This window comes from Malus domestica, chromosome 10, assembly GCF_042453785.1.
Source record: "Malus domestica chromosome 10, GDT2T_hap1".
NCBI classification, from domain to species: Eukaryota; Viridiplantae; Streptophyta; class Magnoliopsida; order Rosales; family Rosaceae; genus Malus; species Malus domestica.
In genome coordinates this window covers 26,271,384-26,342,996 of record NC_091670.1, presented here as the reverse complement: position 1 = coordinate 26,342,996, position 71,613 = coordinate 26,271,384, and the positions used below count along the sequence as shown (strand labels likewise).

Genomic DNA, 71,613 nt, shown 5'->3' with positions numbered 1-71,613 from the left:
CCCCATCGAATTTAACGTATCAATAAAATGAGGCATCCTCTAGTTGGAAGTTGGCTAGCTACAACCAGTAGTTCTTGGCCCCTTTTGCATAAACAATTGGAACGCACCAAAACCACATTTTATTTTCTCTTTTTCTTTAAAGAAAGTAGTGTCCACTAATATAGGAAGTAATTCACTCAATGTATTTAAACTATATCTAAATAGAACTTTATTTGTCAGTCAAAAACTAAAAAATTACTATTATACTCTTTTATACATAAATAAAACTATCTTAAAAAAAATATTAAAGTAATTTCGTACAAACAAGTTTTTGTTGTTTTTTTATTTTTGGATTAATTTCAGTTTACTACCCTTAAATTTTATGATTTTCAACATTTGGTACATGAAATTTTTTTCATCCTAAAGTGGTACCTAAAGTCATAATCTTAGGATACTTTCATATATCCGTTAAGGTTGTTGTTAAATCAACCGTTAACAGATAACATGGTGCCCACATGAACAATGATTGAGCGTCACGTGGATATTAAAAAATTAAAAAAAATTAAATAACTAAAACTAAAAAACTAAAAACCCCATTTCCTTTCCCTTTTCCTCGTCTGCCCAATCTTACCCTCTTCTCCAAAACCCCATTTCTCCATTTCCCTTCCTACCTCCTCCGACGAAAACCAATTGGAACTGGGAACGTGCACGACGTCGGCATCGGACCAGATTCATCATTGCGTTCTCCACCTGGGTCCTGGAGCCCAAACCTCTCTCGCTCCGCTCCTCACTTTCCTTCCCCGGTTACCTCACTGATCTAGAACGCACCCTCGAATCCATCTCCTCCTTCTCTACATCCTCCACGGTAGTCAATAATTAGAGAGGCCCAAGAGCCCAGAACCTTCTAGGTAATTTCACTCAATGCTAAATGGGTTTGTAATGGTGGGTCCGAGTCCATTCGGAGTCAGACCCAACACGCAGCTTGTGGAACCCACAAAGAAGGAGAAGAAGCAAAGATAGGCGGTGGAGGAAACTGGTAAGCGCTCCATCGGCAGAGTCTTTTGACACTCTCGGTTCATAAAATATCTCAGACCAAAATCTGGATACCAATCGACCCCATTTCCAAGATTTGGTTTTGGAAGAAAAACTCAAATCTTGAAAAACTGTAATTAATTGTTGTAATTTGAATACATATCATAGGGGCGAGGGATATTTATAAGAACCAAAGTCACAAGGGGAGGTGGGTAAGTGAAGGAGGATGATTACATCTCTTCGCCTTGATCTTAGAAACCCAGAAAGAGTTCCTTAGAGCAACTCCAGCCATGGAGCCTTTCCCCTGGCAATCCACTATTGAATCCACCATTTTGAACAGTAACTGCCTTTAATGAATAGTAACTACCATTAATGAACAGTAATTGTCATTTGCATCTTCACCCTTGGAGCCCTCCCCCTGGCAATAGGCAATAAAATATTAGTTTTTTATGTTTGTTTAAATAATACAAAATAAAATTATTTGTAATTTCGGATATGATTTTTTAAATCGTTCTCGTTGCGCCACGTGTCATTTTATAAAAAAAAAACAATTATTTAGCGATGGATTTCGATAAGATTTTTATCCAATGTCATCGTGCCACGTGTCGTTATCTTTTGAGAATCTTTGACAATAGATTTTGATCAGATTTTAACTCGTTCAAAATTCCGTCACGTGTCATTATCCGAAAAGATAATTATTGGAGATCAATTTCGATAAGATTTTTATCCAATACGATCGTGCCACGTGTCATTATCTTTGCAGAATCTTTGAGGATAGATTTCGATCAGATTTTTAACGAATGACGGCATGCCACGTGGCCTTATCTACAATCCAATCCTTTCTGAATCGTCCATATAATCCACCATCCATCCTCACAAATCTCACACCAATTTTCTCAACATATCTATCTCATTATTCATAGTTTCTGCTTCTTCTCCACCATCCATCATTACAATGTCTTCTTCTTCATCAAGGATGATGTGGGAAATCGATCAGCAAATAAATAATACAAATAAATAATAATAATGAAATTATTAGGTAACAAATAAATAATACAAACAAATAATAATAATGAAATTAGGTCACAAATAATTAATACAAATAAATAATAATAATGAAATTATTAGGTAACAAATAAATAGTACAAACAAATAATAATAATAATGAAATTAGGTCACAAATAAATAATGCAAACAAATAATAATAATAATGAAATTAGGTAACAAATAAATAATACAAACAAATAATCTTACCTCATCCGCATAATTTGCCCCACTTCGAACATTACTACTAGCTTGTGTCAAGGCATCTCTCCACGTACTAAAGGAATGGCAAAGTATTTTCCAATGACTGGACATCGATTCTTTGGTTCTTTTCCCGCTCATTTGCTCAAGAAATTTGGTATGAATTAAACTCCACATTTCTCGCAACTGCATCTCATTACCCGTAAGGGAATTATAAGTAACTTCAACCCAACTAGTTCACAACGCAACATCTTCAAGAAGCGACCAATTCGTACCTGCATCAGTAGTCATTTTGTGGAAAAAAAATTGGATTGAAACTTTGAGAGAAAGATAAGAATTTGATTGAAAGTGGTTGAGAAAATATGAAATTGTGGTGTAAGGTAGATGGAGAAGAAGTGGTATTTATAGAAAAGTAAAAACAATTTTTTACAAATTTTTTTTTAGATTTTTTACAATTTTTTTGGATTTTTTCCATTTTTAAAAATTTTTTTTTTCAAATAATTAATTTCTGCCGTTGGATTTAAAAAAATTTGAATTCCAACACTCCAGATTATGCCACGTGTCACAATGGTAACTTTTCTTAATTTTAAAACTATTTTTTCTTTATTTATAAAGCATATTAATATCGACCGTTGATCTCAGATTGAATGGTTGATATTAAATAAGATTTTTTTTATTTTTTTTACCGTTGAGATCCAACGGTCCAAATGAAGGAGCCGTTGAGATCGAACGGACCGTGGGAAGCCACGTGGCTTCCCAACGGTAACTGTGACATTCTGAAAAGTCGTCTGCTTTTCTGAAAAGCTGTTGGGCGACGCGCCCCTACGCACGAGTGGGGTGCACGCGCCTGACAGAAAAAAATAAAAAATGGGCTTGGAGCTCGGGCTCCGGGGCTGTCACAAATTGACAGGCCCCCTGCTCGGGCCTTCTCCACGAGCTCGGGCTCTTCATGGCTGGAGCAACTTGACAGGCTCTCGGGCCTTTTCTTCTCCCCTGTCCCTCGGCCTATTTACAAGGTTGGAACTGCTCTTATGGTTTAGTTTTTAGGGTTATATATCCACGTGGCGCCCACAAAGAAGAAGGAGAAGAAGCAGAGATAGGCGGTGGAGGAAACTGGTGGCGATGGGGTTGGATTAGAGGGTGGCCGGCGGTGAGGGTGGATTGCAGAATGTGTAGATGGGGATTGAAAGCGTGGTTGCGGATTGGAGTGTATTTTTAGGGTTTTATTTTTATTTTTTATATATATAATTTTTTTAATTATTATTATTATTATTAATTTATTAATTTTAATTTTTTTAATATCTACGTGGTGCCCAGTCATTGTTCACGTCGGTTCCACGTCATCAGTTAACGGTTGATTTAACAGTAACCTTAACAGTTATATAAAAGTGTCTCAAAATTATAACACAGATATATAAAAGTGTCTCAAAATTATAACTTTAGGTATCACTGTGGGATGAAAAAAATTTCATGTACTAAATATTGAAAACTATAAAACTTTAGAGTAGTAAACTAAGATTAACCTTTTTTTTTTCCTCACCCATATGGAACCATAATTTTTCTTTTCTACTTTCTCTCTCCCACTTATGATGTAGAACAAACTATGCAATGGATCGAAGAGGGAATATACAGTTGGAAGACAAAAGGATCCAATGGAAATTTGCTAATTTGGTGTCTGAGTTTCGATTTGGGCACATGATACATTTTCGAAAAGGAATGACATCATGAATCAAACACATTGATTCGATGTGTTATACGATGAATTTCGGCCTTATGGGTCGTTTCAGCCTCCAATTTAATTTTAAAAAAAATCATTTATAGCTTTTAGACTTTTGATCAGACATTCACTTAAGAATTTTTAATTAAAAAACTAGAATCTTTCATTATATTTGATTTTTGTATTAGTTCACAAATCAATATCACAAGAAAACTCTTAAGATTTAGTAGATACTAGAAAGTAAAGCCCAGGCGATGCTGCGGGTTTAAAAATTGCTAAAAAAATGTTTAGAAAATGTAAACACTATGTTATAGAAGAATGTGAAAAGTTGTTTAAAGGAGGTATCCTAGGCAAGGAAAAAGAAGAAGAATGAAATACATGAAACAAAATTGTATCACAATAAAATTATATTATGAACAAAATAAGGATAGAGATTATGTTTACCTAGTGTTTCTGTGGGGAAAGAAGTCCAGTTTTGCATGAGTTGTAAATGACCTTTTTTTCTGGAAATTTTATAGGATGTCATCAAATTTTTGTGCGTTTATCTCTGTGGAATGTACATTAAATAAGAGTTCGATTAAACATATGAAAAAAATTATTGTTTAGTATGGTGTAAACACAAAATTACACGTGTCTTAGGGATAGCAAAAGCTCTACGAATGAGATTGCAATTGAGGGTTAAACCCCTCAGTTGTCATATGTGTTCACAGAATGTAGACTGATTGGTATGTTTAAGTACGTGTATTACCCTGATTCTATCTTAGTTATTAATCACTATCAGACTAAAATCTCTACTCAAGCTTGTAAAGAAGCTTGAGTTTAAATTGACTTTCCTACTTTGAACAAAACCTTACCTAGATGCCTCAAATAATGGGAATCATACAAAAACCAAGCATAGCTAGTGGTACATGAAATTGTGGGTTCGCTGATTATAAAATATTAGGAAATTTTTTAGATACAAAAAAACACAAATAAAGTTTGAAAAATCACTCACTCAATGTCCCAAGATAAAGATCCTTATTTCCAACAACCCTTCCAATCCTAGCTAGCCATCTTCTATGTTGATGACGTCTGCTACACAGAAAAAACAAAACAAAGAGATTTCAGAGATTTTAATTTGATATATATATTATTTCTCATCGATATTTGATCTAAATTATTACATAAAATTATGAATAGCTAATAAGACCTTGGAATTCTTCTGTACATTGAAGCCCCTCTTGAGAATCCACTGGTTTTCCTGAAAAAACAGCATTATGTTAGTAATTGATTAGCGTTTAAACGCATTTGTATATATAACTCTATGAAATGCATGATTAATAGCATGAACTAGGCAAAGATCTACCTTAGTAAATGAGCAACATATTTTTGTCTGGTCACATTCTTCATGTCCTCTAGTTCTTTTTTTTTTATTTTTATAATTTTCCAATTGATAAATTAATCATCCCCAAAGTTGCATTTTTAATAACCAATATATATATTTGAGATCTGTTTCCGTGCAGAACTCAAATGTGATTTTTTGTCCTAACGTTCGGGTGGTTATACGGTTATGGTGTACCTTAAAAGGATATAGGAGAGCTATGAAGGGGAGACCTAAAATGACTGGGTCTGAAATATTTTTTATCAAAACAAATTGAGTTTTAAAACAAACAATGTTTTGATAGACATGGGCTTTTGGGATTTCATATTTTAATCGCATTGGTGACTGATTTGCAGCACTAAGAATTTCTGTTGATTTATGAAAATACTTGTGGGAATTAAACCTTCTTTAATACAATTCAAGTCTGCACCTGAGTCAATTAAGCCAATTGTTTCTAACTGGAAGTCTTCAATTATTATTTTTATTTTAGAATACCATTTCTGGATCCTAATTTTTTTTGTAGTAATCCAAAAATTAGGTTTTTTTGTAGTAATCCAAAAATTAGGTTTTCTGTTGGATTTTCTATGGACTTGGATTTTGATTCTTGGTCTGAGGAAGAACTATTGTGTTCTTCATCATTATTGCTAAGGAGTGCTTGTGCTTGGATACTACTGAGATGTGAGTGAATTTCTATGTTTTCTGATTTTAAGGACTCCTTAATTTTGTTGACTTCTCTTTGTAGATCTTTGACTGTAATTTCTTTCTTAATCTTGTTAAACCGTTCTAGAGTTGTGTTAAGACAAATTTTTGGGTTTACTTAGGGTTGACTAGTACTGGCTTCTTTAGGGGAGACTAACTTCTTAAGTTTCTTTAAATAAAATGACTTTAATTCAGGGTCATCTGCTTTGCTGATTAACTCGATAAGAAGATCTTTTTGTTCTTCTTGTTTACTGAGGACTAAAATCTTTTTACAACAAGTATCAATGCATCCTATTTTAATGTCGGGGGATGAAAAACTACTTGAGGAATTACTGGAAGAAGACGAATTATAACCTAAATCATCTTCAAATTGACTATGGTATGTATCTCTTAATTCTAAGACTTGGATTAGCTGGGTTTTCTCTTCTTCAAAGATTTTCAATTGGTTGATTGTTTTCTTAACTATACATTTATTTGCATAATGACCGAATTTGCCACACTTGTAGCTGTTTCCTTTTTGTTCTTGGTTTTTGGAATGGAATTTTCTTGAGGGTTTCCTCTTCCACTTGCTGGACTTGGGTTTCTCGTAAAATTTATTTGTTTCAAAATTCTTATTTTTGAATTTGTTATATTTGGGGTGTCTGCTACTGGAGTACCTGTTTGGATACCTATTGTAGGCTTCTGATTTTTTCTTTTTGTTTGATGGAGCAATAGGAGGTAATCTGTATTGTTCACAAAATGTGCCTAATTCATATTTGGCTATTGACCTATCTTTGTTGACTTGTTTTGTAATTTTTCATATCAATACACATTTTCAATCCTTCTTCTTGGATAATATTAATAATATTTCCATAAATAAGGGTATGATATGGTATAATAACTTCTTCATTAACTAAAACATTTCTAATTTTATGGGCAAATAGATTTGGTAATCCATTAATGAATATTTCTTTCCAAAATGGTTGATTACTATCATCTCTAAGCATGATTCTAGACATGAAAACATCTTTATACCATCTAAAATCACTTAGGTTGGACATCTTAAGTTAATAAGTTGGTTATGAATTCTGGAGGTGACATTATTAGGTGCTCCTATGAAATGTTCTATAATGGTGAAAAGTAATGTGGTGACTACATTTGGGACTCCTTGTCCTATATGCTCATCAAAGATGGGTGTTCCATCTTCGTCTCTTTTGACTGCATTTCTTGATTGTTCAGTGAGATGTTTTTTATTGCATTCTTGTAAATCCAGTGACCAAAAGGTCGACAACTTGAGTTTGACTGAGGTTATGATTGGTAATATAACTATTAGCAACCATGGAGATGTGTTGTAATTTGTTCAAAAGTTCTTGTTCTGATAATCCATCTATGTTCCATAGGTCGACTACCAAGATTCCCATGACCCATTTGCATAAAGTCACAAGAAAGCTTCAATCATCTTTTCAAAATCACCATGTGAAGCATTCAGGCATTATTCGCACCAATAATTCCGACAAAACATGGAATTATTCAGTCAGCCAACACGTTCCCACCAATGATTTTGACAAAGCTTGGAGTCATCCAATCATCCATGTTCTACAATGAAAGTATCTATAGTGAAAGTAGCAATTATTCCAACAAATATCACTGTTCATAAATAGTGAAAGCAAGTCATGATTCATCAATAGAAAAAGCAAGTCATCATCTATCTCATTTTCCAAGTCTATAAGAAGTGGACTACGAAGGAGAAAGTTTCAAGTTTTGAAATTTCCACAATTTCTCAGTAAAAACTTTCTTTGAGTTCACAATGTACCCAAAGAAATAAAAAATTGTAAACACTTTTAATTTTCAACTGTCAAGGATGCTTACGTGCACCAATATCCTTTTCATCAGTCTTTTTCTTATTTGCTAACTTAATCGTCAGTAAATCAGTTGTAAGTTCCAGTGTAAGTTTTGCAATAAAACTTATTTTCAAATTATATTTGCATCATTATTTTGAATTCATTATTTTCATTATGAAGAATATTTTCATAACAACTGATTTTGAATGGCATAAAATCCTTACTCACAGTCAATTCATCGAATATCTCAAATTCAAGGTAAACACAGACCAATCATTTGTTCAATTCCTTCTATTTGTTTATAACAATTGGTTTTATGGCATATTTAATCTTGGTTATCCTCCACATCAAATTACCAATAATTCAATTAACAGTTCATTCAATTATGATCATCATTGTCCTTGGTATAATTGTCCCCATCGTTATTATCATTAGACATTCCGTCCCATTTGGTATAAGAGCCAAGTGAGTGGTAATTGAGTTATCATGTTTATAATCAACACATTTGTTCATCTTTCAGCTTTCATTTACAACTTATCTTATTTGTTAACCTTCTAAGTAGGATTCTTTACTCTCAACCTAAACAATAAGGCGTGTTCCAAACAATAAGTCCATATGATTGACATGAGCGGATTGCATGAGCTGTTTCTATTGATTTTAGTTTTAGGTTAGTCAGGTCATTGATTAATTCTTGTTGGGTGACTGCTGAGCTAGTTTCTATTGCTTTTAATTTTCTATTGACTAAGGAATTGATTAAATCTTGATCTCAACCCACCATATTGGCTGATGTGGATCCAAAAATAGAATTCCTACTTGGTTCTAAAGATTTGTGTGACTGGGCTAACTTATGTAGGTGGACATTAGATTTTCTGGCTGGACAGTCAAAGTTGATTTTAACTGTTCCTTCATAATATTGTTCTATGTTGTCTAGGTTGACTAGACTATTTTGGATATTAATTGGCTTACTTTCATTAATCAAACACCAATACGAAGGCAAACTGATATCTGACCACCTAATGGCTCTGGGTATTTTGATGTTGGCGTTTTCTTGATTAGTTTGGATTAGGAGTGTATGGTCTCTAGGATTTTTAACTAAGGCTTGGAAATTCATGTTTGTTCTTGTGACTTTATAGTAGACTCTGAAAATTCAGGCTAATGGTTGGACTCATTCAAGGACTTGGTACCCTGAAGTTTTTATGTTTAATGTGAGTGCTTTTAGGATGTGAGGAACTGAGAGACTTATTGTGAGATATGGGAAACAATCAAAATGAATTGGTCTGTTGTAAAGACTTGACTCAATCATTCCAAGAATACTATCACTAAAGTCAGTGAATCTTGCATCTCGGAGACATAACAAAATAGACGTATTAAGGCCTCTTCTTGTTAAAGGCTTGACCGTTATTTAGACTAGACTTATGTGAATGTAATTGTAACCATATTTTCTATGAGTTTTGATTTGTTCTGGTCTGAATAATTAACAAGTTTCATGTTCTTTACTAAGAGCATAAGTTTTTTCAACTGTTTTGACATGATGTTCACTTCTAAAAGAAGCTACTAACCATTTCTTTTTGTAAATATAATTACAATTGCAAACACACAAGTACCAGCCACTCCTTTCAAACTTCCAAAAGAAGATGCAGGAGTCAAGTCAGTCATCGAACAAAATAATTTCACAAACCTGAGTCTACACACCATAGGAAAACAGTTAGACAAAATTGAAACCAAAATCGATAGACTTTCTCACGCAAAACCAATAATTAGGGAAAAACCCTTAGTTAACTTCCCAAAGTCTTCCTCCAGCACAATCGCTTTGAAAACAATTTCCACAAGTTAGAAAATAGATCAAATGTTACAAAAGTTAAAACAAGAAAAAACAGTCAATGTTTTACAGCACCCAGATAAATCTCAACCAGAACCAACTTCTGCAATATGGAATTCAGAAGGCGAAAATGAAACAAATTTCATCAGAAAAGTAGAAGAAGCTTTTCAAAATCTTAAACTAAAATGAATCACAAACAAAAGAGTCAACCCAACAACTCTTACCAAAAATTGGTGTCTAAGGCCCACACCCCCAGATATTCAATTTGAGGAAAGAAACATCCAAAACCAATTCTCAGTCTCAGCTGATAAACTCTATGAATGGAACATAGATGGATTATCAGAACAAGAACTTTTGAACAAATTACAACACATCTCCATGGTTGCTAATAGTTATATTACCAATCATAACCTCAGTCAAACTCAAGTCGTCAACCTTTTGGTCATTGGATTTACAGGAATGCTCCATTCCTGGTGGAAATTTAGATAAAAATAATGATAAAGAAAGTTATATATAAATGTTACATTGTTCATGTGCCAACGTATTGATCTACTTTTTCATGGATTGAAATAAATAAAAACTAACGAAAAGTCCAAAAAAAAAAAAAACTTTAGTTTTAATGAAAAATGACAAATAAAGATGTGGTGAACAGTACCAGGAAAAGGTAAAAATGTGGTTTATCGTTAAAACTGAACAGTAGTATGAGTGTTTTGTTAAAACTCCCTTGAAATAAACCAGAAACATTCCTTTTCCGAAACATCTTATATTAGTTTACATCGTCCATCAATTATGTGTAGGTGAGGGATTTATAAGTTCTTATTTGCAATGTATTTCTATCTACATTTTGTAATCCATCAGTTGCTAGAATCTAATAAAAAACATCTCTCAAAGAAGACCCAGAGCAAAAGTTGCAGTGTGGGGATGAGGAATGAGAAGCAATTAGTTTTCCTTCTTCCCTCCCCTCCCCTCCAATATTCCGCTCCTTTTTTTTTTTATCTTTTCTAAATCTAATTATCTCCCAAAATTCTCCCACTTCGGTTTTTTGGGTAGTGTGAGTTTGGAAAGACATTTTTGTGATGTAGGTTTTATAGAGTGCAGTGCTACTTTTGTTCGTGTTAAATTTGTCCTTTTCAACTGTTTTTTTTTTTTCATGTCTTATGGGGTGTTAGTACAATTTATTCTAAGCAATTGGTAACTTCGTTGGTGGTTTGTGCTCAAAGGTTCAATGATGTTTGATGACATTGTGGATGCAAATTTCTGTCTTCTTCTTCTTGGATGAAATTGCACCTGCAAAACAATTAACACCTTAGGTCAAGGCCAAGAGCCTTACACACCCACAATGAATGAGGGGCTTTGGCTAAAGAACCTCTGATGCCAAAGTTAGAATTTGAGGGGAAAATGTTTAGAGAAATTTGGAGAATTTTGCAAGAGAGTTGGAATTAGGTTTTTGGGAGAAATGAGAGCTATTTATAGGGGTGTGGCCGGCCCCTATTTGGAGAAAAGGGGTCCGACCACTTATGGTGGTTATTAGGTGTAATTGCAAGATATTATGTCAAAATAATATCTTGCAATCAATTAGGAAATTAATTAGAAAATTAATTAATTAGGAAATTAATCAATTAATTTAGGTAATTAATCCTAATTTGAATGAATAATTTAGGGTTACCTTGTGGGGAGGGTTTGATGAGGATGGATCAAATAGGTTTTGAATAAATACATATTTTGATCACTTTTGACCTTGATTGAGTCGTGATTGTCCGCTGCTTATGCGTGGGAGTTCCGGTGTGCCTCGAGGGTAATTTTGTCTTATTTACCCAAAAATCCACATGTTGTCTCCAAATTCTTCTTGATTATTTTTGGCTCCACAAATGCTCCTACATCTGTTGGGCTGCTCATAGGAAAGTGCAGCAGGTGTAAAGATATTCTTGCTTTAGGAAACATAGGATTATTTCATATTTTGATGTAGATTCCCTTTTTAATAGGAAATTAGATCATTCTAGGAAAGGAAATAAATTACTTCTAAAGTCTATTTAAGTCTACCTTAAGTAGATTGTTAAATCAACTTTAGAAAGCAATTTATTCTACCCTACAAGAGAGAGCTAGAGGATATTTGTTCCCCTTCCCCTAGTAATCTTCTACACTTGCCCGTGCAAAGGATCGTCTTTCGTTGCATTTTTTTTTGTCTTCACGCCACACCAAGGTAAGAAAAAAATTAAGTTTTCCTTGTCTCGTAATTTTTGGGAGCCTCGGGGCTTGAAATTTGACTCGACGAGGGTCAAGAAAGTGTAAGAAAGTGGCTACTGTGGGGTAGCCTTGTCGTCTTGGCGTGGCATCATCTCGGCTCAGGCTGAGAGTTAGCTTAGGTTGGGCATCGTGGTATGGGCTTGGCACAAGCCAAGCTGGTGATGGGCTGATAAGGCGCAAGCCTCATTTCCTTATTCTCTTTTATTTTTTATTTTTCTTAGTGCTGGGCTCGGGCCCGTGCCTAAGAGGAGAGAAAGGTCGAGTGGCATTTTTGGGCCAAGGAGGAGTTGGACCAAGCCGTGGGGCCTGGCGTGGTCGATAAGTTCTTGTGATTTTGGTTGTGACTTTAGGCTGGAAGGGCTTGATACGCCGGTTGTTGCTGCCTTTTTTTTATTTTTTATTTTTATGGATGGGCTCGGGCTCGTGCCTGAAGGAAAAGAAAGAGAGGCCAATAGCCTTGTTGGGCTATGGCTTCCCTTATTCCTTTTTTTTTTTTTTTTTTTTTTGGTGTGCAGTCATCTAATGAATTTTCCTTGCATCTTTGTAGAATTTCTTCAAACATGTCTTCTTCGAGCCACAAGAGTAATGATGGTGTTCCGCCTTTGTATCGTCAAGGCGGGTATTTGAGCAAGGTTGGCTACTTCAAGACTGCTCACTTCAAAATTAGCTCTGATGACTTGTTTAGAGACTTCCTTGAGGCATATAGGCACGTTATTCCGTTGGGAGTGCATGGAAAGCGTGTTAAGGATGGTAGCATCCGTGAACCTTATGGTGAGGTTCAGAGAGTTATCAAATTCACCTCTACTACTTTGTGTTGGGATTCTCTTTTCCCATGCCTCGATTCTTCCAAGAAGTGCTTTGCTCTATGAAGTGTGCCCCTGCTCAATGTTCTCCCAATGCGGTTTGTGTGATGGTGGAATTTCACAATCTAAGCCAATTCTTTGACTTAGATTTAACCGTCAACGAATTTTGGTACTTCTTTGACATAGGCCACATTGAGGAAGTTAGGCAGTTACAATCTCGCTATAGGCTCTTTGACCATTCGAGCAAGGGAGATCATGATTGGGCCAAGGAGACTTTGGAGATAAGTGGAGAATGAGAGTCTAATTTTCCCTCGAGCTGCGTGTTCCGACGATTTTCATCTCTGGTAAGTAGGCTGCTCAGTCCCTTGGCTACTTTGTACTTTCGCTAAACTGTTTTCTGATTTATTGATTATCTCCCTCTGCTCTTGTAGATTCGAAATTTGGCTTGACTCCTAAAACTTCTCCAGACATGAAGAAGGTGCATATTGCACAATGTATTCCCTCCGAGTACAGGGAATGGCGTTGGCTGCTTAGTCCTCTTCGTCGGGAGAAAGGTAGGCTGCCCCCGAGAGAGGAGGTAAGGAGAATCAAGGCTGAAGTGTTGGCTCGCCTGATTACCGTCGTAGAGCTTGCTGCAAATGAATATGGGAAAATGAGATCTTCCCCGCCTGCTCAAGAAATGCCAGCTGAGAAAAAGCCTAGGAGGTTTTCTTCTACTTGCAAAGGTTCACCGGCTGTCCCCAAGCTTATGATTGACTTGACTTCCTCCAAGGGTGAGAAAGATAAGTAGATCTGTGCCAGTGATGTATGTCGTTCTGAAGGTGACTAGTTCGATTACTAACATGATTACTCAACTTAGAAGTTCCGCCGTGCCCCCAATGCTGAAATTTATGCCCAAACGTCTGTCGGGAGCTAAGTCTGGTTCACATTCGAAAAGACTTGCTACCTTGAAGAACGATAAGGTGGATTCTACTACCAAAATGGTGCCAAAACCCTCTTCTTTTGCTGCTGGGACTGATTCACCTGCTGAGAAAAAAGAGACTGCTCGTGCAAGCGATTATGAGAAATCCACCAAGTCTGTTTATCAGGAAGTTGCTGAGATTTATACGCCCTTGAGACCAAATATGGTCGAGGACATGGATGTGTACACCAAGTTTGTTGATGGCGTCAAATAGGCCGTTAGCCCAAGTTCTTTTACGAAGTATACGACCGAGTATAGGATGACTGCTTTGCTAGTTATGATGCAGAAAACGACGATTCTAGCAACCGAGTCTATGTTCCTTGATCAAGAGAATACCAAGGTTGCCAAGGAGGTGGTAAGAATTGTGGCAGCTAAAGTTTACTCCTCGGCTGAGAAAGTCAAAAGATTGAAATCTAAGCTTGTTGCTTTGAAGGGGTCTAATATCTCTGCCCCCACTTCACTGCAGCTTGAGACCGCTCGCCAAGAGATTATGGATTTGAAGAATAGGCTTAACGTGATCCAAGTAAAGTATGAAAGTGCAGAGAATGAGATCGGATGTTACATACCTTAGATTTAAGATCTTGAAAGTGTCATCTTTGAGTTTCGCTCCGCTGCTTACACAAAGGACGAAGAACTTATCGCTGCTTATAACCAAATGATCTACTTCAAGAAGGTCGTTGACAGGCTTAAACCTCAAATGTTGGAACTTCAAGGTGCTTTGAAGATCAACGATAGTCTGAAAATGAAATGGAGGAACTGCAGCAGGTTCGTGTTGGTCTGCTTGAGGAGAATGAACAGTCATCGCCTACTCAGAGTCAAGCTGATTTCTACAAGATGGGTTATGTAGACCATCTCTTTAGGAGGCTATCTGACTTTGACTTTGTTGGTAAAGACTTCGAGACTTTCTCCATTTCTCCGAAAGACATGCTCGCCTTTACTTTCGAGGCTTCCATTGGTGAAGTAGTCGGAGAAGCTGATGTTTAGGTAGAAGCAGCCGGGGTGAAGTACCGGATGGTGCCTCTGCTGAGGATGTCGTGGCTACTGAAGGTGTGGTGACCGAGTAGTCGTGGAGTGTCCAAGCTGCTGACGAATAGTCTTCTAAATAGTCTTTAGGATTTTCTTTGTTTTCCTTGTTTCATTTTGCTTTGCTTGAACTCATTTAGCCTTTGCTAGGAGTTTACTAATTTTGCTAGAAAATTTAATAAATTTGTTTCCTTCACTTTTCTCCATATTCGCTTCTTTTATTCATGCCCTAATCTTCAGACTTTATAAACCAGTGGCAAGCGTGCTACTTTTTTATAAGTAGACATGCTTGCATAGCCTATGCAGCCGTAGGTGTTGGTGTAGAACTTTGCAAAGTTATTAGTTATAGGGTCGGCACCGGACGCCTTACTTACAGAAGCAAATGAGTCTGTGTGACCACTTGCTTGTTAACTTTGGCTTTCTCTAATTCCGTAGGTTGTGTAGCAAGTATCACAACACTTTAGAACTTGTGGTAGGTTGTTCCGCACTTTAGCAGAAATAGAGCCCATCGATTGTGTAGTATGTCGGTAATGGATAAAGCTTTGTATATGCGTGCTAACTTGTTTAACCTCTCACGAAAATGTGCGGTCGAAGGGTAAGTCGTAGGCAGTCTTGCGGGAATCGTAGGCTACCCTAGTGCACTTGGTAGCAGCTTTAGAGTTTAAGGGCAGTTGTCTATAGGGCATACTACATAATATGCACCCTCCATCTCTAGGGCTCAGTTCCCCGCGGATTAGGCCAAGAAACCCAAAATCCTTCAGTCAGCTAAGCCTTGAAAAAGACCATTATGGCTATTTCTAGGAATCCCGGCGGAAGCGATTATGCATCTAGTTATACTAAGGCAGCCCGTCTCATCCACGTCTGGATATTAAGAGTGTTGAGTTTATCCTCCCGCTTTGGAGAGCGGACATATATGGGTGCCGAGGAATTGGTTTACCCTCTCACACTGGAGAGCATGGTTGGTCCGTCTAGGAGTGCAATTCCTGCGATGAGTCCCTAAGAATGACGTAGTCTTCTTTTGAAGTGCAGGAATGATCAGTTATTATAGGAGTGATCAATTATTGTAAACATGTAGTCGATCCAAGTTGTAAATTACTTTTGAATTCCTCATTGAAAAACAAGTGAAACAAACGAAAACATACCTGTAAAGTAGAGACTGCATAACAACTGCATAGTCTTCATCATGCGAGGTGGTACCCATTAAGCTGCTTAAGTCTTTGAGCTTTTGATGTAGTGGGAGGTCACACGTGGTACTTCTTCAGATTGTAGGCGTTTCACTACTTTTCGATCTTTTTGTCGTTCATGGTGGTGAGGGTGTAACTACCATTGCCGCATACTTTGCTGATCTTGTGCGGTCATTCCCAGATAGGATCCATCTTTTTGGAGCCTTCTCTGTAGGCAGTGATGAAGGCTTTCTTTAGCACTAGATCTCTGGGCTGAAACTGTCGGATCTTGGCCCTTTTGTTGTAGTTGAAGAGGAGTTGCTACTATTAAGCTGCGATGCGGGTGATGGTCTACTCGCGCTTCTCCTCTGCCAGATCTAAACTTGTGGCTATCTCTTTATTGTTCTACTTAATGTTTGGCAGTAGAGTGCTGATACTTGGCATGATGACATTGGGATGAATGATTGTTTCCGAACCAAAGGCCAAAGAGAAATGAGTCTCACTGGTGGCTCGTAGTTTAGTGGTGCGATACACCCATAGACATCCGGGGAGATCATCTGGCCACTTTCCTTTCTTGTCAGAGAATGACTTTTTAAGGCAGTCAAGGATCGTCTTGTTGGATATTTCAGTATGCCCATTGCCTTGAGGATATCTCAGCGTGGACATATGCTGCTTGTTGCCATACTTTTGGAAGAACTTCGTCAAATCTTTGCCCATAAATTGCAGGCCATTATCGGTGACGATGGATTGAGGGATGTTTAATCAGCAAATGATGTTCCTCCATATGAAGTGATATATGTCCGCCTGAGTCATGGTCATTATGGGATTTACTTCTACCCATTTGGTGAAGTAATCGGTTGCCACGATCATCATGCCCCTGCCCCCAATAGCGAAAGGCATTGGCCCTACTAAGTTGATTGCCCACTGCATAAACGGCCAAATACTCGTCTGCGAGTGTAGTTCGTTGGCAAGCAGTGCTGGTACTAGCTTGTAGCGTTGGCAGCGATCGCACTTCTGCATTAACTCCTTAGCATCTTGATGCATGGTAAGCCAGTAGTAGCCTGCATTAAAAGCCTTTTATGCTAAGGATCAGCCTCCGGAGTGATTTCCACAAGCGCATTTGTGGATTGAGCTTAGAACCTTTAGGTCGTCAAAAGGCGTTAAACAGCAGAGATGTGGTCTGATGTAGGATCTTCAGATAAGAATGTCGTTCCATATGCAGTAGTATGCTGCCTTTATTTAGAGCTTTCTATACTCCAACATTTCATTGGGGAGTGTGCCATTGACCAGGTAGTTTATAATATAACTTTGCCAGTTGGGAGTTGTACTAACCTGTGACACCTCGACTGCTGGCTTCGCCTCTATGCTTGGCTTGTCTAGATACTTCACCGGAATAGAGCGTTTGAGTTAGTGGTCGAAGACAGAGCCTTGGCCGGCTAACGCATCCGCGTAGGCGTTGTCTGTCCACAGAACTTGAGTGAAAGTGTAAGTCTGAAATGCCTCAAGTTGCTTGCGTACCTTTTCTAGGTATTGCACCATCCTCATATGTTTTGCCGTGTAATCCCCAATAGTCTGGCTGGTGATTAGCTGGGAATCGGAATGAATTGCGAGCTTTTTCATAGTCAAGTCTTTTGCCATTTGGAAACCTACTAGTAGAGCCTCATGCTCTGCTTCATTATTGGATGCTTTGAAGCTTAGAGTGATCACCTTATCGAGCATTGAACCGTCTAGGGTGACAAGGACCACGACTGCTTCTAAGCCTTTGTAGTTGGATGAGTCGTGGACATGCAAATGCCAGAGGTCTCCATTAAGGGGAAAAAGCACGGCTAAGGTGTGCTCGGCTACTTCCGGGGCGTCATTAGGCCACTCTGTTGCGTCGCCTAGGCTAGGCATGAATTCCATTATGAAGTCCGCCAAGGCTTGGGCCTTTATTGCCGTGCGAGGTCGAAAAACTAAACCGTATTGGCCAAGTTCCAATGCTCATTTCATCACTTATTAAGAAGCATCCAAACCATGTAGGATTGATAGCAGAGGATACTGAGTCATGACGATGACTGTATGAGTTTGAAAGTATGGTCTAAGTTTCCGAGCTGCAACAACTAGTGCCAAAATTAATTTCTTGACCTTTAAATATCTAGTTTCCCCATCGAGAAGAGCTTTAGAAGTGTAGAATACTGGTAATTGAGCCTCTAACTCTTCTCGTATGAAGGCAGAGCTTACTGCTACTTCTGAAACTGCTAAGTAGATGTATAAGTCTTCTGCTGCTTTCTGCTTGGATAGTAAGGGAGGTGATGTAAGATACTTCTTCAGGTTTTGGAAAGCTCTTTCGCACTCATCATCCCATTTGTCTCGTTGTGCCCTCTTAATGGCCTTGAAAAAGAGCTTGTATCGATCGGTGGATCGTAAGAGATAGAGGTTGAAGGTAGCTGTTCGTTCGGTTAAGCTTGGATATCCTTCAAGGTAGTTGGAGATTTCATCTCTAGGATCATTCGGATTTGCTTGGGATATGCTTCGATTCCTCGTTGGACTACTAGGTACCGTAAGAATCTGCCTGAAGATACTCCAAATATGCATTTGGCAGGATTGAGTTTCATCTTGTACTTTCTAAGGATGTCGAAAGTTTCCACCAAGTTGTCGATGAAGTTTAACCGTTGCTTGCCCTTCACCATGATGATTTAGACATAGACCTCCATGGTTACGCCAATTTGCTTCTTGAACATTAGGTTTACTAACCTTTGGTAGGTGGCTCCCGCGTTCTTGAAGCCAAATGGCATGACTTTGTAGCAGTAGGTGCCTCGCTCGATCATGAACGCGGTTTTCTCTTTATCTGGCTTGTACATGGCTATTTGGTTGTAGCTGGAGTATGCGTCCAAGAAACTAAGCAGCTAGTTCCCAAAAGTTGAATCTACTAATTGATCTATTCGGGGAAGTGGATAAGGATCCTTTAGGCATGCCTTGTTGAGGTCGATGTAGTCTACTCAAACCCTCCATTTATCGTTTTTCTTTCTTCTTTGCTAGCACAACGTTGGCAAGCCATGTTGAGTGTGCTACGTCTTCTATGAATCCGACCTCTAGAGCTTGTCAATTTCCGCTTCGATGATTATCACTCGTTCGGGTGCAAAATGCCTTCTTTTTTTTATCATAGCGGGGTTGACGTGTAGGCTGTGGCAAGCTATCTCGGGGTTGATGTCGAGCATGTCAGAAGGTAACCACATGAAGATGTCACGGTTTTCCCTAAGAAAAGCCGTGAGTTCTTCCTTTTCCTTCGGGCTCAGACATGAGCCAATACTAGTAGTCTTCTCCGGCTGCTGGGGATCAAGAATGATGTGTTCGACATTCTCTTCAGGTTTCCATCCTATCTCGTTTGTTAGCGCGTCGATTTGGACATCATCTTCTTGACCTGCTTGCTGTAATTGCTATTTAGTAGCTTCATTGTCCCTTTGGATCTTGGTAGCCTCTACAAAGGTAAAGGTCTCATTCTTTGATTCCTTTAACACTTGCATAATGCATTGCCAAGATGCGGCCTGGTCAGACTTGATTTCTCCGACTTCTCCTCCCGGGATACGGAATCGAATTTTTTTATACTTGACGGAAGTGACGACATCCAACTTTATTAGCCAAGGTCTCTCTATAATCCTATTGTAGAGAGACGAGTTGCTTACTATTGTGAATGTCTGCTTCGAGACAACTGGCAGTGTTTTCACATCAAGTGTGATATGGCCGATGGTAGTTGACGTGTGTCCGTAGAATCCGGTAAGTACCTCTGCTAAGCATATGATTGTGCTTTCCAAACCCATCTTTCGAATTACTGAGAGCTGAAGTAGGTTGACTGCACTTCCATTGTCCATCATCATTCTATCAACTATGGCATGGGCCAGTTGGACGAATACTACTAGAGCGTCGTTCGTGCAAGAAATCGACGTTTTCGGCATCCTGCTTAGTGAAGCCAATGATTGGCCCAGGTTAAATGTCGACTGCTTGAACTTGTGAGACTAGTAGAGCCTGCTAAATATTCCTCTTCTTTGTATTGTTGATGGCCCCTAAGTGTTAAGATTCGATGAAGATGTCATTGAACCGAATCGTCTTGTTGGGTAGTTCTTCGTCGTCATCTGCGTTCCTTCTAGGCTGTGTAGCCAGCATGTCCAATTATCTATCGACTTAGCCTTCTTTCACGAGCTTCTCTAGGTAGTTCTTCCAAGTGTAGCAGTCGTCAGTTGTATAACCAGGACCTCGATGGAATGCACAGTACTTGGTGTGATCCAACTTGGAAGTATCTCCCTTTAATTGTTTCGACAACTTGAACCATGGCACGTTCTTGATGTCGTGAAGGATTTGGTGGATCGAGATTGAGAACTTAGAGTAATTCTTGGTTGTCGGGCCTTCTTTGGTGGGGGTAGGTCCCTACGCTTAGCTTCCTGCTTGCTTTTGTTGTACCGTTTCCTGTCCTCCTTCTTTTAAGCCACTGCTAACTCTTTTCTAGGCTACTTGGGTGCCTTGTCTGCTCACCGATAGGGGTGGGTTCGGTTCCGTTCGGTTCGGTTTTTTGCCAAAACCGAAAACCGAACCGAAATTACTGTTCGGGTCGGTTCGGTTCGGGTTTCAATCGGTTTGTATTCGGTTCGGTTTGTATTCGGTTCGGTTTTTCTCGGTTCGGTTTCGGCCCGGTTCGGTTTTATAAAGCATTAAATATTAGAAACCTATAGATATATTACTGGTACAATTATAACAACATAAAGCCTACAGTCAAGTTGGTTTGAAGCAATTTTCCCCAGCATAAGGTCAGGGGTTCAAACCCTGCTGCCAAAATGTTTTTTAGTATTTATTTAATTTTAAGTTAAAAGGTTTGTAGGGGTTCAAACCCTGCTGCCAAAATGTTTTTTAGTATTTATTTAATTTTAAGTTAAAAGGTTTGTTGATTGCTCAAAAAAACTAAAAAAAATTTCAAAAACCTTGGAGGCATGAGGATTCGAACCCATGCGCAGGGGCTTGAAAAGTTTCAAGCAAACCAACTTGGTAACAGGTTATGTCTTGTTATGATTGTATCACTAAATTATTTATAATATTGAAAAAAATTAAATATATATCTGTTCGGTTCGGTTCGGTTCGGTTCGGTTTCTGAACCTTAAAAACCGAAACCGAACCAGCCAGATTCGGTTCGGTTCGGTTTGGCAGTTTCGGTTCGGTTTTTTTTCGGTTCGGTTTTTTTCGGCCTCGGTTCGGTTCGGTTTTCGGTTTTTTTCGGTTTTCGGTTTTTTGAACCCACCCCTACTCACCGAGCCTCATCCTAAAGTGCATGCTTTTCTGCCAGAGCGAAAGAGTCTGCCAGAGTTACTAATTCTTTCATGATCAATCCCCAAACAACGGGTGGTCTGCTGGGAGTCATTTTTGGAAGGCTGCACTTGCTATCGAGTCGTTGTATCCGACTATCTTTGCTTCATCTGCTTTGAACCTCTTTACGTAGTTGCGGAACGACTCATTTGGGTTCTTTTTCACATTGAACAAGTGGTCGGACTTCTTCTTGATCGAGCGATAGGATGAATATTCTTTGGTGAAAACCAAGGAAAGTTCATCAAAACTCCGGATGGATCATGGCGATAGGGTATGGAACCAATCTTACACCTCGCCCTATAAAATGGGGGCGAATATTTTGCACATAAGAGCATCATTGTTCCAATAAATGATCATCGCGCTTCGGTAGTGCTTCAAATGCCTCTTCGGGTTTCCATCTCCTTTGAATGATGCGAAAAGTGGCATGCTAAACTTGCATGAAAGCTTTACTTGCTCGATCTCGTCCATGAAGGATGACCTGCTTATATTGGTCATGTCTCGTCGTAGCACTTCGTTACGTTGGAAATCACGTAATTGCTCTTTTAAGGGCATCTCTACCTCTTCATGAATCTGCCTTTGTTAGGGGTAGCGGAGCTCTCAGTTACCCCCAATCTTGACCTTCTCTTCTACGTGTTCGACTTGTCTATGCCACGGCAGCGGTGCATGTGGTTCGTTCCTAGTATGCGAGGGAATTCTTCGCAAGCTGCTTATTGAACTTAATCCGAACTGAGTGACTGCTTCTCTCCGTCATTCGTGCTGCCTACTCTAATGTGAGGTGGATGATGTTCCTTACGAGCCTAGCCACAAATGAACATTTCACCTGGAAGGTTGTTCATGTTGACTATCAAAGTGAGGCCCCAACCATGAATATATGCTCTTCCGTGGGCCTAGTCAAGAGTGCACGTTCCTTCGCGTGCTAAAACGAGAGTATACGCTATCTTGGGGCCCATTCCAAAATGTACATTGCCCGAACGCTCGATTCGTGGCTAGTTGAGTGGCTGCTTACCGGGACACTACTAGAGAGGTTCTTTGTCAGACGTTGTCCTACTTTGGGAGACCTCGTCTGGGGCACATTGCATCTCGATGCGCTGCAAAAGTTGATTCACCAAGGTCGTTTGTTGTGCAAGGGCACTCGTCAGCTCTATGACTTGTCGAGACAAGTGTTGTTCTCCATTTGGGTTGGAAGAGCTTGGAAGGAATGCATCTCCTTAAGTAGTGGAAGTGTGGTAGACTCCAGGCGTAAGATTTGAGTTGGGAAATGTCAAATCAGTAGAGAAATGAGGTGAAAATGCTCTCGGTTCAATTGTTGGCCCAAAAGTTTGGAGCCGGGACGGTTGAATCGGTCTTGGACCGATTTGGGCTGCTTGGAAGGCCACTGGAGTGGGCTGCTTAGAGTGCAGTACATGTGGGTGCGAGGCTAGGGCTCGGCTCAGCAACATGTTGGGCTCGCGTTGGGCTTAAGTGACTCGGGTCGCCTCGCCTTGGGCTTGGGCCCGTGTTGGCTTGAATGGCACAGCTTGGGCCGTGGTCATGGCACCATGGACCTTGCCGAGGGTGGCTACCGTGGTGGTCGCTACGGTTATGCCCCGTGGGGGAGGTGTCGCTCCACTCATCGTCGTGTTGAGTCTTGTGGATCGTCGTGGTCCTATTTCTTGAACATTCGAATTTCCGTTCGTCGAGGTTTCCAAATCTCTTGTCATTGTACTTCTCTTTTACGTTTTATCTAAGAATTTTTATAAATAAAAATTCCAAGAATAAGAACGTACGAAAAATCTACAAATGAACAAGAAAACGAAAAACCTTGAATGCGAGAGTCTTCAACGAGTGCGTGACTCAAACTCTCAATGAAAGCACCAAATTGTGGATGCAAATTTCCGCCTTCTTCTTTTTGGACGAAATTGCACTTGCAAAACAATTAACACCTTAAGTCAAGGCCAAGAGCCTCACGCACCCACGATGAATGGGGGGGCTTTGGCCGAAGAACCTCCGATGCTAAAGTTAGAATTTGAGGGCAAAATGTTTAGAGAAATTTGGAGAATTTTGTAAAAGAATTGGAATTAGGTTTTTGGGAGAAATGGGAGCTATTTATAGGGGTGTGGCACACCCTTATTTGAAGAAAAAGGGTACAGCCACTTATAGTGATTTTTGGGTGTAATTGCAAGATATTATGTCAAAATAATATCTTGCAATCAATTAGAAAATTAATTAATTAATTAAGAAATTAATCAATGAATTTATGTAATTGATCCTAATTTGAATGAAAAATTGAGGGTTACCTTGTGGAGATGATTTGATGAGGATGGATGAAATAAGTTTTGAATAAATACCTATTTTGATCACTTTTTACCTTGATTGAGTCGTGATTGTCCGTTGCTTGCCCGTGGAAGTTCCGGTGTGCATCGAGGGTAATTTTGTCTTATTTATCCAGAAATCCACATGTCGTCTCCAAATTCTTCTTGATTATTTTTGGCTCCACATACATCATTTAGATTGACGAAGGTGCATTCCAAGTTGTGTGTTGAGATGTTGAAGAGGGGTACAAAGACCGAAGGTGTTTTTGGTGGTATGTAGGATTCAGCTGTGTCACCGAACTGGGTTAAAAGATGAGTGGTATTTTTTTTTTTTTATAATTGTTTTTTAATAAGACTTAATAGTGTCAATTCTCTGTTAAGTGTAAAGACACATGTCAAAAAATTAGATAAAGAGATATCAACAGGAGAGGCATCCGAGGACAGCAAACCCGCAACCCCCTACTGTGGCAATCATGTATGCAATTGCTTTCTTACCGGGATTATAAACAATTCTTTTGGCTTGAAGTGCTGCATGTGTTGTTGCATCCCATTTCATGTTTACCGCGCCCAAAAATTTAACGATATTTAATCTAGGATCTGCTCTTTGAAATTTATATATTTTAACAAGATGTAACAAAAGTACCAAACAAAGTTTGAGGGTTTAGGAATTCCTATTGTTGTGGATCTACTACCCAAATAATTTTAATTTGTCATTCACCACAACTGCTTGAATAATTTGTTATCAGCACTTCAATAATCTCATTTGGCACTCTAAATTTTTTATAATTAGAAAAAAAAAAACACTTGTAAAGATAATAGAATAAAATTTTTGAATTATTAATAACAATTCTCTAGCATAAAAGAATGAAACTTGATATCATCGTGACCTAAAACTTGCATCAACTCATTCCAGTCACATCAGGTAGGCTAAAAATCGCTGTAGAGTAGGCATAGAATCCCAAAATTCCCAATTAAAATCGACCAGATTCTATTCTAATAATAAATCCAAATGTTCTAAAATGTATTAAAAGATGCAGTTTCGCAGTTACTCCCTAAAGTTGGTCGTGTTCATTTTTGGGTTTATTTAAGTTGAACATCAGATTGCGTATACCACAATGAACAAATAAACGGATTACAAAACTAGAAATATTATTGATATCAAACACTAGAAAATCGCCGAGACGGCTACATAAATTCCAATAGGCTACATTATGAATGACTTATTTCTCAAACTAAATTACAAGCAATATTTATAGATAACTAAACCTAATAAACCCTAACTATGATGGGTTAGGCCCAAATCCTAAACTAACAAGAAAAACCCAAATACTAAAATAAACATAAATATTAATATTTTCCGACACCCCCCGTCAAACCCATGGCGGTACATGACATGGGTTTGTCAAAGTAGATGTGGATGCAAGACTCCAAATTCCAGTGTCAATGCCAATACAAATACTAATGCCGATGCCAATTCTAATACCAATGTCGATGCCAATGCCTATGCAAATTCCAACTTCCGAATAAACAATCAAAAAATCCAATTTATTATGTCCACAACGTCACTCGAATGGTCATCAATCCAAACATTCGAGTGATCGTTGTAGAAGGCAACAACAAGCTAAAGAAACAAGGCCAAACAGCAGCATCACGTGGGCCCTAAACCTCAAAACACAACAACCATATTTTTTTTTCCTTCCTTCTTTTCCCTTTTTTCTTCCTTCTTTTTCCTTTCCGTGGTTCGTTTTTTTTTTTCCTTTCTTTTCTCCTTTGTCCCCTTTTTTTTATTTGCTGGGGAATCTTCTTCTCTGCAAGCAAAACCTTTTTTTCTCTCTCTCTCTCTTTCATTTTTCTTTTCCTTGCAAACAATCAATATCAACTAACAAATCTAAAACAAACGACGACAAAGGCAAACAAATTGATACCAACGAGAACGGATTGAACCCTAAGGATCGAACATGCTTTGATACCAAGTTGAATATCAGAATGCACATACCACAATGAACAAACAAACGAATTACAAAACTAGAAATATTATTGATATCAAACACTACAAAATCGCCGAGACGGCTACATAAACTCCAAGAGGGTTACATTGTGAATGACTTATTTCTCAAACTAAATTACAAGCAATATTTATAGAGAACTAAACCTAAGAAACCCTAACTAGAAATGGATTAGGCCCAGATCCTAAACTAACAAGGAAAACTCAAATACTAAAATAAACATAAATATTAATATTTTCCAACAATTTATTGCCCCAATTTTACTCTATTTTCCATTTAAAACAAATTATTTTTGGGTTTAATAAGTCTGATATGAAGTTGATGTGTTTGTGTAGGTCAAATGAAACTGATATGTATGCTCAATGCCAAGGAGAGGGACGACTCTTTCATAGACCCCAATTTTAACAAAATTGTAACTTCAAAGTATTCAAGTGTAATTTTTGAAAGATATAGACCAAACTGTTGCATACGGTATGCAGCATACCTTAAATTACAGAGATGCAAAGAGTTTAGACGACAAATTGGTTTTAAAGTGAAAACATAACAAATTTCAAGGACGAAAATGAAAAAAGGAATTATAAAGACAAAAATAAAAACGGTTTTTTATATTAGCACCCCACAAACTGTTGAATGCACCCCACATTAAAATTTAATATTAAATAACTTATTTACTCCACTATGTAATGATAATTTTGACCTTATTAGGTTTTAAAAAAAAATCTAAATACACCCTAAATCACCTTGAGCGTATTATTTCTCTTATTCAACTATCAAAACCCCTCTCACCCTCCATTGTTGAACGAAACCCTAACCAATGAAACTACAAACATGTTGATTGAGAAAAATTATTTTTGATTAATGGAACACGAAATCGATATACCTTCCACATGTATTGAGAGAAGGTAATTTTGAAGGTCTAATGGAATCATTTGGTGCCAATCTCCATCAAATTTGTTGGTTCTTTTATGTTATTTGTATTAGAAAGATAGAGACCTAGTTCTTTTCGACAAAAAAAGAAAAGAAAAGATGGAGACCTAGTTCTTCAATATATGTCTGGGAAAACCCACCTTATCATCCCCAAGAGAAAAGTTTAGCGATTAAGAAAGGCAACATTTTATGCGGCCACCCTTGAGAAAATGTACAGCAACTATAGGAATCTATTTCAATTGAATGTTAGACAGCCACGCGCATGAAATTGAGTTGCATCTGTTCATATAGTATTAAATATCAATGGCTCTTAGATGATTTGAAATCATTCGGCAAACAAAACGTTCAAATGTTTAGATTCAGTCTATGAAAATTAAAAATGAGTATTATAAGATTTGAGAAATGTGGGGTGTATGTAGAAAATATAAGATGTATATTGAGAATGTAGGGTGTGAGGGTATTATGAAGAAGTATATGGGGTGCATTAAGGTAATTTTCAAGTGAAAAAGCAAATGTGGGGTGTATTAAGTATGTGGGGTTTATTCAACAATTTGTAGGGTGTTAATATAATAAGCCAATAAAAACCTAAATATCCAGCTTGGATGAAATTTTGCCTCATTAAAGCATCTCCAAAGGAGAAGTCAAAATTGCCATGTAGACATACAACAGTAAAAAATGACAACAAACTCTCTCCAACCGAGCTTGTAGTTTCTTACGTGGCGATGAGTCAATTGAAGGCAAACTCTTTTGCTATCAAATTTGACAGAAGATGTCAAATTTAATATAATATATAATAAATGTTGTTATGTATTTTTAAGTATTTGATTTGTCGACTCAATTATTGGACCCCACAAAAAGATAAATTTTTTTATTAAATGACATCATTATTTAACATATTGGGGGGGGCATAATATTTTACAAAAATGTCAAATTACCACATAAGCCATTAAATATCATTTTGATGTTTAAAATTTGACATCTTCTTTAGAAATGCTTTTAGATTAGATAGACTGGGTTGGCCTCGTTGAGTTGCTAACGATATGAAACTTCAGGGACTAAAATGCAAGAAGTAAAAGCATACTGGAGCTATTAGTGCAATTCAACCCCGTTTATTAAGTTTTCCCCACGTGGTAATGTATAAATGGCTGAGTCCATCTGTATACAGTAGACCCACCCGCACTCTATTCGTCCTAAGTAATTCCCAAAACTGTCGCTCTGTATAAATTGCGCCAAAGTTAGTGGAAAGCCTTTGTTCATCAACCACCACTTAGCAGTTATACTCATCCATGGCTTCTTCTTCTTCCTCCTCCTCTTCTCTCCCAATATTCCTACCACTCACCCTCCTTTTGCTAATCTCACCCGCGCTTTCCCTCACCTGCACCTCCCAAACCTTCACCAACAACAAGCTCTACTCGAAATGCGCCGACCTCCCCGTCCTCAGCTCCTTCCTCCACTGGACCTACGACCCCGCCAACTCCACCCTCTCCATCGCCTTCATCGCCCCACCCTCTAAAACCGAAGGCTGGATCGCCTGGGCCATCAACCCGAAGGCTACCGGGATGGCTGGGTCCCAGACCCTCCTCGCCTACAAGAAGTCCGACGGCTCTATGGACGTTAAAACCTTCAGCATCAGCTCGTACAAGGATATTGTGGAGTCGAAACTGTCGTTCAACGTGTGGGACACTGCCGCCGAGTCGTCCGGCGGCGTTTACAGGCTGTTTGCGAAGTTGAAGGTAGAGAAGGAGAAGGTGAACCAGGTTTGGCAGGTGGGGCCCTCTGTTACCGATGGGTTTCCGGCTAAACACGACTTCCTGATGCCGAATCTTAACGCGAAAGGGACTCTGAGCTTGACCGGCGGCACCACCACCACAACCGCCAGCGGGGGTTCGAAGATGAAGAAGAGAAATGTGAGTTGAATCTCTAAATTTCCATTTTTAATGTTGAGATTTATTTTTCCTCTTTTTATACAAGCGATACGGATGAGAGGATTTAGACTCAGGATATTGTTTGTGGGGTAAACGTTATTAACCCCTCGTATTATACGACTTGTATACATGGATAGATGTTATTAATCAGTCACGTGTACGAGTAAACTCTTAACCACTTGAACTACAAACAATTAGCCAAAAAGTTCGAGAATCTTTACAAGGAAAAGAAGGTTGCTTTATTTGAGTAGTGGCTTAAAGATTATAACTTTGAGTAAAGTGAAAGTGTGCATTAATGAAGATTTGGTTTTGATTTTGTGCAAGTTGTGAGAATCTGAGCTAGATTTGAGTTGGGAATCAAAATTGACAAAGTTTATTCTCCTTTTGTGTGATTCAGATCCATGGAATTTTGAATGCTGTGAGTTGGGGACTGTTGTTTCCAATTGGAATCATCGTTGCAAGATACCTGAGGGCTTTTCCGTCTGCCGATCCAGCTTGGTTTTATCTTCATATATTCTGCCAGGTATCTGGTTATGCAATCGGTGTCGCCGGCTGGGCCACCGGAATTAAGCTCGGAAGTGAGTCCAAGGGGGTGGTTTACACCCATCACCGTAACATCGGAATCACTCTGTTTGCCTTAGCAACTCTGCAGGTAAATTCCATTCTTTGTTTCTCTTGACACAAACGATATTGTACTCTAAACTAATAATCTAAACTGCGAGAAGGGGATCGGAACTCTGATTCATAAGGAGAGCACATCCGTTCTAGTCAATGTGGCTTATGTCTACAAAATTCCATTCCTGTTTTACCTACACTAACTTAATGTGGTTCTTACAACTTAGTTTACAAATTTATAATAATTTATAATGCTGTTTTAGTGCTAAGTGATAAAACTACTAATGAAGTTTTGGATTTAGATCATCTCTGTTTTCTGATGCAATCTTCATGGCTACCGAAGGCAGCATAGTGTCAAAACAAGGCTGACTAATTTGTTCGTGGTACTTAATTTCGGACTGCTTTCATCTAATCCGAATTTCCATCTCTGGATCTTACAGATTTTCGCATTGTTCTTGAGGCCGAAGAAGGAGCACAAGTTCAGGTTCTACTGGAACATCTACCACCACAGTCTCGGATACACGATTCTCGTCCTGGGCATTATAAATGTGTTCAAAGGCCTAGACATACTAAATCCTGCTAAGCATTGGAAATCCGCTTACATAATTGTGATCATTGCATTGGGCGCAATTGCATTGTTATTGGAAGCAATTACTTGGATTTTAGTCTTGAAGAGAAAGTCAAGTAAGTCCACCAAGCCGTATGATGGATTCAACAACGGACAAGGCTGAGCTGCCGCGCGCAGCGGCTAAAAGTATGATCATACCAAACTACAGCAGATCTGTCCCATGGCAGATACTGATTTTGTAATATCAGCAGCCCTCACAATTTCTTCCTTCTCCCTTGCTTGTATAATGGTTTAAATTGTTTATGATTATTGTTTAGTATGTACATACAGAGTGCTAGAGTGTGCAGATTCCCAGTTTGTTTAATTTATGTTCTGTATAATTTAGTGAAATTGAGACTCCAACTTTTCTCCAAAAACCCTAATTGCATTCATCTCCTGCACATTTTCTAGAATCCTAAGACTGTAATGTTCGAGAATATGAATTTACTCAAGTGCAGCTGATCACTTTTCAAAGTTCATGTCGTGTGATCATCATATTATCACGTAGTGTTTCTAATTTTAAAATATTCGATCACCTAGGTTGCTCGACACAAACACAGTTTCGGACAGCTACTAGCTTCCGTGATACCGACTTCCATTATGTGACAGCTGATCATGCTTATATGACTAATCTAGTCGTCAGAGTGCTTGATAAGTGTATCTTATCAGATCTGAGATGGAAACAAAACCACAAAAAGAACATTACATGATGTAAATTGTCAATTTATTAGTTGGAAATTTCTCAATCTTGTCGGGGAACTATAAGATGTGGGACTATCTGATTAGCTAGATTAATCGTTCCATTTAACAATTAATAAACCATCACGAGATGGCTCAGTAGTTGAGGACGAATTTCAAACCCGTATTCCACACGACACGTTCTGAGTTCGATTCATACCGCTAGTAAATCACACGATGGTGACCAAGAGGAGGCTGAAATACCTCTATGAGTCTTCTGACTCCCGGAAATGTGAGTTGCCGTGGCGAAGCCACCAGCCGATTCCCTTTTTGAAAAGAAAAAAAACAATTAATAATTGAGGGATTAAGGTGATCACTAAGTCAGTCTTAAAGCACTATTCACCAAAGCCAAAAGCTAATTTCAATCGGGAATCGATTACCAACTTGACTTTATTTAGAGTCGCCGACCCCATGCATTCCAACCACCAGTCCCCACTGATTTCATCACCTTCATTATTAATCTTTGCTCTAATTTGTTCTCTACTGCATGTTTTTGCTTTGCGTATTTGATTCATTCCCATGTGAATGCATGGGGTTCTTGATCTCTCCCTAATTTGATTCATTCCCAAGTGAGTCCACCAAGCCGTATGATGGATTCACTAACTAGACATTATTATGAGAATTAAAAAGGTGTCTTAAAGATATGTTTTAAAAAATAGTAATGTTAGGGAGACTAAATTTATAGACAAAATTTTGGAAACTAAAAAGTATAGAAGTTGATTATTAGTTTATTTACTTAAGCGTTTCATATTGATGACACATTATTTACTTTGCAAATTTTGTCTCTCTAACATTACCCTTTAAAAAGGTGATTAGTGACAAGTTTTGGGGGTTTCCGCCGGATTTTTACAAATTTAAGTGGATACAATTTTAGAAGTAACCAATTGTATACAATCACTTTTCTAAGCATGGTGAAAGCCTGAAAGGTATGCTGAGTTTACCTTAGAAAGGAGGTGAGATACTTATATTTTTCCGGGACACTTGTCTTAACTAACAAGAAATTATTAAGAGAATTAAAAAGGGGATTAAGGAGGGGTTTAATAAAGCGATTAGTGAGAGTTTCTTGGCCATTTGCCGTGACTTTACAAATTGAAGTGTTAAAAAAATTAGACGTAATTTATCTTGTTCATTACTTGATTGATGAGACACTTAACACAAAAGAATTAGTCATTCAGTCCTACGGTCTGATGATATTTCTCTTGACTTGTAAGTGAGAGGTCTTAGGTTTGAATCTCGTGGATGGCGAATTCGATACCAAATTAAGTTGTTCATTGTGTGCCTCAGCCGAACTCCCCTCGCCTTAGTGTAAAATATATCGTTGTACTAAAAAAACACAAAACAACTGTAAATTATACAAATGTGACAATGTCTTCGTGTAGGATGTTATGACGTTTTACCCTCTAGGATACAACAATCTATGATCATTGTAAGCGTATACTCGCAATACTTGAATCGAGTGAACAACTCGATGCTTTCCTTTGGCATATAAAAGATGAAAAATATAATAGCATTTGAAAGAAAACAAGAGATTAGACGAGGAGAGGACGGTGGAATTCTTTTCAACTAGATGGAGTTTGTAGGAAAAAGATTGTACCCAAGGTTGGAACAATGGAAGCTACAACTATGAGCTCAATTAGAACATTAGGATATCATAAATATTGCTTTAACAATCCCATAATGGCTGAATGTAAATGATATAACGGCTATAAAACTGATTTTTATCTCTTTACTAAGCTAATTGAATGGGAGAAACGTTAGACCATATAAATGCTCAATTAATAAGTTAATCCAGATTGCAACTTCAAAAAGAAAATGTGATTCAGAGTCCCAACATTATATCCCCCTTAATACATCAGTTTTGCAAACAAAATTGTTAAGATTAAAAGAAATCATAAAGAATGATATTAACATGACCAATGAAGTTTTGATTAATAAGTTGTATATTGAAAGGGTAATGCTAAGGCGATTAACTTTTTAAACCAAATTTTGTAAACCATATGACATGTTTGTTGATGATTGAATTATCGTCAAAATGTTGATTAACGTGCTTATTTTTTAGTAATAATACATTATATAATTTACAAATTTAATTTGAAAAATTGATCTACCTAACATTACTCGTTCAGAAATCCTTAATCAAAATTCTAACAGTAGATAGGCCGTTAACATTCAAGATCCACAAGCAAGGTGAAAGGTTGGTGGGATTTATCTTAGGAAGCGTGGGGTGGAACTGTGTCTACTACCACTGCCTTGTAAATAAAGCAACTGCAACGCGAAAGCGCGTGTCCTGCTTTTCTCAAAAGCAATCTTTGATGGTGCCCGGCGACCCACACATGACATGTCTCATAATTCTTTACACAGAGAGTCAATGAGCAAGTGTACAAGAAAACAATCACCTAGATTAAGAAAATTACCAATTTTTCTTCCATGCATTTAAGAAAATTACCGGTTAATGATTGAATTCTTTCTTTAATGATTTAATATAAAAGTCAAACTAGCAACTATCATATCATGTTGTTTACAAAATATAATTCAAGTAGTTGGTCTTTCTAACATCACTCATCACCTAATATCCAAATCTAGCAATTATGGAAAAGTGGTCAAATACTAATTTTGTACGGCCATGTCATAGTGATGCAATGATGATTATAAATATAAATAATAAAAAGCTTAGTTTAAAAATAAAAATAAAAACTAAACAACTTCCTTCAGGTGTCAGTGAGCTACTTACCTGAAAAATATCGATATTTTTAATATGTATTGAATAGATTTTATGTATCTAAATATTAGTATAAATAAGTATGTGTAGTGTAGGCAAATACCTTTTGCATTCTGGTTCTTGCTTCGATATGAATATGTGATGACGGATTGTTGAACTTGTACTCCATCTCAATTTGTCATTTAAATGGAGTTTATGTACGAAAAAAAGTTAAATGACATTACTTGAGCAGATGAGAAAATCTAATGTGTCATTATAAACTAATGAAAATAGCTTGAAAACTTTGAGTTTTAATGATAAGGACAAAATAAAGGGTAAAGTGAATAGTACCAGGATTGACTTTTTAGTGTAAAAATGTGGTTTTTCGTTAAAGTGAACAGTACCAGGTGCTTTTCGTTAAAGTTCCCTTAATTATATGATTGTATGTAATCTTCCGAGCACCATATTGATAAACCTCTTCTCAATATTTTGATTAAATTGTTGTGTGTAATTAATGGAGCGAGTTAGGTTTTTGTTAAGAAAAAGGTTACTACGCTATTTTATTATTCAAAATTGTTTTTATCACAGGTTATAGTGATTGAAAATATCTTTTGTCGCAGAACAAATTCTCTAAATGTAAAGCAGGTTCTCTTTAAAATGAGTGCTCGGAAAAATCTCTTTAAGACGAGGCCAGCGAAAATTTCTTTTGGATACAGTGGTCCCTTCACAAATTGCTCAGTGGGTGGGGCTTCCTAAGATTAGGACTTGTATTTGTTCAAAAAAAAAAAAAAAGATTAGGACTTGCTGGTGTTGTTGTGCCACTAAATGATACAGAGTGTGTATCCATCTCCTTCACCCCATGCCACATGCTAGCGCATGCAATTTGGCACATCATTCCTATGTAAAAACAACCTTTGCCCTTAACTTCACGGCTGGCAAAGAACCATACAAAGCCTTAATGAAGTTTCTCAGCTTACACAAATTTGATTAGTCATATTTTGTTTTACACAACCATGGTTAAAACCATTCTATTTTATGTGGACAAGGATTTGATTCTAATTTATGTGGACAAGGATTTGAACTCAGGTGTAAAAAACCAAACGCATTATCCTAATTAACTGACCTAATTGCAATATGCAATCACCTTTAATTAGAGAAACTATCGGGTTTATTTCACATGGATCGGGTTTATTTCACATGGATGGAATCACTAAAACTGAGATAGACTAAGGCATCTAGTTTGGGAGCAGAGTGGGATAGAGCTTTGGCTATTTGGTAAAAAAAAAATCTAATTTGGAGTGGGCTGGAGAACTCTCGCACCTGAAATTTCAAGCGATGTGTAATTCACCTAAACTTTGGTAAGAAGTGTAATTTAATATTAATATAAACTTGGTTGATCGAATCCACCTAAAACCATGTCTATGTATTAGCTAGTCCAATATACTTCAGACACTTTGATAAGTTTACAACTAAAAAATGTTGAGGTTTTATTATAAATTAATTAGCTACATGAATAGTAGTTCAACTTACTTATAAGTTCATGAAAGATCCATTCTTTCATTAATATGAGATTCAATCTCAACACGTCCCTTCATGAGTAGCGAATTTTGAAGCCAAACACATGTTGAATTTTCAAGCCAAAGACGTGGACAACACAAAATAGGGACATGAAGCACGTGTGGCCGTTGGGCTTCATATGTGGGACAACCTGCTTTGATACTATGAAAAAAGTTAGGATTCCACCATAAAACCAATTGGCAACATGAGATGTAGCCTAATTACTTAAGAGTACATGCAATATCCATTCTTTCCCCGACATAGGATTCACTTTCAACATGCCCTTGTACGTGTAGCGAATCTTCAAGCTTAGCACATGGACAACACAAATCGGATGACGTGAAGTACATGTGACTGTTAAGCTTGACACATGAGACAATTTGCTCTGATACCATGTAGAAAGTTGAGGTTCCACCATAAAACCAATCGGCAATATAGGGAGTAGCACAACTTACTTATAAACCCGTGTAAGGTCCCTCATTCCCTTAATGTGGGATTCACTTTCATCATGATATATTTACACTAAGAGGTGGAAGATTTGTTACTTAGTACTACGGTATAGAGTTTGAATCTCAAGAATAACGAGTTCTTAACCAATTTATTCTCCCATCCCTTAGTATAGATATTTCGTTGGATCAAAAATTAGTGTAGATATTTCGTTATATTAAAAATGATTTAAAGAGATGGAAGATTTGAGCTAAAGCGTATAATGGACATGCTATAACGTGGATTTGTCTAAAAGAATTATTTTGATGTATCCAGCCTAATACCAACCTAACCAATTTCATGAATAAAATTTGAGCTAAAGCGTATAATGGACATGCTATAACGTGGATTTGTCTAAAAGAATTATTTTGATGTATCCAGCCTAATACCAACCCAACCAATTTCATGAATAAAATTTGTTACATCAATGTTAGAGCTAAAACTTCAAAAGTTTTGAATGTGCATTTTGGAGGCAACATTTTATACTTCAAGCCGAAAATGCTATTTATAGGATAATGAGATGGTGAATTTTAGGCCCAAAAGATAGGCCTATCAATCCTGTCCAGTTTAATATGTAATGAACCTGCAGGCCTATCATGTTATTTTGTGGCGTGCTAGTGTGATCACAGGCATTTTTTGGCGCGGGGGGGGGGGGGGGGGGTATTTTGGGTTCGTGCTAGTGTGATCACAGGCATTTTGGGGGGGGGGGGGGGGGTATATCATGTTATTTTGTGGCGTGCTAGTGTGATCACAGGCATTTTGGGGGGGGGGGGGGGGGGGGTTATATCATGTTATTTTGTGGCGTGGAGCTTTGCAGCGTTAGCAGCTACTGGGATTTTAGCTTCTTAAGGTTTTTTTGTTTTATGTTTTCTATGTGCTAGACTTTACAGTTTAGGCTTTTTTGTGTGTTTTCAGTGTACAAGGTTAGGGATGGGCAACGGTTATGGCGGGCGGGTAACAGCGATTATTTACCCATAACCGTTTATGTTCATACCCGCATAACCGTTTACCCGTTGGGTAATTACATAAATGGTTATACTCATAACCATAACCGTTTATAAACGGTTATCCATACCCATAACCGTGTACCCATTTACCCATTTAACCATAACCATAACTATTTACCCGTTTACCCGTTTTTTCGCCCGTTTATCCTTTTTTTACCCATTTACCTTTTTTTTCGCCAGTCTACATTATTTTTTTTAACAATTTGAAAATTACAAAAGAAAATTTTGTCATAATTTTCATTTTCTGACAATTAAACACCGTTATAAGTACATTTTAACATACATTTCCCTATTTTAATCATTTAAATCCTCATATAATTTCAATAATTGAAATAATAGTTTACGAACGATATTTTTCTGTATAGCAACCAATAAATTATGGAAGTTCAGGAACCCGAGAAAATTGAGCCTAAAGGAAGAGTAAAAGTAGAGCTTTTTTATTTCTGAATTCCCTAATGATTTTTAAAGCAACAGACCATTTAGCAACAACTCATAAATCTGTGTTTCTGATAACAAAAAACAACCATACGAAACCAACCAAATTTCATCTAATTCATCACAAAACTGAGTTAACCCTCTATTATTTCATATAATTTCATCTAATTGAAATCTGTGTTTCGAACACGTTCAATCACAAAGTATCATCGACTCGTTGTCACCAAAAGAGGTCTACAAAAGAAATGTATAATTGAATTAGTATGCATAAATTGAATGAGTATCATCAATAACTCCAAAGTAAAAAATAAAAAAAAATAAAGATTAGTTTTTACCACATTCTCATCAGTATCATCACCGAATGAAGAATCTTCAACACGAGTAGAGTTTGAATCTGGTTCAATAGTAAAAATTAAAATTAGGCTAAAATAGTAAATTTTTTAATATATACATAATTTATATGAAATTTTACAGTAAATACCTCACATCTGACCCCACAACCAATCTCAAGAACACATGAGTGCTTCCACTGTACTTGAATGAAGTCGGCTACGGTGTGGACTAATAATCTTACCACCAGTACTAAATGAAGACTCTGAAGCTATTATAGATACAAGAATAGCCAAAATATCTCGAGCTATCTGATGCAAAATAGGATATTTAATCTCATTTGTCTTTCACCACGACAATATATCAAAATCTTGAGTCCTAGGCAAGACTATTTGGGTTATACTTTTGTAACAAGGCTCCAAGCTGACTCTGGGCCTTTTTGTCCGTTGGTAATGTATTTTACCATTTGACCCAAAAAAAAAAGGAGCACAAACTTGATCAAAGTGTGAATTATACTTAAATAACGCATAAAGTGAAAGTATATATAGTGTAAGTTTAGAAATGTTTGCTAACCATTTGTTGTTTGTACCTTTCATTTCTACATTCTCTTTTTTAATTACCCTTTTGCAAAGTTGTATGATGACCAACGGTTTATTTTTGAGATCGTTTAAGTCTTCAATACTTGATTATTAGAATGTGCTAATTTTCCGAAAAGAGTAATTCACATTAAACCATTAAACGTTGAACCAAATAATAAAACGATGAACTCGATTTATGAAAGTTAGGTAATTTATTATTTTACCGTAGATGAATTAACGGTTCATTGTAAAAATGTTAATGAAAACCAAGTAATTCGATGTTTTCTGATTCGCTGGCATTGCCATATATGCCTTCACATCTGCACAGGATTCCCTCTCTTCTATCCCAATCTCTAAATTTTTGTAATAAAATAAAAAAATAATAAAAAAAACTCAGACAGACGAACACGAACAATCCCTGTCGCTGCGCTTCGTGATCTTCGTCTTCGCAAATCGTGAATGGAGTCGATACAAAGCAAAGTGGAGGCATGGATCAAGGAGCAGCACGCCAAGCTCCTCAAGGTCTCTTGGTGCCCACTGCAGTGGAGGATGAAGTGGCCATGGCTTTTCAAGGAGGGCGACCGGGAGCACCGCCGCAGGATCCACCAGGAGTACGAGGGCCGCCGCAAGCAGCTCCACGATCTCTGCGCCGCCGTCAAGGTCGACTCCGTCTCTGACCTCCGGGAAATTCTCTGCTGCATGGTCCTCTCCGAGTGCGTTTACAAGGTAGTGAAAAAAAAGTGAAAAGCTTTCTATCTCTCTCTCGCGCATTTGATCAAACAACTTGTGTGCATTCTTAATGTTGTGATCAAATCCTTCGGATAGAGACCTGATTCGGACTTGGTTTGGGCTGTGAATAAGTTTAAGTCCGACTTCGGAGGACAAATTGTTTCTCTCGAGCGTGTTCAGCCCTCTTCGGATCACGTTCCGCACAGGTGTTTGATTTTTTCGGTTACTTGGAGTGTTCGATTTGAAAGTTTGAGTCTTGGGGTCGATTGTTTAGCTGCTTTGCGTTTTGATGTTTGCAGTTATTTGTTGGCGGAATCTGGTGATACATTGTTTGCTTCCTTCACTGGAACCAAGCAGTACAAGTAAGAATCGTTTGAGTTTGATGTAATTCGTTGAGAATTTCTATTCGCTACGGCGATAATGATTGTTCATTTGCTTGTTTGTTTGTTTTTATATTGCGAAGGGATGTGATGACAGATGCAAACATATTTCAAGGTGCTATATTTCATGAGGATGTAGCGGAGGATACTAATGAGACTGAAACTACTAATCCACCTGAAAACCGAAAAGGAAATGGAGAACATTTGTGGAATCCACTTGAATCAAAAGCAAATAAAGCTAAACCTGCCGCACATCAGGTATGATTGCATCCCACCCACAAAACCACGCGCTCTTGTGTATGATGCGTCCATATGATTTTCTAACATGCTATCTTTTCAAATTTACCCTTAGGGGTTCTTGGCTCGTGCTAAAGGGATACCTGCTTTGGAGTTGTACAGGCTTGCTCAAAAGAAAAACCGGAACCTTGTCTTATGTGGTCACTCACTTGGTGGAGCAGTAAGTTCGTTAACTTCTTTTCTTAACAGCGGAAATGTTAGTGATTGCTTTTATTGTTATTGGTTGGAACCTCATACTATCTTCGCTCTTTGGATAATGTAGGTAGCAGTGTTAGCTACCCTTTCTATTTTGAGGGTGGTTGCTGCTTCTTCTTCTTCATTAAAGGAGAATGGAAATGTTAAAGTCAAATGTATCACATTTTCCCAGCCCCCTGTTGGGAATGCAGCTTTAAGAGAGTAGGTTTCTTGCCCTTTTTCAACTGTCTTTTTTGGTATTTCAGAGTTAGCGAAGAATACTCTTGTTGATATTCTCTTATACCAACATAACTAAATCTATGTTCTTTTTATCCTTTTCTGTTGTAGTTATGTTAGTAGAGAGGGATGGCAACATTACTTCAAGAGTTACTGCATTCCAGAAGATCTGGTGCCTCGCATCTTGTCTCCTGCTTATTTTCATCATTATAGTGCACAATCTTGTTCAGTGCCGGCTGAAACCGAAACTACCAGCATATCCATGTTAAAAAGTGAGGAAGCAGTAGGAAAAGGAAAAGAGAATGATGGCAAACGGTTGGTTCTGGGTTTGGGACCTGTTCAGACTTCTATGTGGAGACTCTCGAAGCTTGTTCCCTTAGAAGGCATAAGAAGACAATTCAACAAGTATAGAGGAAAGAAAGTTTATTCTGTCGAGGCATCTTCTCAGTCAGATTATGTAGCAGCAACTCTAGTAGATGATGACATGGTAGAACCACAGTCTCTTGAAATACAAGAAGGTTCTGATGGTATATCTCTTAAACCTATCTCTGACACTGATAAAGAGCCACCGTATGTGGTACCAAGTGGGAAGTCAGCTAGAAAAAGCTCCACAAAAAATGGGGATGACAGCACATGGCGCAGAGCTCCACAAAAAATGGGGATGACAGCACATGGCGCAGAGTGCCTTATTTACCTTCGTATGTACCATTCGGGGAGGTATTATAGTACAAACTAGAAACCCATATTTAATATTCTTCAAGCTGAGGTGCATGCATGTGAGGATGTAAAGTAGCACAAACTATGCAATGTGTGTTAGTCTGTTGCTATTAGTATATATTTTGTGTGTCTTCCACTCCCTGGATCCCTAATCTTAGATTTGTTTTGCAATTGTTGAATTGCTTCAGATTTTGGTACATATTGGCTTTGTCTGCAGTGAGCTGTATGCTAAAGTAGTTAATTGGCAGTCCTCACTAGCTACTTTTTTAATCATTAAAGATGTTGTCTCCTAAGTCGTAACCCAACCTTTATGCCTGGATAAAAACATATTTAGCAATTGGCATCTCTCTGTTTTCCTGTTGGGAAACAACTATTTTTGTACTTCAAGGTGATTTTTGTTGTGCATGAAGGCATTATTTGCTCTCTATGATGATGATTTTTTTTATTTTTTTTTATTTTGGTGCTTTTGTAACTTCCTTTACTGTTGTCAACTGAACTCATCTGAAATTCTTTTATGTTGTGCCAGCTATATCTCTTGGAAAATTCGTCAGTGAAGTCACTATCAGATGCGGAGTACTCAAATTTGACATCGGTAGGTGCTTCCTTTGCTTGACCATCAGTTCTTTCTCTGTCTTTTTTTGGATTATACATTAGTTTCTGCTTACAGTTTTTCTTGTTCACACGTAGATGTTAGTTGTAGTGTGGAATTTCTCATTTTATTTGCTTTCTTCTGGCAAAGACATTTTCAGGTCAGATCTGTTATTGCGGAACTGAGGGAACGATTTCAATCACATTCAATGAAGTCATATAGGTTTCGGTTCCAGAGGTAACAAATGATTCTACCTTACAAAATTTATCTCTTGTTTATTCGATTTTTTGTCGACCTGCTGCAATATCTTTTCTTCCCATATTGGTGGTGTGACACTGGTTTGAAGGATTGTGTTTAACTAATACATCTAGGTTATGTTTGCCTTTTGTTTATCTTCTTGCTTTCCTTACAAAATAATCATTACAAATATCAAATCACATTTTGACCTATGTCAGTGACCAAGCACTTAACACATGAATATAACAAATGATGTAAATTTACATCCAGGAATGAGACAAGGTGTAGTGTGGTTTGGTCAGGGCATCTAGTTTGAATTTCTTCCGCATTGAATGTGGGATTCGGCATCTAGTTTGAAAATGCAACTCATGTCTTCACTTAGACCTTGTTGTAACTTTTCTTCCATTTCTTACTTGATTTGACCTTTTTGCCTTACAGAATCTATGACCTGTGCATGAAGGACGATACGTCACCTTTTCCAGCCATAGAGCAACTACAGCAGTTTCCACATCTACAGCAGTGGCTTGGTCTTGCAGTTGCAGGAACTGTGGAGCTTGGGCATATTGTTGAGTCTCCAGTTATTCGGACAGCTACTTCAGTTGCTCCTCTTGGATGGAATAGCATACCCGGCGAGAAGAATGGAGAGCCCTTAAAAGTTGATATCACTGGTTTTGGATTGCATCTTTGTACGCTTGTGCATGCCCAAGTGAATGGTAACTGGTACTGTTCTGTGCAACTGTATTACAACCTCCACTGATGACTCTAATCTCAATGCAGTCAATTATTTATATTTGTGTAACATTGTATCATCATTTAGGTGTTCAACAACAGTGGAATCCTTTCCTTCAACCCCAACTTATTCTTCAAATTATGGAGAAAAGCTGGAACTACAAAAAATGCGAGTCTTAGGTGGAGCTCCATTGAAACAGCCACCAAAATATCAGATGGAAGCAGATTCAATGATGCGTGTGTTTTCTTCTATTGATTCCAACACAGCTAATCTTAATAGGGATCACACTTCAGGACCATTTGATGAGGAAAAGTGGGAGCACACTTCAGGACCATTTGATGAGGAAAAGTCCATATGTCATGAAGGCTTAAGTGAATTTTTCATATTTTGTACCAGTGACTTTACCAGTCTCTAAAGAGGTCCATGTGAGAACTCGCAGGGTGCAATTACTTGGTCTTGTGAGGTATTGATGCTTTAATTCTCGGTCAAAAAAAGTTGTCTTATATATTTATTTCATGTAGTTGCTCACATGATTTATTGCCCATGTAGGGAGCCGGAAAGACTTCCCTTTTTAAGGCAATGTTATCCCATGGCAAAATTACTAATATTACCAATATTGAAAATCTGCTTCTAGAAACTAACGCCCAAGAAGGTATTTCTCGGGGTTTATACTTCTGTGATTCAGCAGGGGTAAATTTACAGGTATTTTCTCCTTCCATGATAAAGAATTTCCCCGTTGGCATGGTTTATTTTATACTTTCTCATGATTTATTGTCACACTTCTCGAATTTGGGTTGCAGGAGCTGAATTTGGAGGCCACCCGTTTCAGAGATGAACTATGGACAGGAATTCGTGATTTGAATCGGAAGACCGACTTGATTGTTCTTGTTCATAACCTGTCTCACAGAATACCAAGCTTAAATCTCTCAAATGGATCGCAGCAAAAGCCAGCCCTTACACTTCTGCTGGATGAAGCGAAATCTCTGGGAATTCCTTGGGTCCTTGCCGTAACAAACAAATTTTCTGTCAGTGCTCATCAGCAGAAAGCAGCAATTGATGATGTTGTCCAGTCATACCAAGCATCTCCAAGTACCACTGCCGTTATCAATTCCTGTCCATACGTCATGCCAAGTGCTGCAAGCACTAATTTGTCATGGGGTGCAACCACTGGAGATGCTGATGGAAGGATCAGTGCTCAAAGCTTATTGTTTGCTCCCATCAATTTTGTTAAGCGGCCTTTCCAGAAGAAAGAAATCATTCTCCCAGTTGAGGGTGTCAACTCTCTTCGTCAAGTAGTCCATCATGTGCTTCGTAGCCACGAGGAAGCTGCATTGCAGGTAAACAAACTTTTCACCATTCCTAATTTGCAATGGGGTTTTGCTGCTCTCAAAATTTGTTGCCAACTGTTTCACTGTCATATATGCTTCTGTGGACAGGTGTGGCAGTGGTGTAAATACCATTTTATCTACTAAATTTATTCACGAGTACTAAATTTTTTTTCGATTTGAAGGAACTTGCAAGAGAAGGGCTTTTGGTGGAAGTGGCACGAGAGCGTGGAATCGCTATGGGACGTGATTCTCAAGCCAAGTCAAATTCTCTTACATCTGCAGCCGTGGGTGCTTCCCTCGGAGCCGGTCTTGGCATTGTCTTGGCTGTTGTCATGGGTGCATCATCCGCCTTGAGGAAGCCTTAGAGAACTCACATCCCCGCAATCTATGCGATGCAATCCGTTGTTTCAAGTTAGTAATGGTAGTTACAGGCCATTTTTTCATTTTTGTTGCTCTTAAATTTATTAGAGGTTACAAAATAGGTCTTCATGTAGATGGGAAATGTCCTCCCGAATACTTTTTAATTTCTTTTAGCTTGTTTTGCATGTACAGATAAATTTATTTTGATAGATTGTACCTTGTTTCTGATAACTCCGCCTATGTCTTACATGGCCGGTCCCAAGCCCGGATAAAGGAGGAGGGGGAGGGCGTCAGGTAGTCGACAGCCGGCACTCCATGATCACGTCGAATCCTTATGAAAATGAATCCAGAACAAAATCGCGCTAAAGCTAGGGTGTCACCCGTAAGTGGCGCGCTGTGTGGCCCGAGCACAGTGATAAGTGAGCAAGGGTCGCTGTATCTCCATCGGCACCCGGATGCAGTGTTAAATGAGCAAGGGGGCCATAGAAACTTCTTTTCGAACGACTCCACTCAAAGTTGTTTGGGAGCATATGCTCCTATCAACTTTACCCGGGACACACAAAAGAAGTACTTTGATCTTATTAGACGGGGGAGGGTGAAGAAGCTAGGACAAAAGGGTAGAGTTCAAGAGAGCAAAATGCGTTTAGGAACGTGGAATATAGGAACCTTAACGGGAAAATCTATGGAAGTAGTGGAAGTTATGGTGAGGAGACGGATAAATATTATGTGCCTACAAGAAACTAAGTGGGTTGGTAGTAAGGCAAAGGATCTAGAAAACTCAGGGTTTAAACTTTGGTATTCGGGCACAAATAGAACGAGAAACGGTGTTGGCATCATCGTGGACAAGACCTTGGTACAAGATGTTGTAGATGTCAAGAGGGTAGGAGATAGAATCATGGCAATCAAGATTGTAATAGGACAAGAACTTATCAATGTGATTAGTGCGTACGCACCTCAAGTAGGGTTGGATACGAGTTCGAAGGAGAAATTTTGGGAAGATCTTGGAGACTTGGTGCAAGGAATTGCTCAGACGGAGAAGTTATTTATAGGAGGAGATTTAAATGGACACGTGGGCAGGGAGACAGGCAACTATGGAGGTTTTCATGGTGGTCATGGTTTTGGGGAGAGAAACGAGGATGGGGAAGCTATCTTGGATTTTGCAATGGCATATGATCTCTTCTTAGCCAACACCTTCTTTAAGAAGAGAGAAGAACATGTGATCACCTACAAGAGTGGGTCGTCAAAAACACAAATAGATTTTCTTCTAATGAGGAAAGGGGATCATATAACTTGTAAGGATTGCAAAGTTATACCAGGAGAGAGCGTGGCTAATCAACATCGCTTGTTGGTGATGGATGTACATATCAAAAGAGTAAGACAAAGAACAAGACTTGGAAGTGCCCAAGGACTAGATGGTGGAATCTAAAAGAAGAAAAACAAGCCATTTTCAAAGAGAAGGTAATCACCCAATGTGTGTGGGATAGAGAGGGGGAAGCTAGCCAAATGTGGGATTCCATGGCTAGTTGTATCCGAAAAGTAGCAAAAGAGGTATTAGGAGAGTCCAAGGGCTTTGCCCCACACCAAAATGAATCTTGGTGGTGGAATGAGGAGGTACAAACAAAGGTGAAGGCTAAGAAGGAATGTTGTAAAGCCTTATACAAGGAGAGGACCGATGAAAATGGTGAAAGGTATAGAAAAGCGAAGCAAGAGGCGAAGAAAGCTGTCAGAGAAGCTAAGTTAACGGCTTACGACGATATGTATAAACGACTAGATACCAAAGAAGGAGAGTTGGATATCTATAAACTATCTAGAGCAAGGGAAAAGAAGACAAGGGACCTAAACCAAGTGAGGTGCATCAAGGATGAGGATGGAAAGGTTCTTGCTACAGAGAACGCGGTTAAAGACAGATGGAGAGGTTATTTTCATAATCTTTTCAATGAAGGACATGAAATGAGTGCTTCTTTAGGGGAGTTGAGTAACTCAGAAGAGTGTAGAAACTACTCTTTTTATCGTCGAATCCGGAAGGAAGAAGTGGTTGTAGCTTTGAAGGAGATGAAGCATAAAAAAAGCAATAGGCCCAGACGATATACCAATCGAAGTGTGGAAACTTTTGGGAGAGACAGGTATAACATGGCTCACTGACCTTTTCAATAGGATTTTGAAAACGAAGAAGATGCCAAATGAGTGGCGAACGAGCATTTTGGTGCCTATCTACAAGAATAAAGGCGACGTACAAAATTGCATGAACTATAGGGGTATTAAGCTAATGAGTCATACAATGAAGCTCTGGGAGAGAGTCATTGAGCATAGATTGAGGCAAGAGACACGGGTTTCGGACAACCAATTCGGGTTCATGCCAGGGCGCTCAACCATGGAGGCAATCTATCTCTTACGAAGATTGATGGAAAGATATAGAGATGGGAAAAAGGATTTACACATGGTCTTTATAGATTTGGAAAAAGCGTATGATAGGGTCCCAAGAGACATTCTTTGGAGGATTTTAAAGAAGAAAGGAGTACGAGTAGCATATATCCAAGCTATAAAGGATATGTATGAAGGAGCAAAGACTGCCGTAAGAACTCATGAAGGACAAACCGAAAGCTTTCCCATAACTGTAGGATTACATCAAGGCTCATCCTTAAGTCCTTACCTTTTTGCGTTGGTAATGGATGAGTTAACAGGACATATTCAAGATGATATTCCTTGGTGTATGCTTTTCGCAGACGATATAGTGTTGATAGATGAAACTCAGGAAGGGGTAAATGCAAAGCTTAACCTTTGGAGAGAAGTGTTGGAATCTAAAGGTCTTCGCCTAAGCCGATCAAAGACAGAATATATGGAGTGCAAGTTCAGTGCAAATGGAGGCCAAAACGAGTTAGGGGTGAGGATCGGAGATCAAGAAATACCAAAGAGCGACCGTTTTCGTTACCTAGGATCTATCTTGCAAAAGAACGGAGAATTAGATGGAGATCTCAACATAGAATACAAGCTGGATGGATGAAGTGGAAGAGTGCATCCAGCGTGTTGTGTGACCGCCGTATGCCACTGAAGCTCAAGGGAAAATTTTATAGGACGGCAATAAGGCCGGCGATGCTGTATGGCACAGAATGTTGGGCGGTGAAACATCAACACGTACACAAAATGGGTGTAGCGGAGATGAGGATGCTTCGTTGGATGTGTGGGCACACGAGAAAGGATAAGATTAGGAATGAGGATATCCGGGGTAAAGTAGGAGTAGCCGAAATTGAAGGAAAGATGAGAGAAAATCGGTTACGGTGGTTTGGACATGTGCAAAGAAGGCCTACTGACGCTCCGATTAGAAGATGCGACTATGGGACAGAGGTTCAGGGCCGAAGGGGTAGAGGAAGACCTAGGAAAACTTTGGAAGAGACTCTAAGAAAAGACTTAGAGTACTTGGATCTAACGAAGGACATGACACAGGATCGAGCACAATGGCGTTCTAAGATTCATATAGCCGATCCCACTCAGTGACTTGGATTTTCCAAGTCTCCAACCGAGAAGTTTTCCTCACTCGGGAAATTAAGGGAACACTACCCCAACCTACATGCTCCACTCAGAAAGCTTCAACTTACAAGCTTCAACAAAAGAAAATTCAAAGAACTTAGCGAAGAAGGCTTTGGTGTATTTAACACAATACGTTGAAATGAAGGAAAGCTTATTTATTGATATCCCCGATAAGCTACAAATATGTACATATACATGAGTCAAAATAAACACACAAGAGGGAGTCTTCACAAAGGTTGCTTAGGAGAAGTCTCAGCAGTCGGTAGAGCCCCAGAAAGAGAAGGCACCGGAGGGGGATTATTTGGAGCCTCAGTACTGGACAGAACCCTAGAAGGAGGAGGCATCAGAGGTTGATCATTTGGAGCTTCATTACGCGGTACAGCCCCAGAAGACGAAGGCAATAAATGCCTTTGGAACAAACCCACAAATCTCTGATGATCAAGTAAAACCTGACCATCAGTTTCCTTCATCTGGTCAAGCTTCCTCTTCATGTTTGTAGCATAGTCATGTGCGAGCCGGTGCAACTGTTTATTCTCATGCTTGAGCCCCCTAATCTCCTGTTTGAGACTCATCACTTCAGCCGCCAATGATTCAACTTGGCGGGTTCGAGCAAATAGGCGTTGGGCCATATTAGACACAGAACCTGCACACTGAACACTGAGAGCCAGCGAATCCTTAACAGCTAACTCATCAGACCGTTTGGAAAGTAGTCTGTTATCTTTGGGAGTGAGAAGGTTCCTGGCCACCACCGTAGCGGTCATATCATTCTTCATCACGGAATCCCCAACGGTAAGAGGACCAGTAGGGGAGACGAAGGATGGGCGCCATATGTTGTCTGGAGAAGGCGGGGCTGCCTCTTCAACAAGGTTCAAGTCAAAACGACGGTCGGAGGGGCCAGACATTTTCAAAGGTGTTGAAGAGAGAAGAGGTCGGACAAATCAAGATCTTAGAAGTGCAAGAATGAAGCTTCTACTGGTGGAGATTCAAGTGTGCTTTGGAACTTAATGCCAGCCCCTATAAAAATCTGCACTCGACGGAGCTTCAGAAATCGAAAAGGCGCCTGCTCAGAAATCGAAGAGGCGTTTGCTTTCTCAAAAGCTGGGCTGCTTAGAGATCACGAGGGTTGATCTCAGAAATCGAAAAGGCGTTTGCTTTCTCAAAAGTTGGGCTGCTCAAAGACCACGAAGGCCGATCTCAGAAATCGAAGAGGTGCTCGCTTTCTCAAAAGCTGGGCTACCCAGAGACCACGAGGGCCGATCTCAGAAATCGAAGAGGCACCTACTTTTTCAGCCTTGTCAGCACCTGTCACACGCACACTCAGCTTTGCGGAAATTATAGGCATTCTGTCAAAGACTTCTGGGGAAGTAGAAAACACATGAATCTTACTGTTCAATCACCCACTTCCCACACGCAACAATAGCTCATGGGTACCACAGATAACTTTGCCAAAGTTCTCTGCCAAAGTTGAGCACGTGAAGCTTGCAGCTCCCACTACATCGCTCTGACCAAGAAGGGTAAAAGAATAGCAATTTTAACACTCCCAACAAGATTGCTTGCTCCAAAATCGAAGAGGCACCGCCCTCTGAATCTCGAGAGCCAGACTCCCAACATGATTACTTTCTCAAAAATCGAAGAGACACTGCTCCTCGAATCTCGAGAGCCAGACCCTCAGCATGATTACTTTCTCAAAAATCGATGAGGCATCGTTCTCCGAATCAATCGAAGAGGCGCTCGCTTTCTCAAAAGCTGGGCTGCTCAGAGACCACGAGGGCCGATCTCAGAAATCGAAGAGGCACCTACTTTTCTAGCCTTGTCAGCACCTGTCACACGCACACTCAGCTTTGCAGAAATTATGGGCATTCTGTCGAAGACTTTTGGTGAAGTAGAAAGCACATGAATCTTACTGTTCAATCACCCACTTCCCACACGCAACAATAGCTCATGGGTACCACAGATAACTTTGCCAAAGTTCTCTGCCAAAGTTGAGCACGTGAAGCTTGCAGCTCCCACTACATTGCTCTGACCAAGAAAGGTAAAAGAATAGCAAAGAAACAGCACTAACAAAGTTTAGACACATAAATTTTGAAGGTCTAGCTACCATATTATTACCCACAAGGGTAAAGGAACAGTACCACTGCTGGATAATTGAAAAGTCCCTGTGTGTCAACCTCTGTGCTTCGTGGCAAGGTAGACTAGCAAACATGCCCAACCTTTACTCACATTCGAGAAAACACTCCCAACAAGATTGCTTGCTCCAAAATCGAAGAGGCACCGTCCTCCGAATCTCGAGAGCCAGACTCCCAACATGACTACTTTCTCAAAATCGAAGAGAGGGTAAAGGAACAGTACCATTGCTGGATAATTGGAAAGTCCCTGTGTGTCAACCTTTGTGCTTCGTGGCAAGGTAGACTAGCAAACATGCCCAACCTTTACTCACATTCGAGACAACACTCCCAACAAGATTGCTTGCTCCAAAATCGAAGAGGCACCGCCCTCCGAATCTCGAGAGCCAGACTCCCAACATGATTACTTCCTCAAAAATCGAAGAGACACTGCTCTCCGAATCTCGAGAGTCAGACCCCCAGCATGATTGCTTTCTCAAAAATCGAAGAGGCATCGTTCTCCGAATCTCGAGAGCCAGATACCACAGACCACTTTTTCAAAGTGCTCTGACAGAGTTAAAACATGTGAAACTGGCAGCTCCCACTACCGTGCTATGACCAAGCAGGGTAAAGGAATGGCATTACTACTTGTTGTTAGGGAGACTCCTATATATGTCGACCTCCATCCCCAACGGACAGGCAGACCTGCAAAAATGCTCAACCCTTCATCATATCTGAGAGGGCACTCCCAACGAAGCCTTTCGAAATATTCAGCTTTCTTTCCCTCCGATAATACCTCTGCAAACAAGCTATACTAGAGCAAGAATATCTCATATCATCAGGGTTAAAAGCAAGAGTATCCCATATCATGCTTTTTCCCTGTCTTATCTTTTGGCCTTGTTTTTACCTGCAAGACAAGGAGAAAGAGAGCAATCAGTCAGCACTTGGAATCAAGCTTCCAGCCAGGAACTGACTGCCTGGAACCCCTTACCTGATTACTTACCTGGCATTGCTCTCGAGTACTCATCTTCAACATCTTATGTTTCCAGGGAAGATTCCGCATCTGCTTGAGGAACAGATAGGGCAAGTGCGAAGGATACAAGGAAGCATGTGGAGACAAGCGTAACAGCACACGTGCCGATACATCCATTACTCTGTCAAAAGCAAAAGTATCTCATATCAGCAGGGTGGAACGTACTCTAGATTTGATGGACTTGTTTTGACCCTCAAATTCTTCAGTCGGCCTTATACTCTGGAGGAAACCAGAAAACCCTCCAGCTCAGTTCAAGAATAAGCCTGTGGAAAGTTACTTCTTCAAAAGCAAAAGTATCTCATATCATCTCTTCTCATTTTTCTTCTCTTTATCATTCATGCTGCTGCAAGATGGGGAGAAGGTGAACAATCAGTCGGAGCTCTGATTGCTTACCTTGTCTGTCACCTCTTTCAGCAGACCCCCTAGCTCGGCGACTTGAGGGACTCCTACTACATGGTTTGTATCGCGCTTGACCAAGCCTGAAACTACAAGTAAGCTTCAAGTGAAATTGATACATTACCTTGTGCATCTCCACCAGTTAAAGATACCACCCCTGGATGGAGGAAGAGTACTTCCAGAGAAGATGCCACATCTACCTATGAGACGGATAAGGCAAGTCAAGACGACACCACACTCCGATACTTAGAAGTTTCGTGATTACGAGATCATTCTCCCACAATATTTCCTAATGTCATTTGTACTAAATCATTCACTTGTACTCACTAAAGGAGAGCTTGAACCTATGTACTTGTGTAAACCCTTCACAATTAATTAGAACTCTTCTATTCCGTGGACGTAGCCAATCTGGGTGAACCACGTACATCTTGTGTTTGCTTTCCTATCTCTATCCATTTATATACTTATCCACACTAATGATCGGAGCAATCTAGCGAAGATCACAAAAAGCGACCGTTTTCGCTACCTAGGATCTATCTTGCAAGAGAACGGAGAATTAGATGGAGATCTCAACCATAGAATACGAGCTGGATGGAAAGAGTGCATCCGGCGTGTTGTGTGACCGTCGTAGGCCACTGAAGCTCAAGGGAAAATTTTATAGGACAGCAATAAGGCCAGCGATGTTGTATGGCACAGAATGTTGGGTGGTGAAGCATCAACACGTACACAAAATGGGTGTAGCGGAGATGAGGATGCTTCGTGGGATGTGTGGGCACACGAGAAAGGATAAGATTGGGAATGAGGATATCCGAGGTAAAGTAGGAGTAGCCGAAATTGTAGGAAAGATGAGAGAAAATCGGCTCCGGTGATTTGGACATGTGCAAAGAAGGCCGACTGACGCTCCGGTTCGAAGATGTGACTATGGGACAGAGGTTCAGGGCCGAAGGGGTAGAGGAAGATCTAGGAAAACTTTGGAAGAGACTCTAAGAAAAGACTTAGAGTACTTGGATCTAACGGAGGACATGACACAAAACCGAGCGCAATGGCGTTCTAGGATTCATATAGCCGACCCCACTTAGTGGGAAAAGGCTTTGTTGTTGTTGTTGTTGTTGTTGTTGTACCTTGTTTCTGATATTGACTATATTTCTCTGAATATAACAAAAAAAATCATTGACCAATTGGAAGAGTTTGTAATTTAGTTGGTTAAGAACATTTAAACTTGCATAAGAGATCCCGAGTTTGATTTGTAAGTTGGACTGGTGTTTCTGATTCCAACAGTAAAATTTCTAAATCCGAACCCGAAGATTCTGAAAAATTAGAATGGAAATTGGGATGCAATTGGAAGTTTCGAGAATTCCATTGCTTACGATTTTTTATATTTATTACTTCAAATTATATATTTTGTAATCAATTTTTGTATTTTATTGTTAGTTTTGGATACATTTTATTCATTGAATTTATACATAAGCATTTACCAAATATTAAGAAAGAACAATAAATTGCATGTATGGAAAAGTTAGAGAATATTAAAAAACTTATCAAATATATGAGTTTCTAAATTATGTTCTGAAATTTACGAGATTACTTTGATTCCGCAATTTCCAAATAAGCTGAAAATTCTTAATTTGAAAATTGTTATCTGATTTTGAAATTTTGGAACGGAAATTGAAAGCGTTGTTTTTTATCCAATCCTAAACATGCTTACTCCCCCCCCCCCCCCCAATAATATTTGCATCCATCCAAATATATAATGATTTTTTTTTTTTGTTAAATAGAGGAGCTAAAAGCCCGACAATAGAGAAACAACAAAATAATGTTGTGAGGTTGAGAGACTCCAGAAATATCGGACAATAATAATTGCTTAGAAGAAGATGGAGCTTGCTCAAAATAGACCATACTCAAGGGATGGGAGAGACTTAGGTTGGCTAACTCATCAGCAATAAAATTCATTTCACAATAAATATGATGAATATTACATTTTCAGTCATGCAGTGACATTGAATGGCAAGCTTGAATCAATTCACCAATAGGAGGATTATCAATGGCCCATATGATATCAGCTGGACAGCAATTGCAATATCAGACTCCACCAAAAGATGCCAAACCCCTTTATTCCAAGCAAGTTGTAATCCCAAAAAGATACCCCAAATTGCAGCGTTGAGAATCTCCCCACGTCTAAGTTTAACACAAAACCCAACATCCCAAGCTCCAAAAGAAGATCCACAAAGGTAACCGTAGTGGGGTTCCCAACTAAGAAAAGCAAGGGCTCTAGGTGCCTTATGAGAAGTAATAATATTTTCTTGCAACCATTCATGACAATAAGTGAGAATAATAATTTTAGGATCACTGGGAAGACAAAATCACTTTCAAAAATGCTCTTATTTCGCCAATGCCAAATGAACTAGGAGGTGACACAAAACACAAGACGTTAATCAAAATGGTCGAGGAAGAAAGCCTTTGAAGAAAAATTATTATGCAACCATTCCAAGATATCCTCGAGATCGAAAAAAATTTGGAACATTGAGACTTTGTCATACCTGAACACCAATAGGACAATCTCTGTATACATGCACAATAGACTCACAAACGCTACATTTGTAAGTAATGCGCTACGCTTGCAAGTAATGTCATTGTTATTTTTTTAATTAATTTTGGATCTACAATTTTACCCCTTTATAATTGAAAAATGAATCTTATCTCCTTATTTGTATTATTTCTTTCTCTCTTCCTTCTCATTCCTACCCATGTTCTCTCTCTCTCTCTCTCTCTCTCTCTCTCTCTCTCTCTCTCTCTCTCTCTCTCTCTCTCTCTCTCTCTCTCTCTCATCCCCTATCTCATCCTTCATCATTCCCTCTTATATTTCTTCTTCATACTTCTCTCTCCCCCTCATCCTCTTCTTCTTCATATTGTTCCCTAAACTTATGAGTTTTTTTTCTTTTCTAAGAACAATTGAGATTTTTGGTTTTCTAATTTAGTATTTTTGAAAGATTTGATTTTGAGGTTTTGATTGATTTGGATTAGGCCTGGCAAACAAGTCGTGTCGTTTTCGTGTAACACCTGTTATCTTAACGGGCTTAACGGGTCCTTAACAGGTCGGGTCACTTTACCCAACGGGTAAAGTGACCCGACCCGTTAAGAAAAATATTTTTTTTTCTTAAATTTGCATGACCCTTTGGATGCATGAATTTTTTATTTTTTTTAATTGATATTGCAGAAGAGCAAGAATTTTAAAAAATATCTTGCAATAGTGCTAAAATTTTTTGAAACTATTCTTCTAGAAGTGTTGGAATATTGAAACTAATCTTGCAGAAGTGCAGAAAAATTTGAAACTAATTTTGCAAAACTGCATCAATTGTGAAACTGATCTTGTAAAAGTGCATAAGTTTTTTAAATTGGTCTTGGTGAAGTGCTTGAATTAAGAAATTGATCTTGCAAAAGTGCATAAATTAATTTTTACGGATCTAAAATCAGTTTGAAGTTTTATAAATGGTGTCAGTTTGTAGTTTTGTCTCTCCTTGAATGATTCAAAACTAGTGGACTTCTGTCAAATGTATTTTGTGTTTTTGTCTCTATAGTTAAAGCTTACAATTACACATACATCTAAATTATGAGACTATTTTGGAGAGAAACCAAACTTTTTTATAGGGCAAATTACATTTTACCCCCCCTGGTTTAGGATCAATTTCAATTTCATACATGTCACATCCCCGCCCGGGTCCACCACATCCCTAGCCCACTCTACCACTGTAGCACGATATTGTCCGCTTTGGGCTTACAATTCCCTCACGGTTTTGTTTTTGGGATCTCACGAGCAACTTCCTAGTGGGTTACCCATCCTGGGAGTGCTCTGGCCTCCTTCTCGCTTAACTTCGGAGTTCCTACGGAACCCTAAGCCAGTGAGCTCCCAAAAGGCCTCGTGCTAGGTAGGGATGAGAATATACATTTAAGGATCACTCCCCTGGGCGATGTGGGATGTCACAATAAAGAAGGAGGCCAGAACACTCCCAGGATGGGTGACCCACTGGAAAGTTGCTCGTGAGTTCCCAAAAAACAAAACCATGAGGGAATGGTAAGCCCAAAGCGGACAATATCGTGCTACGGTGGTAGAGCGGGCCTGGTATGTGGTGGACCTAGGCTGGGATGTGACAAATGGTATCAGAGCCAATCCCTGGCCGAAAGTGTGCCGACGAGGACTTCGGACACTTAAGGGGGGTGGATGTATATTCTCATCCCTACCTAGCACGAGGCTTTTTGGGAGCTCACTAGCTTCGGGTTCCGTAGGAACTCCGAAGTTAAGCGAGAAGGAGGCCAGATCACTCTCAGGATGGGTGACCCACTGGGAAGTTGCTCATGAGTTCCCAGAAACAAAACCGTGAGGGTGTGATCGGGGCCCAAAGCGGACAATATCATGCTACGGTGGTGGAGCGGGCCTGGGAAGTGATTCGTCCCGGGCCGGGATATGACAATACATATGTTAGAAAATCTGTTAAGTGATGACGTGGCAAATATGAGATTCACATTTGTGCCACGTGGCCATTTTTTTTTTTTTATGCATTTAAAATATAATAATTTACCCTACTTTAAAAATAAAAAAAATCAAACCCAGAAACCCATCTTCCCCCCGACCCACCTCCCTTTCCTCCACTCTCTTCATCTCCCCTCCCATCCAAAAACCCACCCCACCCCCACCTTGCCCGCAACCCCCCCCCCCACCCCCACCCCCACCCCCACCCCAAAAAACCCAGATTTTTTGTAGGAAGAACAGCACTCCTTCGATTGCCAAATACCAAAATTCCCTTCCGATGTTGTAGGCTACATCTCGTGGGTCTAATCGAAGCCAATTCAAGGTTAGAATGAGAGAATGAGGAAGAGAAAGAGATGGAGGAAGTCATCGGAAATAGGTGGGTTGGGTGGGGGGGTCGCAAGGGAGGTGGGGGTGGGGTGGGATGGGGTGGGTTTTTGGATGGGAGGGGAGGTGAAGAGAGTGGAGGAGAGGGAGGTGGGTTGGGGGGAAGATGGGTTTCTGGGTTTTATTTTATTTAAGTAGGGTAAATTATTATATTTTAAATGCATAAAAATTATTATTTTTGCCATGTGGCACAAATTTGGCAGCCACGTTAACATAAATGTGGATTCCATATTTGTCACGTCATTACTTAACGGATTTTCTGACGGATGTATGAAATTGAAATAAAATGATAAGTAAATGTATGAAATTGAAATGTTTTAAAGATGTTGTAAGAAATTGAAATCGACCCTAAACATGAGGGGTAAAATGTAATTTGCCATTTTTATTTATTTCAAATAGGGACAATACTCATTCATGTGGCGAGTGATGTCATGCTTATTTTATAATTGTTTTTTCATATACAATTTTACTCCTCTATCAACTTATTTGTATAATTTCTTTCTCTTTCCTCATTTTTCTTCTTCGTTCCTTTCTCTCTCTCTCTCTCTTCCTCCTCCTTCGTCCATTTTTTTCTCTCCCGACTCCTCTTTTTTCCTATTTTCCTCTCTTTCAATCTCTCCTCCTTTGCCATTCTCTTTTATTTCTTATTCCTACTTCTCTCTTTCTCCCTCCTTGTCTTCTTCTTTGTATTATTTCCTAGATTTATGAGTGTCCTTTTTCTTTTCTAAGAACGATTTTTTGTTTTTGAGTTTAGTATTTTTTTTATATAGTATTTGAATTTGATGTTTTGATTGATTTGGAGGCAAGAATTTTGAAACTGATCTTACAGAAATACTAAAATTTTGAAACTTACCATGCATAAGTGCTACAAGTTTTGAAACTAATTTTGCTGAAGTGATAGAATTTTGAACTGAACTTGAGAAGTGCAAAAAAATTTGAAAATTGATCATGCATAAGTGCTGGAATTTTAAAACTGATCATGCAGAAATGTTGAAATTTTAAAACTGATCTTGCAGAAGTATTGGAATTTTGTAACTAGTCTTGCAAAAGTGCATGTGAAACTGATCTTGCAAAAGTGCATAGAATTTTGAGACTAGTCTTGCAAAATGGCATGAATTGTGAAACTAAACTTGCAAAAATTATTTTTACTGATTTAAAATCAATTTGAAGTTTTGGTTGAATCTTATGAAATGTACTTTGTGTTTTTGTCTCTATCTCTATACATAATGCTCCTTGATGATTTTTTTTTTTTCTATTTTGCAATCTTGTAATTTAAATAGTTTAATTTGAAGATAATACAGCCCAATAGGTCCGATGGCCTCCAATAAATTAAAATAATAATACAACCGAACCAAAGCTAAACAAAATCCTCAAAAAAATCCAAAACTGTTCAAAAAAATCAGATTGGGAAGAATTATATTGGTGTTTTCCACAATGGTAGGATATGTAATGTATGCTTCTTTTCATACTTGTGAATGTACTCTCAGGATTCACAACACAACACAGTAATAAGAGCTTGAAATTTAAGAAAACTATGAAAATAGTCTTATAAATATAGCTAATCCCCCAATCACAGGTTTTTGAATGGCATGCGTGGGGTAAAACGAACACTCTAAAGAGAAACGTAAAACCGAAGGAAATAGGGATCATCCACCACAACAAGAGAGATTCATCCTGCTTTTCGAGTCTGCCCCGTTTTTCACCAGGCTTACTCGGTTTACAGACAACTCGGCCTTGTAGGAATCAGAATTTAGGATTTTCCTGCTGACATTGTTGTATATCTCCCGGATAACTATCTCAAAAGCGGTTTGAACGTTGGTGGAATTAAGTGCAGAAGTCTCCATGAAGAATAGCCCTTCTTCCTCAGCCAGGCTTTTGCCATCTTCCATGCTCACAGCCCTAATATCCTCCAAATCACATTTGTTTCCTACCAACATCCTTGCTACGGTTGTTTCACAATGAGCTGCGTAATCATTCAATTAAGCGTTAACGGTCTAACACTCGATAAATTAGAAATATGAATATGAATGTCAAAATGATCAGAAGATTGTGAATGCTAATGAAATTACCAAATACCTACCTAAAAAGTTAAACAAAAACTGCAAACTAAGGGGTTAAAACAACACGTTCAATAAGCAACTTAATGAGTCCAAAGTATTAGCCACTGAATTACTCTAAGTTACATCGATTATGTAAACAAACAAAACTTCTACAGTTCGCATTTGTTAGGGGGATATTTCTGTAAGAAACGTCGGCTGTGGAACAGAATAAAATAAGCATTCAATCAATTCCTTATGCTGCACTAAATCATGTCAAGTACATTGCACAATTTGAAGAACTTAGAAACCTAAGCGTTCTAAGGTATGTCTATTTTCTTTTATCGGGTCCAATAGGGCCCGAGGGCAAAAGGAAAAACCTAAATCAGAACCAACCTGGCTTCAGCAAGTAGAAAACAAACTCCCATGTTGGGGCCAGCCTGCAACCGGTGTAACCAAAGCTACACTTATGGCCCAAGCTGGGGTCAGGTTCTAAGGTAGGTATAAAGTTCTAACATTAATGAAAAAATGTTGAATAACTTGGAAGTAGTTGCCCTTCAATTTGAATAAACAAACCACCATGTTAAGCAATCCACAAATCACAACACCCTGAATTGCTACCTAAATGCTTGACCTAACCTAATAAATGTTCAACAGCAATAATATCCAAGTTTTGCTCCCTAAGAAGACCACATTATATACGACACATTCCCTATTCACACTGCCACCACATGCCAGCCACAAAATCAGTAGCATTTCATTTGGGGTTTCTCATATCTGCACAAAGTTGTTTAAAGTGGCTACCAAACTGTTGAAATGTGTGCAGAACTGCACAAACTCAAAAATTAAGGAACAATATTACCAGGAAACGAAGAATAAAAAATGCAACACAAACTATTATTACCACACCCATAAAAGTCTGCCCTTTTTCTCAGTACACCCATTTCAGGGAAGAAGAACATGTTCCCAAGTAATTAGAAGCTTTCTATTCCCATTATACAAAAACAAATTGCCATTTCTTTACTCTACTAGCACAATGTATAATCAGAACTAGACCAATTGAGCAAAAAGATTAGTGGAAATATAATAAACCAAATATGGCCCCAAAATTTCATTGACCAAAGATAAGTAGACAACCATATCTTACAAAACTCACTAGTAACTCTTCCTTTTCCTACATTTTCTCACCAACCAAACAGAAAAAACTCAACCATAACAGAAGGGGTAAGCAAAAATTTACTGGTAAAGATAAACACAGCTAAAACAATCACCCTCTGCTAATGAAAACTCATAGCATCAACCAAACAAAATTACCAATCTTTAACAAAAGGGTTTCTCACCAACCAAACAGAAAAGTGTTTAACAAAAGGGCCATGCAAAAACGTACTAGTAAGCTCATCGAGCCAGCGCTTGACGCTCTCAAAGGTGGTCTTCCTACTGATGTCGTACACAATCAGGGCGCCGACAGCGCCTCTGTAGTAAGCAGAGGTGACGGCCCTGAAGCGCTCTTGGCCGGCGGTGTCCCAGATCTGAGCCTTGATCATTTTTCCGTCGATTTCCAACTCCTGGGTCAGAAACTCGACCCCAATTGTGGCCTTGTTGTTGGGGTCGAACTCGTTGCGGGCGAACCGCGAGAGGAGGTTCGACTTGCCCACCGCCGAGTCGCCTATCAGCACCACCTTGAACAAGTACTCCTCTCCGCCGAGCCCTTCCTCCATTGGGTCTCTCTCTCTGCGAGTATTCTTCGGACTGAATTGCTTGGACTTTTTTTTGGAAAGGAAAGGTGTTTTTTGTGTGTGTATACATGCGTGCAAGTTCGGGTTAGTTTTGTAGTGCTAGAAATTAGCTTAGGACAATGCTGCGTAATTGGCGGGTTAATAAAATGATTTTTTCCCCTCTCTTTTCGGTGTTAATATATAATTTTTTTTAGAGATAATACAAGGAAACTAAATTTATAGATTAAATTTGCAAACTAAATAATGTGTCACCAATAAAAATGAGCATATTTATCAACAGTTAAGTAATAGTCCAACCATCAAATTCCATGTCATTTAGTTTGCAAAATTTGTTTACAAATTTAGTCCCCTAGCATTACCCTAAGTAATAATTCAATCATCAAGTTCCAAGTCATTGAGTTTTCAAAAATTTTCTACAAATTTAGACTCTCTAGCATTACCCATTAAAAAATGGGTAATGATATGTAGGCTAAATTTGTAAACAAAATTTGCAAACTAAATGACATGGAAGTTGATGGTTGGACTATTACTTAAGCGTTGATAAACGCAGTTATTTCTATTGGAGATATATCATTTAATTTGTAAGTTTTGTCTACAGATTTAATCTCCCTAGCATTACTCTTTTTTTATATGTTGAATTTCGGGGTTTGCCCTTGACTTTGCTGAGTGAGAGAAACTTATCTGCTAGAAACGATCCACGATGATGGTGTTTTAAGTCGATTACATGATGTCATGTGTTTCAATTTGTAAGGAAAATTTCACAAAACCACTTCAATTATGGGATGAACCGCAATCCATATCTTTTTTTTTTTTAACATTGCAATGTCATACATTAACCTACAAATTTGTTGCAATTTTAGACTTTCGTTAAAAAAATTGTCAATTTGTCTGTTAATTCTTGACATGGTAGGTACATGACCCGCTCTCTTGCCCAATTGGATTAAAAAGGTAAAAAATCTCTCACAATTCAATTCTGTCTCTCGTCTTTCTCCCAATCCTTTCCAGTGACATCGCCTCCTTTCTTCTCTAAGACCACCATTTCCTTCATTCTCCTCCTCCATCTCCACCTCCCACCCATAGATCTCCTCCCCCTCCTCTTTCTCCACCACATTCCACTCTAATCCATGACGCTAAACCTTCACTGTCCTCTCCAAAGGCAAGAACATTGTCGTCATTGACATGCTTTTCCCCCGAGCCACTTGTTTGCTCCCTAAATTCGCCATGGGCCTCGTGGGCATGCTGGGAATTTACTCAAACATGAAATTGGTGGGTGCGAGCGTGCCGCTAGTAGACGGGATCTGAATGATTGAGGTTGCGCCTAAGTTTGACTTCAAACCAAGAAATTGTGTCATTGAGTTGGAGTGGCTCAAATCAAGGTTCTTTGTTTGCTTTAAAGATAAGGACTTTACTTATATGGAGAGATGGAACAATATGTAAATGGCAGGGTTGCTGGAAATGTAAATGACAGAGGAAAGTAAATGACTAATATTGTAGATTGCTTGTAAATTAAACGACTGGAAATGAGTTGTACATGAACTACAAATGAGATCGATACTACTAGCGAGCAGCAGAGCTAATAAACAAAGAAAGCAATGGATGCTTGGCTAAAGCTAAATGTCTACAAGGAAGCTGATGAGTTAATTTGAGTAAAGTTGATTGATTGGTTGTTTGAGTGTCTTTTATCCTTGTGCTTCTGCTTCTTTACATAGAGAACTGAGAAAACCCTTGCTGAGAACATTAAATCTGTCCAAATGCACTTCACTGCCAGCTTGCATGTGAAATAATATTAAAATAGGCAAATTTGCATCTCCACCACATGCCTTTTTCCCACTTGCAATAAAATAATTAAAAGAAACACGCAAAGCTTCTTTCACCACATATCATTGCCCAAAAGCCGGCATGGTGTCTCTCATCCACTTGCAATACATGCATTTGTTTTGATTAAACAAAGGCTTGACACACCTCCACCACCCAAACAAATGGGAAAAGCAATATTATAATGTCAAACCACTCCACTTGTAGCCAAATATCTTTCCAAGTTAGCCTTCTTGCACATTAATCCTCCAAATGCCATATTTTACCCAAATGGCTCAAATAAGTAAAACGGTGCACATTTTAGGTGCAAACACCACCTTTCTTTCTAAAAAACATGCTATTCCCTCAAGCCATCGAGTGGAATCTTGTAGACCGTGGTGGGCGTTGTTGACTTTTCAGTCGAAGGCACCTCCAATGTTTGCAATGGCATGATGAGACGGAGATGGGGGAGGTCAGGCGGCTGAAGGGGATTGGGTCTAGGAGGCGACGTTGAGGTGCATGGGGAGGGAAGAAGCAACAGCAGAATCCGGTCGGTTAAGTCGTTGATGGCGAATATGAAGATTGAAGACGCGAATTGAGATCGAATCAATCACCTACCCAAAAAAAAAAGGATTTTTTTCTTTCAAATATTTTTTTTTTTGGGAGGGTGGTGAACCACTTGTGCCTGACTTAGAGAACTAATTGTGCCCTTTTTTTGGATTTTTCTTTCTTTCAAAATTTTATTTTTTTTCGGGGAGAGATGAGGAGAGTGGAGAACCATTGTGTGGGGGAGTGGGTTGTGGTTTTGGTGGTGAAGGAAGGGTGAACGGAAAGAGGGTGAGGATGAATGGCGGTGGGTGAGCCTAGTCTTGGACATGGGTTAACGAATATAAGGTGATTGGCAGGTGAGGGCGGCAGTGGGCGAGTGGGTTGTGGCTTTGGTGGTGAAGGAAGGAAGGAGGGGGAGACAGATGGACTGGGGAAGAAGGGTGAGGGTGATGGGTTTGTAAAAGGTGGGTACCACAATTTTTAAATAAAATCTTTAATTTATTAATATTTAATTAATGTTTTTATCCAGTTGGGCGAAGGAGTAGGCATCGCCTCATGTCATATTAGCATTTAATAGAGAAATAGACAGATAAATTTGACGAATGTCTGACATTGCAATAAATTCGTAAGGTGATGTATGACATTGTAATTTTTAAAACATGAGGTATGAGATTGTGGTTTGATCCGTAATTATGGTAAATTTGTGTAATTTACCCTTAATGTAATTAACAATTTGATACTAGATTTAGGTGTCACCACCATAGCATCTCATGCATTTTAGGTGTCACCACCATAGCATCTCATGCATTTGAAAGTTCTTTTCCATGAGACAATACTTCCGTTCACATGTCCACTTAGTTGCAATTAGCATATTTTTAGTATATTAAAGTCATGGAAAATGCTTGTGTCCTTCCATGTAGAGGTGACAAATTAACCTATTGGATTGTTAATTGGCACCCATTATGACTCATTTAGTTTGATTTCACCTTACACTATCATCACCACTACTGATCTCTCCTCTATATTATGGTGATATAAAATTAAATGGGTCTTAACGGGTATTCATAACAAGCCAATGGGTTAATTTGCCATATCTACTCCCATATGGCACTTACTTGTCATTTCATTTATGATTAACAAATCATAACCGTCCGAAAATCATAATAAGAGCAGTTTATTCTCTTTATCATAATCTAAAGATCACATCTGCAAACAAATCATTCAATTTGAAGATCGGTTAGTTATCTATACATGTGAAACCAATCAACGGTTTTGGTAACAAGTAGCATCCTCATGAAGAAGCTTAGAATGTATATAACCCTATTTCGGTCTGGTCAATATGGAATGATCCGATCGAAATAGGATTTGGTTTGTTTATATTTAAATAAAAAAAATATATATATATATTGTTATATATAATATGTAATTTTTCATCTTCCTTGGAAGATTGACACACGAGTGATCCCGTTCATTTATTTTATGCAAAAATCTTTAAATTGAATAACTTTTGCATATATGATCTTTAGAGGGGAGTGAACAATTTTGATTATGATATTCGGACAATAAATGTTTGTTAATTGTAAGTGGAGAACAAGTAAATATCTCCATGAGGGAGACACATGCATTATCCTAAAGTTATAATCGTAACTATCTATTTGATTAACTGTTTAGTCATTTACTGAACAAAATCAATGACTTTGATAACTAAAATTTTTGTGAGAATGTATTTGTTACGTATGAATGACTAAAAATCTTTAATTTGATTTGATTATTTAAATAATTATAAAAAAAGTGAAACAGTTCAACTATAATATTTTTTTTCTTGACAAAATCAGATATTCATAAAACAATAGAGAGAGTAAACACAAAGTATTATCCTACCCTTTATGGGTGAATGGTGACCATAAATGGCTTTTATTTGCATGCATATACAAATTAAGCTATAATTAATTGACATGGTTGTGTCGGTTATGTGGGTACTGCTATTGTTTATTGGGATAATATTTGGACATTATGATAGCATGTGGTCTTATTTGATGATAACAAAGAACATCATTATGTCGATCATGAATGAATGTCACGTTAAAACCGTCACATAGTGTTACTAATTTATATACTGTGATTAATGAGTCTATAGTTTATAAATTTACAACTTACGTGACAGTGTCATATTCAAATTAATTGAAGAAGTATGGTTTACCATGCTTAATACGATGCTAGTTTTGCTTGTTTCATATTTTGTTATGGTACATACTACATAATTATATAGTTTGAAGAAATTGTATGCTTTACGATGCTTAAAAGGAGGTATTAAGGCGTATCCCAAAGACAAATCTTACACAATCAATTCAGTTTATTCGTTTAAATCAACCGTAGATTAATAATATATGTGATTGGTGCCAATCTTCTGCTGTCCTCCTTGTAACCACAAATTTGAAGTCATAATGTGGGAAATGGGAACTACATGTGTCTTGTTGCGTCAAATTAGGGAAAAGGGCAAGTAAAGATACACCAAACATTGAATTTTTAAAATGGAGCGACTAATATATAATCATGTAAGGAAATTTATTTTTATTTTATAAGCGATATTAAAATAGACGGAATCAAATTTAGTTTTTTAGAGTAAAGATAATATTCTTAACTAATCGAATTACGAATTTCAAGTCTCTACATTTATATATTCTGCATTTACTTGCATTTTATTAGATCTGAACCATTCTATTAATCTAATGTCACTCGTCAAATTGAAAATTTTGACACATATCCCTCGAGCTACAGCTCTTTGCAAAGTGTTTTCTTCTGTCAACTTATACCTTTCTGGCTGTTCACGAGTAGACCCGAGGACAAGACTATAATAAAGCAAGCAACTTGTTGTGAGGAGTCAAAAATCAGAAATGTGAAAGCCCAAAAAGTTGACCATGATCAGATATTATTTCATGCGTAGACCCCGTGCAATCAGTATTGTTTAAGGTTCTTTTATATGAAAAAAATAATAATATAAGTATTTGATTTTACCCAAAAGAACCTAAACGATGATTTACTTATTTAGAATAAGAGAAATCGTGAATATAAAAAAAACTGAATAGATATGAGATCAATCAATTAAGATTATTTTCAACCAAAAGGGGGCCAAAGGGCCATGTTTAGCCTTATGGTCATGCAAGAAATAATTTTTTTAATGAACAATATCATGTCATATTTTATACCTTCTCCAAGCGAGGGGGTCAAAGAGTCATAGGTCAAAACATAGCCCGTTTGACAAAAAACTCATCTCCAACCGAAATGGGCTATTTTTTAGCCCTCTCAATAATTTATTACTTTAATTGAATTAATATGGTTAATTGAATTAAAATACCATATTAAAATAAGGTTTTCGAACATATTTTGAGTGTCACTTGTTGCTAAATTAATAAGCTTTTGGATTTTTATCTGTGTAAAATGATAAAGATGTGAAAGATTGGTGAATAATTAAAATGAAATGAGATAAGATAGTATAGAATGGTGAAAATGATGTGAGAAATGGATATAGGAAAAAAATTAGAATTTTTTTTTAAATTTTGTCTAAAAAAAAGGTAAAAAAGTCAAACCAAACAGTAACCTGGTGTCAGGTAGCATGTGTTTGGGCTGGGCTATAGGGTTGGCTAGCTGGCTGCTTTTGGCCAGCCCGCTGGCCAGTTCTCCAATTTTTGGCTGGGTTGGTTGGAGATGGCCTAAACACTCTCTGATTTTGTGTGTATTCGTTTACGAATTGTAACGTGAGAGCAACATATATTTTTTTCTATTATATATGTTATAATAAACACACGAAAAGTTTAAAATCGGAATAATTTAAATATTCATTTGAGTCAGAAAATATGCCATAATTATGTGGTGATAAGCTCACTATATGTGCAGGTATTGAGTTCTGTCGATTGACTTGAACAAAAGAGAGGAGCCAAGAAATCTATTCTCATTCTAGAAGCAATAAGCCAAAAACCTAACATTTGTATCTTTCTAATTTTCCAGTCATTGGTAATATTGTGGACTGCCCCAACAAAGTCAAAAATGTCTGCTTAATTTGCAATGGCTTCCCCACACCCACTTCCATCTCCACTAAACTGCTTGTTATATAAACAACCACCTCACAAATCTATCTTCATCCCATGCATTCTAGGTGAGCCAAAATATGAAGATTATGAACTTTTCATACCATATTCTTCTCTATTTGCTTGTTTTGTGCATTTGCATTGCAGAATCTCAAGATCCTTTGGGAGATTTTTGCAACAAGGATAGCACTAAAATAAGTAATGGCACTCAAATATCACAAAATATCGATAGCTTGTTGGCTGAATTGGTTCCAAAAACTGCCTCAACCGGTTTTTTGGCTACCTCCTATGGGATGAACCAAGACCAAGTCTATGGCCTGGCTCAATGCAGAGGTGACGTTGTGGGCACCAAAGACTGCTCAACTTGCATCCAAGACGCCGCAAAGCAAATTCGCCGGCGCTGTCCGAACCAAGCTGACGCACGAATTTGGTATGATTATTGTTTCTTGAGGTACAGTGACAAGAGCTTCATTGGGGAAGTTGACACATCTTATGGTATATTTTACTACAATGTTAATAATGTGACCGACCCCGAGAACTTTAACAAGGAACTAGGAGCTCTGGCGGATAAGATTAGGGCACAAGCTGTTGTGCCGGAGAGTGGAGGGCTTGGGAAAGGTGAGACAAAGCTATCACCATTTGTGACACTATATGCCCTAGTGCAGTGCACAAGGGACTTGCCTCAGCTAGGCTGCTCTCAGTGCTTGTCCATTGCAGTGGGAAATTTCCCAACTTTTTGTAACAACAGAAAGGGATGTAGAGTTTTGTATAGTAGCTGCTATGTTAGATATGAGCTCTATCCATTTTTCTTCCCTCTTGATTCAAACAATACCCAGCAGGCCGTGGATGAAAATAATGTAATGGCTATAGTTTATCCATAAATTTTGTACTTCTAGTATACAACACTCCGAAAGGAAGATGTACTATTGCGCAATAAAGGGGCACTAAACCGTGTTTTATTTAGAGTTTATTATCTGTTTTGTTATGTTCATGATTACAAGTTTATAACCAATTCTCTAATCCATTTGTGCATATTTTTTCTTCGTTGAATTATCCTTTAAAGCCAATGGAATTCCATATTTTGGTGCCAAATCATTCAAATTCCAAAGAAAGAACGCACAAATTTTTACAAGGCTTGCATGTTGCATCCCAATTACAAATCTCCTTATTCATTTACATGTATGAAATCATATGTTTCATCAATGTATGTATACAATTTTTCACCATTTGGGTCCTTTACATCTTATTTTGTACTCAAAGTAGACTAGTAGTTAGCTTTGCCACGGCTTCTGGGAAAGGGGATGACATCCCTTACATCATTCAGGCCAGTGGCAAACAGAACCATATGATCAAACTCAAGATTGAATCCCGAGTGCTTCACGGTTCCATGCCGGCGAAGATCCAAGTACCATTCGTACTGCTGTGCTGCCAATCCCAATTCTTTAATCCTGCAAACAAGAAACACCAAAATATGAAATTTATTTATTAATTTCCATGTCCAAAAGAAGGCAAGAACAACCTTTTGAGTTTTTGGCTATCATATAAGACGATTAATGCAAATGAGTACCTTGTAGTTAGAATGTTGATGCGCTCCTCATTTTGGCTACCAGAAATTAACCTCCCAGCCTGCGAAAAAATAAGCCTTTTTCAGCATCGAAACCAGTTTTTGATTAATTTGAACTTATATAGGGATGGGGGAGCTTCGATAAAAGGTTTCTCATGGTTTCTTAAAGTGCAAGTATGAGCTTACCTTTGGAACAACCATATCAAATGCTGCAACTGTTTTTCCATCATCGTTAAGCCGGACATAAAATGGCTTGGTTTCTTTTGGATAATTGTATACAATTACAGGCTTCTTGTAGATTTCATCAGCCAAACAACTGTAATGCATGAAAAAAGAAAAGGTTAGGAATCTCAATTGAGATATTGGCCAATTTAGATTACTTACCACAATGTTCGTATGCATACCTTAGATCCGCTTCAGTTAGTGCAGCACCCCACTCGATCATTGTGTCCTTTTTCTTTTCTGTAACCTGGCAGGTTAAAATCGATAAACTTCCGTAAATAATGTTGCAGGAGAAAGACATAGTTGTCAGAATTATACTCAATGAGAATGTTAATTATACAATCAAACCTTCTTTAAAGCATCCAAAGCCTCAGTGTAGGAAACTCTTTCAAATGTACTCAAAACCATTGACTGAAGACGTTCGGTTCTGGTTTTGTCGATTCGCTGAGAAAGGAATTTCATATCTTCCGAACAATTTTCCACTACCCATTTGCAGAGGGACTTGAAAAAGTCACCTGCACAGTTGATTGCTTCCTGCAAGCTCCAGAAGATAATTGTTAGATATGATAAAAAAAAATGAGCACAAATTCAGTCATCCCAAAAAACATTAACTTGTACCTCTAATTCTGAAAATGCCAATTCAACTTCAATCATCCACATTTCTGCAGCATGTTTTGGGGACTCTCCTTTCTCTGCTCGAAATCGTGGCCCGAATGAGTACACATTTCCAAGGGCGCAAGCGTAGCTCTCCAGATGCATCCGGCCAGAAGAGGTTAGATAAGTTGGGCTAGAGAAGTAACCCTCAGAAGATTTAACATTGTCAACAACGGCTTTCTTAGGCTCCTCCTTTTCACCTGCTGCTGCGAAATGGCTAGTGACATGGAATTTTTCACTGGATCCTTTGCCGTCTGTAGTTGTTATAATGGGTACATGCACCGAAAGAAAACCATGGTTTTGACAAAATGTGTGAGCTGCAAACTCCAGGGCATTGCGGATTCGCATGACGGATTGCACCTAAAATAATTTAGAACATGTCATATTGCATTAAGGAATCACAGACGTCAAAAACTTAAGCTGTTAGAAAATAAACCAACAATGTATATCAATCGTATGCGCCCTTTGTCATGACCTAAAAGTCTAAATGCATTATATATGTCAAACACTCAACAAATACCACAAATTGAAGAAACACAACCAAATAACAATGGGAGATGCAAATTACCGTTGTTGTCCGCGGTCTAATGTGGCAAAACTCCCTTAGTTTATCTAGAGGCACGCGTTTTTTCGATAATGGATAACTGCTATATTCTACTGTTCCGATGTGATGAAGTTTATCCACTTTCAGCTCGATAACGTATTTGCCTTGTAGTACCCAAGACTTCTGCAGCAAGCCTTCCACTATGATGCAAGTTCCAGTATGCAAGAGCTGGCATGGGGGAGTCAGGGAGGATTCAATAACAACCTGAGAAACATCAAATATAATAAAATAGTGCCACATAAATTTTCACCTTGCCAAATAAAATTCATAGAAAAAGTTGGATAACTACTCCAAGTAGCAAAATTATTTATACCACCTCTAAATTTTGTGTGTCGCGCACCTCTATTAGAGATACGGTACAAAGTATCATCAGTTGAGATGGTACAAATACTATTTGCTCGTATTTACCTGAAGGTTTGCAACGCAAGAACCATCGCCGACTTGCAAGACGACAGTGGAAGGCGGCGGGGACGTATGAATCGATGTTTCCAACTTATCCGTAAGTGGATAATGACCGCCACTTCCTCCTCCCAAGACCTTAACAATTGTTCGTAAAAAAGGAATCCGAGACTGAAGAATTTCGATGCAGCAGCAGACGTCTGACCTTGGTTCAGGTTCACCCGACACATAATCACCAGCTATATGTGGCACCGGCTCTTTCCTGACCTCCTTGGAGGACTTCACCCATCCTCCAATCACAACCCTCTCACCAATCAACTCCAAACCACCATCCCTTCTATCCAAGATGGTTTTCAAAAGCACCCGATTCGAGTACTTGAAAGGGCTCAATCGGGTGGTACTAGCAGCTGTCGTGGCTTGTTCAGATTCCATTTCGAGATAGAGAAACAAGAGTTGAATGAAATGAGATTAGAATGGTGAAGATGTGATTGGGACATTGTTTGGTCGGTTGATATAAGAGGTTTAAATGCTTTGCCTGGGAGAGGAGAGAGTCTGAGATTTTGAGTTTTAGGAGATGTTGGGATGAAGGAAAGGGATTGTTTCTGGGATTTGAATTGGGCAAGTTTTTTTTTTTCAGAAGACAGAGAGATTGGAGAGTTGTGGGAGGCAAGGTTTGGTATTCTTCAAAGTTGGGCATTCGCGGGAATTTTCAAGCCTGATATAACCGACTTTAAACTGTTCCTTTTTTTCCAAATTTTTTGTCACTTGTTGGAAAAGAAGACCTATGTTGAAAGTCACGTTGTTTATTTTATTCCTATCTTCGCAAGATTTAACCTAATCCAATCCAAATAAATGATTTTCATTATTGATGGCTTTTATCAAAAATTGTCGTCCTTAATATTTGAACTCAAATTCTACTTTAATTAAGTGAAGACTGAATGTCGCTAGACCAAATAATCATGTAGTAGTGATTATTGTTATTATTGAGGCTTTCTAAGGATACGAAATTTACAACCGAAATAATCAAAGCCTCATCTTCAAACGTTATGTAGATATATCTCTACCTCCCCATGATTATTTTTAATAGAAAATTGGTTAAATCAACCCAAGTGTTGGGGTTTATTAGCAAAAACTTATCTACTTTGTATTCTCTGATTATATTGTTTTACAATTCTTTCACGTCAATAAATTTTTCATTTGTCAGGTGGTGAAAAATTGAGATGACGTTGCTTTTGGTGCACGATTGTTGTTGAAGTTGGGTTAAGCCGCACAATTAGTTAATAATAATTTAGTATCAAATTCTTCATCTACGAAAATAAACTTCAGAGTACCCACTTGTAAAAGTTTATTCCTTTTTATCTGTGAGAAGAAAAGTTTATGCAAAGAAGCAAAATCCATAAGCATCATTTGCCAAGACTGCCGGGACCTGAAAACCCTGATGCTGGTATTGTAGGGAAAACTTATTTTGTGTGTAAACCACACGACTGGGGCTACGCTGCAGAATTGCCGTCTAGGAGTAAAGATTCGTCGCCACGCTTCTAGAGGTGACAAATGATTTGCCAACTCAAAATCCCCCTCCTGCCCTTTCAAATCTAAAACTGGAATATGTCTCACATAGGGACGACAGAAAGTACCACGGGTTTGGTTTCCCGACCGTAATAGGGCGGTTATGGAAGAGTGCAAACGGGTATGGGGCGGGTTTGTCGATTTTTTTTTCAATTTCTGTGGCGGATATGGAGCAGTGATGACATTACCATCGCACAACTCGAACCTTGTCCGATTGGAGATTTTTATGCTGCTACATGAAAATTTAAAAATTCAACGGATTGGTGGTTGTTAAGCTATAACAACTGTGCGAAAATTGTATTATGTTGAAATTATGTTCTTAGTTTTTCTTGTTTTACATACTTGATATACTTGTACTAGTTGGTTGATTAATTTATGTTGCATAGAGATAGCCTATATATGTAATATACATGAGTGAAAAATACACTAATTAAATAAACATTTCATGATATGCTAATCAAGGTCTAAAATATCGATATTATTCCAATATTTTTATCGAAATTTTCGTGTTTTTGGACTACCGATATTTTTGACCTTGATAGGAACTTTATGTGATACTAAGTCACTCATGTATCTTACTATGCAATGTATAAAGTGTAAAATATTGTACTAATTCATTATATATAAATGATTATGGTGTGTTTAAACTTCTTTTATTAATTACTACATATTTTCTACAATCACAATGTTTGCCAACTCGCTATATAATCAACTTAAATCAGTTAAATTCATCATGCAATACATTTCTTTCTAATTTTTTGTGATAAACTAATAGATAATTAACTAAATAAACATCCTGCAAAGTTTCAATAAAAATTTCCTAGTTTTTATTACAATTTCCATGGCTTTTATTCAAATTTTATCAATATCGATAATATCCCGATATTTTCATCGAAATTTTCGTATTTTTAGACTACTGATATTTCCGATATCATTAATATTTTAGACCTTAATGCTAATTGACGGGTACTTTCCCCAGCGGAGGCGAGGGTGGGGAACCACGGATTAAAAACATGGTTATGGATGCAATTATTGGGGTCGCGGTCGCGGTCGGGGTTTAAAGCGAATCGCTATCAGAGGCGGGGAATGGTGGGGTACCCCGGCCCTGTCCCGCCTTTTGTCATCCCTTCCCTTGTCTGACATCATAAACTGTGGGCGTTACGGTCAATTCACAGCAAAGATTCCCGTATATAGTACCCACGGGTTCTGAGCGAAGAGGCATAATTTGTAGGTTAGGGGTTCTTAAATAGTAGGTGCATGTGTGCCTC

The 71,613-nt window shown here is 38.4% G+C and overlaps 4 protein-coding genes, 1 long non-coding RNA gene and 1 pseudogene across 7 annotated transcripts; 3 read left to right on the top strand and 3 right to left on the bottom strand.

Moving 5' to 3' along the window:
- The first annotated feature begins 27,598 nt into the window (after positions 1–27,598).
- Positions 27,599–29,941, top strand: LOC103445353 (cytochrome b561 and DOMON domain-containing protein At4g12980-like). The gene is made up of 3 exons (XM_008384349.4): positions 27,599–28,324; positions 28,740–28,994; positions 29,398–29,941. The coding sequence occupies exons 1-3, from the start codon at positions 27,704–27,706 to the stop codon at positions 29,686–29,688; spliced, it is 1,167 nt and encodes a 388-aa protein (XP_008382571.3). The 5' UTR covers positions 27,599–27,703; the 3' UTR covers positions 29,689–29,941.
- A 7,805-nt stretch (positions 29,942–37,746) lies between these two features.
- LOC103445352 (uncharacterized) lies at positions 37,747–43,380 on the top strand (annotated as a pseudogene). Its single transcript, XR_011572041.1, has 15 exons — positions 37,747–38,119; positions 38,219–38,328; positions 38,422–38,484; positions 38,586–38,760; positions 38,855–38,959; positions 39,062–39,195; positions 39,322–39,854; positions 39,893–39,927; positions 40,454–40,519; positions 40,677–40,753; positions 41,192–41,473; positions 41,571–41,941; positions 42,033–42,185; positions 42,284–42,820; positions 42,994–43,380. The product of XR_011572041.1 is annotated as an uncharacterized protein (transcript).
- On the bottom strand, positions 42,993–51,477 carry LOC139188764 (uncharacterized). Its single transcript, XR_011572042.1, has 2 exons — positions 51,349–51,477; positions 42,993–43,388 (listed from the first exon to the last, which is right to left on the bottom strand). It is a non-coding gene; the product is annotated as an uncharacterized lncRNA (long non-coding RNA).
- Positions 51,478–56,579: 5,102 nt separating this feature from the next.
- LOC103445347 (ras-related protein RABA5b-like) lies at positions 56,580–59,063 on the bottom strand. Its single transcript, XM_008384344.4, has 2 exons — positions 58,560–59,063; positions 56,580–57,099 (listed from the first exon to the last, which is right to left on the bottom strand). Exons 1-2 carry the CDS (start codon positions 58,888–58,890, stop codon positions 56,783–56,785), a joined length of 648 nt encoding a protein of 215 aa, XP_008382566.1. The 5' UTR covers positions 58,891–59,063; the 3' UTR covers positions 56,580–56,782.
- Positions 59,064–65,383: 6,320 nt separating this feature from the next.
- LOC103445348 (cysteine-rich repeat secretory protein 55-like) lies at positions 65,384–66,306 on the top strand. The gene has a single exon (XM_008384345.4). The coding sequence runs from the start codon at positions 65,417–65,419 to the stop codon at positions 66,215–66,217; it is 801 nt and encodes a 266-aa protein (XP_008382567.3). The 5' UTR covers positions 65,384–65,416; the 3' UTR covers positions 66,218–66,306.
- A 109-nt stretch (positions 66,307–66,415) lies between these two features.
- On the bottom strand, positions 66,416–69,546 carry LOC103445349 (asparagine--tRNA ligase, cytoplasmic 2-like). Of its 2 annotated transcripts, none has more exons than XM_008384346.4 (8): positions 68,789–69,546; positions 68,345–68,584; positions 67,741–68,136; positions 67,471–67,656; positions 67,305–67,369; positions 67,087–67,216; positions 66,904–66,962; positions 66,416–66,784 (listed from the first exon to the last, which is right to left on the bottom strand). In XM_008384346.4, exons 1-8 carry the CDS (start codon positions 69,209–69,211, stop codon positions 66,601–66,603), a joined length of 1,683 nt encoding a protein of 560 aa, XP_008382568.3. In that variant the 5' UTR covers positions 69,212–69,546; the 3' UTR covers positions 66,416–66,600. The 2 variants fall into 2 exon arrangements, with proteins under 2 accessions (XP_008382568.3, XP_070662582.1); XM_070806481.1 differs by having other exon boundaries at positions 68,345–68,548; positions 68,789–69,321.
- Positions 69,547–71,613: the final 2,067 nt, after the last annotated feature.

Coding starts and splice junctions, on each gene's coding strand:
- LOC103445353 (XM_008384349.4), top strand. CDS start 27,704: ATGGCTTCTTCTTCTTCCTCCTCCTCTTCTCTCCCAATATTCCTACCA. Junction 28,325..28,739: donor CGAAGATGAAGAAGAGAAAT/GTGAGTTGAATC, acceptor TGTGTGATTCAG/ATCCATGGAATTTTGAATGC. Junction 28,995..29,397: donor TTGCCTTAGCAACTCTGCAG/GTAAATTCCATT, acceptor TGGATCTTACAG/ATTTTCGCATTGTTCTTGAG.
- LOC103445347 (XM_008384344.4), bottom strand. CDS start 58,890: ATGGAGGAAGGGCTCGGCGGAGAGGAGTACTTGTTCAAGGTGGTGCTG. Junction 57,100..58,559: donor CTGGCTCGATGAGCTTACTA/GTACGTTTTTGC, acceptor ATGATTACGCAG/CTCATTGTGAAACAACCGTA.
- LOC103445348 (XM_008384345.4), top strand. CDS start 65,417: ATGAAGATTATGAACTTTTCATACCATATTCTTCTCTATTTGCTTGTT.
- LOC103445349 (XM_008384346.4), bottom strand. CDS start 69,211: ATGGAATCTGAACAAGCCACGACAGCTGCTAGTACCACCCGATTGAGC. Junction 67,657..67,740: donor TGGCATTTTCAGAATTAGAG/GTACAAGTTAAT, acceptor TGGAGCTTGCAG/GAAGCAATCAACTGTGCAGG. Junction 66,785..66,903: donor ATCAACATTCTAACTACAAG/GTACTCATTTGC, acceptor TCTTGTTTGCAG/GATTAAAGAATTGGGATTGG.